Raw genomic sequence first — 70333 nt, 5'->3', positions numbered from 1 at the left:
ATTTTCATGGAACTTTTACTACACTGATTTTTTTAATAAACTAGTTCATAATTTGATTAAAAATAGATTTAGAACTAGTTTAAGTTTTCAAGAATAATAAATTATGTATTGTCAATATATTATCAATGTATCAAGAAAACGTTAATCTAATAGTACAAGGTTTCATAGGATTTCTTTAATTCCTAATAATAACATTGATTGGAGGAGTAGTTACAAAATCCAAAAAAAGATTAATTTCTTAAAAAAAATGTGAGTGAGTACACTTGGTATATACTATCAATGTATATACTATTTTTAAAGTAATATAAATATAAAATGAATGTTGAACAACTTTTTAACTCTGACAAAATTATTATAAAAAAATTATAAATATATATTAACTTAAGTTGGAGCCTAATTTCGGTATATGCTGCAAAATTCCCATCATTATATTCTGTGGCCCTTTCTCTTCTAGGACGGTGGAGCCCATAATCAACAATTTTAAGAAAAAATAGGAGTAAAAAAAAAAACCAGTACATACAGTGATGCATAACACTGTTTCTTTCGGACCAAATTATATTAAATCAAAATTTTTTTGAATTATTAAATTATATTATATTATAATTTATTTAAATTTTATATCTTTTTTGAATACTATATTTACGGCCGTCCGTATTGTCCAATAGAAATGCTCCCGAGTTTGATGTGCCATCAGTAAAATACAAACACCAAAGTCACTTTATCTCTATCTTTAATTCTTTATCATCTTTATCCTTCCATTCCTCCTTGTTTCTTAGTGGTTAGTACCCTCTTCTCTCCTATTTTTCACTCTCTATAACCATACCCAAAAAAAAAAGTTTTATTTTTTCATTATTAAAACACTTTTCAGTTTTCACAGCTATTTTTATTTGGCTGTATTCTATAAAGGGTTTTTTTTCTGTCTCAGAATGACTTCAAATTCTTGTGAAAGTTTCTACCTTTGTCTTGTTCTGTAGTTTTAGTTCAGTTTTTAACTTGAGCTCATTTGCTTAGGTATATAGTTGTTGAAGCTTCAGAATTGGAAGCTTAATCCTTTTCAGGAAATGGGTTTTAAGAATTTGGAGTTGCATGTCCGAGTCTTTGTTTTCTACATGCTGATTCTCACTACAACTTTCTGTGTTGGGGACACTGACATTGTTGATGGTATTCTATACACTTTTCATTTCCCATTTTGCTTTTTTGTTCTATTTTCAAGTATATGATGCTTTTAAGCGTTTGTTTTGTTTGCGAGTCGAGTTTTGAAGGGAAATGGAAGTTTCAGAACAATCTCACAACTGTATTTCATAGTTCTTAAGTCTTCTTTCCATTTTAAAACCCAACTCGCAAACAGAACTGAAAAAACCAAAAGAAAAAACAACTGTTTTTGTATTATTATGCTTCAATTTTTTCAGCCATTAAGTAAATTCTTCGATGCTTTCTTTGTTTAGTCATGCTTCTTTAATAGTTGATTCTCTAAATGTAATGGTGGAATCTTAACTCTTAACAAGTTAAATACTATGCATGTTCTGAATGTAAGTGCAAAATGCAGGATTTATCTGTAAACTAATCTCTCTTAATATGTGCTATGGTTATAGTTGCAACAATCAATAGTTTATATGTTGCTCTAGGCTCACCACCTCTTCAAGGGTGGAAGCCTGTGGGAGGAGATCCATGTTTTGAACTGTGGGAAGGTGTTGCTTGTGTCTTCTCCAACATAACTGCCTTGTATGTTCATTCTCTCTTTCTTAAACATGTGTTTGCTAATTCTGTCATTGTTTTCATGTTCTAGATGATAGCCTTTAAATCGATAATGTTGCACAAGTTATTTGGTTTTATGATTCTGGCTTTTCACTAAAATTGTTTATCTGAAAGAAAAAAATGAACTTTATGTTTTAGGAATTTTTCTGCCAAAATCACTTTTTTGGAGAATCACAATTTTTTAAGTCTAAACAAGTGACTCCATATCTAGTTTTTCCTTAGTTGTTTGATTGATAGAGCTGAATGTTAACAACTGGATGAGGCTCAGTAGAATTTGTATTGTGGTTTGTACCGACAGACACCTCGGAAGCATGAATTTGAGTGGAGAGCTGGGAAGTAATTTGGATTTCCCATCCATCTTAGAAATGTAAGTGTCATTTGTTAAGATAATGGTACATGTTACCCGATGTTTACTGATTATACATTTATATATATTCTGTCTCTCAAAATTACTAAATTCAGCACTATCTATGTACAATGTGATTTAAATTTAACTCTCGACCGATAATTTTGTAATTATTTGCACTAGAAACCACATGAAGTTTTGTTTCACAAATGTGCAGCGACCTTAGCAACAACCGTATTGGAGGGCCCATTCCATTTACTTTGCCACCGACTCTGAGGATCTTGTATGTTATATTCATCATCTCTAAACTCGTGGTTTTCTTGTTGTACTTAGTAAATCTATTTAGTAAAGCACTTTTTGTTTCTTTTTAACATTCAGGTCTCTGTCAGGAAATCAGTTAAACGGAAGCATTCCGGATGGTTTTTCCTTATTAACTGAATTGTCAAACCTGTGAGTTCGTAAGATATCCGCAGCTCATCATGCCATATTGAGTTGCATTTTTCCATAATTTTTCTTCGTTAATAGAGAATCTGCTGGCCTTAGATCATTATACAATAACCTTTTAAACAAACAATTCGTAAATCGTAAATATATTTCATCAACTTTGGCTTCATGAATATGTAAGAAAGTGGTGTTAAATAAAATTGGTACTGTCATTGTTGCATACGTAATTCTCGGAAACCATGTACTATATTGCAGGGATTTGTCAAGCAACAACTTGAGTGGTCAGCTGCCTTCCTCAACGGGAAGTTTATCATCTCTTACCACATTGTGAGTAAAATTTATTGCTACTAACATATTCCATTTTCTTGTTGCATAAGGATTTGTTCTTCATTATTTATTTATTTATTTTGCAGACACTTGCAGAACAATCAACTTTCTGGAATTCTCGATGTTTTGCAGGACCTGCCTCTTCAGGATCTGTACAATTCTTACCATATGCTTTTTATCAAGCAACAATGCATATGAAATAGAAAGTATATTTTTGAGCTAAACACGTGAATTTAATATTATGTAGGGATATAGAGAATAATTTATTCTCTGGGCCAATTCCTCCAAAATTGTTGTCTATTCCAAATTTCAGGTGAGCCGTGGTTTGAATTTCAAGATTTTATTTATCTGTTTTGAAGCTTTTTTTAGCTCACTCTACTGTTTTTCAAAATCCAGTCTGATAATGTTGATCTACAACGAGAAGTCCCTAGGAAAATTTGCTACTGTAGTTTTACACAATTATAAGATAAAATCTGAAACACTGCTCTACAATTCTTTTATTCCGGATGTTCAAATCTTACTTCTCTTGGCATAGTTACTTCGCATATTTCTCTAGGATAAATGAATTCATACCCTTATTTCCAGATCTTTTACTCAAGTTAACATAGTAGCATGTTCCTTGCAGAAAAGATGGGAATCCATTTAATACTACTATTATTCCATCACCTCCGGCTCCTGCACCAACCCCTTCACCAGCTCCTTCACCTTTAGCTATGGCTCCATCGCCAGGTGGATCGCCTTGGAGAGCGGCAACGAGTCCATCTACCATAGCACCAGTGCAAGCAAGTGCTAGGAAATCTTCCATACCAAAGCGTGTCATTTGGATTGCTGGTGCAGGTTTTTTAATATTGGTTGCATTAGGAGCTTGTCTTTTTATGTTGTGGAGCTTTAAGAGGTCAAAGAAGAAAAATGACAAGAAAAATGATAAGAAACATGATGCAGTTTACGAAGCAACTAATCAAGTGGAGAAAGGTACGTCTGGTTCATGTTAATCAAACCTTTTTTATAAATATTTTGTATCCTTCTCAAACTCCATTTGCATTCCAAATAAAGCAGGTGAGAAACCATCACTTGTATATGAGGTACAAAATAAAAGAACGAGTTTGATTCCGAAGATTCAAGGTGAACAAGAAATATCTTTGAAAATAGTATCTGCAACTTCTGAAAGTAATGATGGTGGGATTGGAGGCAGTTCTAAACTTCCATCCCTGCAGCCACCTCCAAGTCCTCCCACAAATATTCCTGCCGAGGTCATCTTCAATCCGCCTATACCTTCCAAAGCAACTGAAGGACATGGTTCTATAATGGCTTATACTGTCGCATTACTTCAGCAGTATACAAATAGCTTTTCCCAAGAAAACTATATCGGGGAAGGCACACTCGGACCTGTTTACAGGGCTGAGCTCCCTGATGGAAAGGTAATAGTCACCACTTACCTGGTACTAAAATGTGCAGTTTAGCACGGCTGACCATTCGTTTTACATAGTTCCAGTCCAACAGTTAATATCGAGTGTTGTATTAATGCGCCCAATCTGTGGGGTGCACCACAGCCTTTGTCTTGATTCATGTATTATAAGCACGATACTGCTTTAGATTTTCAATCTCGTTCTCCTGTTTTCACCCGCGTTACTTGTGCTTAACATGCTTATATTGTTTGACTTTCTTTATAGCTGTTGGCAGTGAGGAAACTGGATGCTACTGCTTCCATAGGGCAGGATCATGAACAATTTCTTCAATTAGTGTCTAGCATCTCAAAAATTCAGCACTCTAATATTGTGAAGTTCATGGGTTACTGTGCTGAGTATAACCAACGATTACTTGTATACGAGTATTGCAATAATAGGACTCTATATGATGCACTGCACGGGGATGATGAACACCATGTAGAACTTCCATGGAATGCACGCATTTCTGTGGCACTTGGAGCTGCGAGAGCGTTAGAGTGAGTATATCAACTTACTCAAAAAATCTAATACCCTTTGTTTAAGCTAAATTAACTCAATATTGGTCAGTGAGTAATGCTTACCTTGTCTTGGTGGTTGGAAAGTTAAGTTTTTGTAATCATTTTTTATTATCCAAGAATATTCCTTAGCTGATAATCGTGGAAGCAGTTTTTTTAGCATTGGTTGTTTTATTTACTACCTTATCTTTGATCAATTTTTTATTCATGGATAAGGTATCTTCATGAGAACTTCCGGCCACCTATCGTCCATCGAAATTTTAGGTCGGCTAATATTCTCCTGAATGACAAGCTGGAAGTCTATGTCTCTGATTGTGGATTAGGTCCTTTACTATCTTCCGGCTCTGCTGGTCAGGTATATCCCTAGTTTTGATTTTCTTCAGTTAACAATGTCTTGTGCTTTTAGGCTTCTTAACTATGTTGACAGTTTTGGGGTGCTATCATGATGGAATAAATGGTTTAAATTCATATGGAAATGCAAAAAACATATGATCAGATATTTTTTTGGTCAGATTGAGAAAGAAGCCAGCGGGCATGCCTCGGCACAATAATAAGGTTGCTGCTTAGTGACCATGAGATCACATGTTCAAATCCTGGAAACAACCTCTCCGCTTGTAGGGGTTAAGTTGCATACTTCTACTCTTCCCAAACCTCACTAGGTGGGAGTCTCGTGCATTGGGCCGCCCTTTTTTAATGAGAAAGTAGCCAGTTTTTACTTTTCATGACCAATAAAGATGAAGGTATAGGTTGCGAAGCCGAAAATCGGGGCGCATATAGAACTTCATTTGGTGTGAAAGGAGTGAAGTTACTTTTCTTCAAACTATGCAGCACAACTATCATGCCTGCTAGGCAATTTCATTATAAAATTTCTTACATGATATCAAAAACTCTGGTGTTTGGTTTGTCTGTTTCTGTAAGCTCCCTGAAGGATAAGAACATAATGAGTTGGATTCCATTTCTCCTAGTATTCAGAACTTCTTCAAGTCGGATTCAAATACTCTCACAGACCTAATATATAAGATTAGTTTTTCTTCTAGTTTTGTTAAATTCTTGCTAACGATGGTACATTTATCTCAGTTGTCAGGACGTCTCCTCACAGCTTACGGTTACAATGCACCAGAAGTTGTTTCCGGAAGTTATACACAACAAAGTGATGTTTTCAGTTTTGGAGTTGTGATGCTAGAACTTATCACTGGACGAAAATCCTACGATAGGTGAGCAAATCTATTTGTGATCTAGGCACTTGTATCAAATTTGTTTTGCTATATGCCGACAACAATATTAGCTGAATGGAAACCATATTTGAAATAACGGATTTTGTTAACGCACCATTCATGTTTTAGGTCACTATCTCTTAGAGAGCAATTTTTGGTGAGATGGGCAGTCCCTCAACTACATGACATTGATGCATTGTCAAAAATGGTTGACCCCAACTTAAACGGTGAATATCCGATGAAGTCCTTGTCACGTTTTGCAGATATTGTTTCCTCATGCGTACAGGTAATTATCTACCTTACTCTAGGCTATACATGATTTATGATAGAATATTATGGCATCGTTCGATCCATGCAGTCGATCCTACCTAATGAAACAACAGCTTGGTTGTTGTTGTAATGTGTAAATATATATCGGAACAATATCTTATTGCCTATCATTTATTCTCATTTTCTTCCAGAATGAACCTGAATTCCGGCCAGAAATGTCCGAAATTGTTCAAGATCTATTGCGAATGATGTAGAGGGACATGCTGAGTACAAGACAGGGTTTGGTTCCCAAATTTTATGTATTTTAGCTCTCCATTCTTTTTCATTGAAGTTGTTGGCTTGATCTTATTTGTTTAGTCATGAATGTAGAAAATCTTCTATGCTAATGTTATTAAGTTAGTGGAAATTCTGCATAGTGAGATTGTATTTTTCTTATCTTTTGTTATTAATGCTATGATTCAAAGATTTCATGGCCTAAGACTCTAGGAGTAATGTCATTCAAATAAATTATTATTGAATGTTATTCAAATAATTTTTTTTTTTTTGGAAAAGCTGAAGCACTATTTTGCTTTTTAAAAAGTGCCTTTAGAATGTTACATTTTATTTAATTTTGGGATTAAATATATCATATTTGAACATGAAATATTATTTTAATTTTTCTTATAATTTTAAAAGAATAACTTCTAAATTAAATTCACATGAGCCAGGAACTTTCTTTTGTAGATTAAATTAAAGTTGAGTTATGTCTTATTATGGTAAAAAAAATGTCTTGGTTATATCACAAACAGTGTTGTCACATTCCAACACTATTGATGCATTATTTTGCTTGTCGTTATTTGCTCATTTCAAAATTTGAAAAAGAAAGTACTACACAAAAATTTAAGGTAAAGTCATTTTTAAGGTAAAGTCTATTTAAGGTAAAGTCTGGTCTGACGTGTTTCTACCTTAGTAGAGATACATTAACTCTATGGGAAAAAGTGGCTAAAAGATTTTGGCAATGTTCCATTTTTTGCAGCACACAATGAAGTGATGAACTGTTATACCTGTTCTTAGTCAATGATTTTTTTTATATAGCTTTCTACCATAATTTTCATGATGCCATAGACATTAATGTTTTTAATAAGTATATGTGGTATTGTCAAAACATTCTTTTGATGTCTAGCATATGAAAACATATAGTGAAATAATCAAAGACAACCCCACCAATAGATAATCATATAATCAAATAAGTATATGTGGCCCATGGGCAACCTTTTTTAATAGCTTTTTTGAAACTTTTTACCTTAGAAAAACACACATGCTCTAACTTTGGAATAATATTTGTTTTTTAGCCTGTTTTCTTTTTTTCATTTTTTCTTGTTACCATTTTGTGTAATTCATTCTGATTTTTATTCATTATTCAGAACTTCAAATGAGACTTATATACAATTTATAAGTAATAGAATAGATTAATTGATAAACAAATAATAATACTAACCAACTTAACTATCTATCCGACTACTATATTGTAACCATATTATGGGTAAAACAACTCTTAAAAACTTATAGAAAGAAACCCTTAGAATACTTCCGATATTCCATATCAAGAATTCTGCCTATAAAAGAAATTTGTTCATTAGCAATAATATTTGTAAGACATCTTTTTTTTCCTGCTATCTATTGTAGGAATAATATTCCAAAGAGGTTCCACTCTCTCAACATAATCATGAAAGCCAATGATAATGGTAACAAAGGAAAAAAGAAACTCATTTAATAATGGAGAATAAGGAGATAAAAAACTAAATAGATAAAAATTAACAATTAATTTCCTATATAGAAAAGTGATTAATTAATGTTTGATTTGTTATAAGCATGTGAAGAAACATGAGTAGCATTGATGGGATATGCTACTGAGCATTGGCAGGAGTATCTAACCTAAATCCAATATTCTTTCTATTTAATATGTATATGCTGATATTATAATTTTTTTTATACCATCAACAAATTATATATCATTCATATGTTAATTATTATTGACTTTTAAATAAAAGTAATATAAAATTAATGATGTGCCGACAACATAAAAAACTTTTAAATAAAAGTCATATTATTTTCTTGTACTGAGCCACACTTTCACATGTATAGTAGAACATTGATAAATTTGTGCAATTGTGCCACATTTAAATGTAGTAAAATGTGGCTTTGAAAATAAAAGTATGGTTTATTGTTTTACCAAATTTATCCGTAAACTCTTTCATGCATTATTAATATCAATGAGTTTGAATTTGATTAACTCAACAGAATTTTCTTCTTCTTTATATAGACTTTAAAGCTTAAATAATTATAGTTTGATTGTAATACACGTTAAGCATATTAAAAATCCCATCATCAATAAATTATTTATAGTTTGATTTTTATAATATCTATTTTAAAAGCCATACAATATGCATTACTGATTAATAGTTAAAGAATTATACCTACAATGTATCAAAACTAATCTAAAAATTTCATTGATCAATTTTATAAAGATTATAACTAAAAAATTATGAAACTCTCACCTCCATAATTTTTAGCTTACACTGAAAATCAAATTTTGTGGGCACATATAACCAACTAGTCAAACATTAACCATAATAAATTCAATTCCACATATATAGATAGATATGTTTAATTGGTCAAGAGTAATTTAGAAGCAAAAATAACTTAATGTTCTTGTAACTAACTATTTTTAATGTAGTTGATATATGACCATCCATATTATTGAATGATGACAATGAAGTGTGGATATTACTTTCAAACTTCTAAGTTTTTTCCCAAATAATGAAAAATTTAAGCTAAAGAAAGGAAGATTATATTATAAGAAATCTCTTATTGTTTGATAGAAGTCATTTTCATGCCTTTTATTCCCTTCAAAATGTAAATTTTCCATGCCAACTTGTTAGTTAATTTACTCATTACCCATTAGATTAGGTAGATATAGTATTTTTCTTGTACCACTTTTTGAGTAAGAAACTAATTCAATTCGGGGTTCGTGATTGTCTCTCCAACAAATATTGTTTTAGGAATCGAGTCATCGACCTTGAAAATTTAATGAAACTTTACACCACTAGACTAATATCTTGTTGATAGATATAGTATGTGTTGAAGTTTAGTTTCTGTAGGACATATTTATTTATTTTCTAATAAGAATTGCAATTATTTTATCTGGACCACTAACGTGCAAGACACAACAAAGAACACCTCATATTAATGAATGAAAAAAAATAAATTAACCTTTACCACAAATATTATAATTATTTTATTTAAGAAAAAGACAACGGAAATAACACGTCAGCTACTTTCAAAAATATAAAACACGTTAGGACAAGCTTTTAGGTAATTTCGAAATGATAATAAGGACAAGAAGCTAAGGGCATTTTGGTCCTAATAAGAAAAGTGGCCATGGGTGGAATCTGTATTAAGTGCTTTTCTTTAATTAGTTTTTTGAAATGACTTTTCTTAATTTATCTACTTTTTTTTCAATTGTGTAACTGAATTGATTCAAGTGATACATGTTTCATCCCTTAGATAAAGTTTTATGTTCGATAAAAAAATACATAATGTGAGAGTTATTCTCACCTACTTGTAGATATTTTCGGGTTCATGATAAACTAAAAATTGTACAACTACATAAAAGTTGGAAAAAAAACAAAAAAAGGAAATGGAAGTGCTTATAATTAGTAATAATTAATTTAACTAGAGTGTTAAATTAATTCACATGTTAAATTATACTATATAGTAACTAATAATACTATATGATATAAGTAATATAAATATGAAAAGAACATGAAAATGATTTACCTAGGGAAAATAAAAGAGAGAGAAATAAAATGATTTATTTGTAATATCACTGTTGAATCTGAGAATTGCTTTTTATTATTGTTGAGTTCAGACCATTTTCTCATCTGACATTCCTATTCGGATTTTCATTCTCAACCCACCAAACAAAGAAAAATACTTTTTTTCATTTTCTTCTTCTGAATCAGTAGCAGAAGAAGTAAAACGAAGTTCTGAATTGGTATTTTCTCTCTCAAAAAGGAGTTTCATTTAAGCTTCAGAAGCTGGATTCTGAGGTGCCCATCACAAAATGGCAAAGCGTGGATACAAAATTCGTATCCTTTTTTCTTCAAATTAATAAATAACTGTGTTCTGGTTCAGAATAGTGCTTCTAAGGAACTGGTTCTGTGTTTTTATTTTATAATATTACAATTATAATTAGTTATTTGGAGCTGAGTTTCTATTGGAATTTTAGTAGCTTATCTTTTAAGCTTCAAAAGTTGGATTTTTTTTATATTTTTTTCCACCCCTTCTGGGAAAAATACATTTTTGCCAATTTTATTGGTTATCAAGAAAAGTTTAGATTTTAGGTCACTTTTGTAGAACTGAATGGAGGTTTTGTAGTTGCAGTTTAGCTTAAAATGATGATTTTTTTACCTGTGTTGAGTCTTGAATAAATGTTGTGCCAATTTTATTGGTTATCATGAAAACTAATGGTGATTTTTTTAAAATGGATCACTTTTATTGGTTCAATCTTGTTTAGTTTGTCCATTGTTGACTTGTGTTGAGTCTATTTTGATAATGTGATTTCCTGAGCCAATCAATTGTAGAGGAATTTGTGGCTCATTCAGGAACTGTTAATTGTTTGAATATCGGAAAGAAGGAGTGTCGCCGTTTCATTACAGGAGGAGATGATCACAAGGTCAATTTGTGGACTATTGGCAAACCAACTTCTTTAATGGTCAGTCATAACTATGATTCTTGTCTTATTTTTTTAAGCATTTTGATTAGATCATTGGTCTTTCCATTTTAATGAAGGGTCTATTTCTAATGTACATCTCGTTTCTCCAATTATGTTATTGTATGTGATAATAGGATCTGCTTTAAGTTCATATTAAATGGTATGGTTAGTTTCACTTTATTTGTTATTTTTTTCACCCTTTGCATTGCCATAATGGGCAGGAACTAGAAAGCTGGAATTTTCTATCACACTTAGATCGATCATAATAATATATAATCATAATAATATATAATCATCGGCAGGAAGTGCCATGTTGTGATGTAACAATGTTATCTTATTGTAAATATGTGCAGAGCCTATCAGGTCATAATAGTCCAGTCCAATCCTTGGCTTTTGACTCAGCAGAAGTATTAGTTCTTGGTGGAGCATCGTCGGGTGTGATAAAGCTTTGGGATTTGGAAGAAGCAAAGTGTAAGTTAATTAGTCCGTGATTGCCTTAGGCTATATGACCTATGATGGTGTTATTTTTGGAGAATTAGACTGTAAGCTAGAGAAATGAAAAGTTTCATATCATAAACTTGTACAATTTTTCGATTTAAGAGTTACGAGCTAAGCTAATTTTCCTTGCATGCCTGACACTATACAGTAATTTGTAACTGCAATTGTAAGTTTCAATTTCGAATCTCAAAGCTCTTTTTTGTTGGATGCAATATAGGATACCTACATTTTAGAATTTATCAATATGCTTCTAATATATTTGTTATTATTTTTGAAGTATAGTGGTTCGCACTGTTGCTGGACAAAGATCCAGTTGTACTGCTATTGAGTTTCATCCATTTGGTGAGTTTTTTGCATCCGGCTACACGGATGCTAATCTAAAGATTTGGGATATCCGGAAAAAAGGCTGCATTCATACATACAAGGGTCACAGCCAGGGCATCAACACTATCAAATTCACTCCAGATGGCCGTTGGGTAGTTTCTGGTGGACTTGATAATGTCGTGAAGGTAATATATGGATGTTCATAGTGTATAGCTTGTAATAGATTTTAACTTTTACAATTTTTGTATAAATAAAACCATGAACCTACCTTGTCACCATTGTACAGGTGTGGGATCTAACAGCCGGAAAGCTCTTGCATGACTTCAAGTTCCATGAAGGGCACATTACGTCCATAGATTTCCATCCCCTAGAGTTTCTTCTGGCTACAGGTGAGTGATTAAGTGACTTTTGAACTGTTGGAAATGATAGAGGCTAATCTATGTGCAATGTCTATGATACTCTATGCAAAGATTCGTTGTTTCATGATTACTGACGACTTTTATTGGGAAGGTAAATTGAAGGAAACTCATCTAAATAATATCAACATAGTATTTAGTGCACTAAATGAAAATTTACGTATGTCATATAATTGGTCATTAACTCAATGAAAATTTTATGTAAGGTTACTTGATAGTTGATATAATATGCTCATAATTCATATGCTGCATCTTTGAGAGATCATGGAGACCAAAACAAATCAATTAGGGACATACGTTGGCATTTTTGGGTTCAATGCCCCAACTCAGTGCCATTAAAATCAAAGATATATTGAAAAGGGTAAGAGTTTAATGGGAACTTAATTTTAATTTTTTTATATTTTGAAAATTTAATCGTGAGCTAGTTTTCTTGCTTCATTTATTTAGGATTTTCCCAGTCATTGGGTTCCGGCTTCTTTAAAAATAGACAAAAATGAAAGCTCAAGCCTATGATCACCTCTTATGTATATAGACTTGAATGTTCTAGCAATAGAAAAAGATATAGACATTATCAGACATGTTTTATTTTCCTTGTTTACATGGATTAATGATCTACTACAGACATTAAATAATTAACAGTGCAATTTGACAGTCTGGGAAATCACATCACCATGTCACAGAAGATGAAATTCAAAAATTGTTTTGCAGGTTCAGCCGATAGAACAGTGAAATTCTGGGATTTAGAAACTTTTGAAATGATTGGATCTGCCAGACGCGAGGTATCTAAACTTGCTAGTTGTTAATTTTGTTTCTTCTATTTGAAACGTAACAATTTGGTAAACCGTTAAATTGCTTCAACTCTAATCTACAGAGATAGAGTTCGATATTCGGTTTTAAGCTATATGGGACTGAAGGTTGGATAGTAAAATGTCAACAAATGAATAAACTCAATGTAGCAGAGATGAGAATGTCGTGTTGGATGAGTGGATATAGTAGACAAGATATGATTAGGAATGAACGCGTTAGGGAGAAACTCATTGTAGAAAAGATGATAGAATCACACCTTAGGTGGTTTGGGCATGTGTGGAAGAAACCATTAGAAGCTCCACTAAGGAAATTCGATCAAATGAAGGTTAGTCCAATTTCTAGAGGCAGAAGGAGACAAAAAAATATAGACGAAACAATTAGTAAAAATTTAGAGATCAATATTTTGTCAATGGACATGATTTATAATAGAACATTATGTCGTCGTTCAACCCATGTAGTTGACCCCACCTTGGGGCAAAGACTTGATTGTTGTTGTTGTTAAAATAAACAATTAAGCCTATTTATACCATATATGTATGGTTTTTGTTGATGTCATAAATTGTGCTTGGGTATTAACTTTCTTATTTGTTCTTTGTTCTAATGGAAACTTGTACATTTATTCTCCCAAATGCATGCATGTAGAGGCACACAAAATTTATACAAAACCATCAATTATAATGATGGGTATAAATTATGCGGCTTTTAATGTATATTACTTCTCTGAATTATAGTGTTACTTTTTATTAGGTTACCGGGGTACGCTCAATAGCTTTTCATCCTGATGGACGGACCCTATTTACCGGACATGAGGATGGTTTGAAGGTAAAGATTGTTGTAATAGATTTTATGATAATAATAATGCAGCAAGTAGAACAGGATAAGAATGGCATTTTTAATGCTGATATATTGCAGGTGCATTCATGGGAACCTGTTATATGTCACGATACTATTGATATGGGATGGACAACACTTGGTGATCTCTGTATTCATGATGGAAAACTTTTGGGGTGCTCATACTTTCGAAATTCTGTTGGAGTTTGGGTAGCAGATATATCGGTAGGATCCACTATCAACTGTTGCATTTTAATTTTAGTTGAAGATATCATCTTTCTGTCATAATATTCTCTTCAACACAAGTATGTATGATTGCGAGTTCATACTTATAATGTATTTTGAGATGCACATATCAGGCTCCGTTCTATGTTACTGAGTGTTAGTTTCATTTTGTTAGCTTATTGAGCCATATGCTGATGGTTTCGATCCTAAGAAGCAAAGTGAAGGTACAGAACAGAAACTTGGTCTTCATGGAAGTGAACTCAACAAAGTAGAGGTTGATGTCGGACCAACTTCTGGGTATCGCATTATGTCTTCTGATGAGTCAAAAGAGATAAAGAATATATACATCGACTGTAAGTCACGTGACATTTCTTAATTGTCTTTTAAATTTCCTTACTAAACTATTTTGCTAACTTTCGTAAGTCTCTAACTTTCTTTAAAGTGTCAAGTAATACCCCACATTGGCATTGGTTGACTCGATAAACCTAATTTGTACTAACCTATTGATACTTTGCATTTGACTCGTTGGTCTATTTTCTTTTTGTAGTGAACCTCCATTACAAACACTGTATGATTTTGGTTTATCTTTTAACTGGATTTGGCTTTGTTAAAGTTCTGGACAATTCAGGTTTGGAAAATAGAGTTTGCACCATATAGTTCTTCTAAGCCGATTAATAGGTAGGTGCATCCATTGCTTTAGTGGCTTGATTCAGGGAAGGGTGTGCTGACAATTTTCTTGTAGTAGGTCAAGCTGTAAATTGAACTTTACATGCAAGCATGTAGTAAGTTCCTAACATGATGAGTGCTGTTTATATATATTTGTGTTCTGATCTCTCGGGGGTGAGACTCGGCGCAACAGTAATGTTGTTTGCCTTTTGACCATACATCTATTGTCCTCAGATCCCACTAGGTGGGAGCCTCATGCGGTGGGCTGCTCTTCATATGTATCTAATGAAATGCTATTTTCTTCCATATAAAGGTTCCGGAGGGAAACCTGTTGCTTTACAGAAATCTCCATCTTTTAATTCTACAAAAGCAGATCTCCCAGAGGAATCTGTGGAGGTTTCTAAATCGGGAGCATTGAAGCAGAGTCCTGCAACTGGAGTTCATGTAAAATGTAATGAACAAGTGCAAAGAAAATCTTCAATTGTGCCAAGCATTGCATCTCGAAATATTCCTGATGGTAATGTCTCAGAAAATTCTGGAAAGGAGACCATCACATTTTCGAAGACTAGGCCTGGAATGCTACTTAAGCCAGCTCATGCAAAAAGAGCATCCGTTCACAGATTTGATGTTGATAAGTATTCAGAAGATGTAAATTCTGGAACTTTTTGTGATACTGCAAGGAAACTATCCAATACAAAAGATTCTGAGTTCCAAGTGAATCTAGGATCTCAGAATGAAGTAACAGAATCTTGTGAAGATAAATATCCTACCAAGACTGTTACAGACAAGTCGGATGAGACTATATCTCCACAGAGATTATCTGACCAAGCAAAATGTAAGTTTTTGGTGTTAAACCCCTTAGCGGGTCAAATACAAGTAACGTTTATTATATTTCCTTATCTTTTTCTCTTAATATCATTTATCTTGTTTATCTTTCCACTTCGATAAAATGAGTTCTCTCTCCTTACTTATTGCGTGGGTAAGTTGTTGGCTGAAATTGGCGCTGGCAAGTATTTGACATTGCATTGGTTGAGTAACTGTTTTTCCCTTGGATCCAAGCCTATACTTCGAGTTCGTGCTACATGCTACCTTAATCCTTGCAACTGTGCTAAGTTCTACCCATATTTTTTATCATCCATTCAGTATGATCTAATATTTGAATCTTGCTTGCTAAATCTGCCGAGATGTTATTGAAGTTCTCTACTGTGACGTATGCGTCTGATTTCCAACTTCTATCACCATTAGTAAATAAACTGTTGGCTGACATTCTTGACAGATAAGCTCTTTTTTTCGGTGTGAACAAGCAGATATCATGACAAGTTGACTTCAATTCTACTTTAGTAAAATAAAACAGTTGACATCCCATGTGTATGATCATTCAAACAGAGATGTTATGTATACTTTGACTTATTATTTGTGATTCACGTGTTGAGTTCGCAAGTGGTTTTCTCAATATATTTAGTAAAAGAGCACCTGCCATGTACGATTTCATTCAAACAGAGATGTTATGTATACTGTTGAAATTATAGGATTTAGATATGGATTTTGCATATTTTTTGAGATTCAAGTCGTGTCTTTGGAGTTTAATAGTGATTTTCTCACTACATTTCAGGTAATGAGTCCTCTTTTTGCAATGAAGAGACCAATCCAGTCAAATATGTCAATGGAGGTTTGCCATCCATTATAAATGTAGTTTGTATAGTATAGAAGCTGCTGAAAATTGATGTTCTGTACTGTATTCTCGCAGTTGCTGTTGTACGAGGAAGGACTCGCTCTCTAGTGGAGAGGTTTGAAAGAAGGGAAATAATTCAAATCGATGAAGATCAAACTATTTCTCCTCTCCCCGCAATAAATGAAGAGAGGGAAAAAATTCACAATGAAGATCAAGTTAATGCATCCTCCATCGGGGTATTTGAGAGGAGGGAAAAAATTCCCCGCGATGAAGATCAAAACAATATGCCCTCCATTCCCAACACAGTATCTGAAACTTCCACCATGGTATTTGAGAGGAGGGAAAGAATTCCCCGCGATGAAGATCGAAATAAAATTCCGAGGGAAAGAACTCCTCCTAATGAAGATTGTAACAATATGCCCTCCATTACAAGGACAATATCTGAAACCTCCACCATGGCATTTGAGAGGAGGGCAAAAATTCCCGTCAATGAAGATCGTAACAACATGCCAAGGGAAAGAATTTCCCGTAATGAAGATCAAAACAACATGCCCTCCATTGCCAACACAGTATCTGAAACCTCCAGCATGGTATTTCGGAGGAGAGAAAGAATTCCCCGCAATGAAGATCAAAACAATATGCCCTCCATTGCCAACACAGTATCTGAAACCTCCAGCATGGTATTTCGGAGGAGAGAAAGAATTCCCCGCAATGAAGATCGAAACAATATTCCCGTTACAATATCTGAATCGGATAAGTCTCCCTCCAAACTGGTATATTCTACCTCAGCTTTACAAGAGTTTAGATACTGGCATCTCCACTATAGCTTCTTTTCTTTTTTAGCGAAAATTGTTTGTTATATGTAGGTTATGTTAATTAGAAACTCTACTTTATAGTCCTAACACTGCCCACAAGCTGAAAGCTTAAGCTTTAAAAGCTTGTTAAGTAGGAAGCCAAGACTCGATAAAAAGAGAGCATGCAGAACTAGTCTCTATGATTAACGAACTTAAGCAACAAAAAAGTTCCGTTTTGCATCCCAGTCAAATTGCAATTTAAGTGCTATCTGTTACTGGTATCCACTTGGAGCTTTTCTTAACAGATGAGTTAATGAAAAGTAACCGCTTAAGTTGGTCCAGAACCAGAAGAGTTAAGTACCTTATTAAAATAAAACTATTGCGATACTAAAACAGGCTCTAGAAGTAAACGTGGTATCATGATTTTAGGAATTAGCTTCTCAGATATTTTCTTTTGAACCTCTACATGAAGAAACCCCAGTCCTTGGGAAGTTTGGATTTTTTTATCAAGTGTTAGCTGACCCCACCCAGTGGGATTAAGGCTTGGTTTTTGTTGTTGTTGTTCCTCTTCTTCCGGTTTTTATGTACTCTGAATTTCGCCGGTTCTAGTCTTGTATAATGTTTAAAACCGTAAATGAAATATTATGCCTTGAAAGAATGTGAATGTTCAAACTCAATCATGCCCTCTCTTTTTTTACCAACTGTTGCTTTCGGGTGGTTCAACTAATACATCTGTCCTGTTATAATATTTTCAGAAAGTTGAGCCTCAAATTCCTAGAGGGGATTTAGATTCTGCAAATGAAGGGCAAATCATTGAAGCTCTGATGCAAACTCATGATGTAACATTAAGTACTCTTCGTTCACGCGTTACAAAGTTACAGGTAATTTTACCTAGTCATGAAATTTAATATTATTTGTTTGCATACTACTATGTTTCTTCTAAGTATTAATTACTATTTTGGTTTTTCTAGTCGGTATTATTCTTAGCCATGGGACTAATAAAATGTCTGGCTTTATGTTGTTGTGCAACATTTTGTTTTTCTTTGTTTAACATTCCTAAAGAAAGAAAATGATAGGGAGGAAATATTTTTTTAATCAATGTTGATGACTGGTTAGTGGTTATAATGTGTATATGCAGGTGGTGCGGCATTTTTGGGAGCGCGGTGATATTAAAGGCGCCATTAATGCTTTGAGAAAGCTTCCAGATCATTCTGTGCGTATTTTTAAGCGGCTGTGTTACTTTTTAGCTCTGTACTAGTTGTGTTTATTGTTTCTAACTATAAACTTCTGGTTCTATTTTTAACGAATACGTAGTCCTGAAAGTAATTTATCCCGATGCAGGTTCAAGCAGATGTTATTAGTGTCCTTGTCGAGAAGATGGAAACTCTCACCTTAGATTTATTTTCTTGCTTACTTCCTGTACTCACAGGCTTGCTGGGTAGTAAAACAGAAAGGTAATTGTTTATTAATATGGTGGCTTGAAAATTCAGGTCTTTTTACCACATCTTAGCATGTGATTTAATATGTGGACTATGATCTCAAAACAGGAGCTTGAAATCTAATTCATGTTTCATATGATGGCAGGCTTTGAAAATAAAGTAAAAATTAGTTTTTGTTGATTAGTATGACTCGGAAGCTTTTATTTTTCTATTCATTAGGCCATGAAGAGTCAATATGATTGTTAAAAATATTTCATCAGTCTATGTAAGAGCAGTTATGTGATGCTCCTTATGCTATTCAAGTAGGAGTTTTTTGTTTTCTGCATCAATAATCAATATTCATTTTTATGCTCTATAAATAATGTGCTTTGTTGATGAGTGAAAGTAAGTCTTTTACAAAACACATTTCCTCCCTGTACTTTTGTTTGCTACATAACCAACGGTTTTGATTGAGATTTACTCTTTTCTTACCATACAGACATGTAAAGGTGTCACTGGATATGCTACTAAAGCTTGTCGCAGTTTTTGGTCCAACTGTACGCGAAACAGTTTCAGCACTTCCCTCAGTTGGGGTTGATCTACATCAAGAGCAGAGGTCCCTCCATTTTCACTTAATATTCCTTTCACCGTCCTATGTAGTATTTATATGTCAATGAGTCTAACTTCAATGAAATATCGGAGGACAGGCGGGAGTGCTGCAACCAGTGCTTTACGGAACTGCAAAAGATACAAATGGCTCTTCCTATAGTGATACGGTAATGATGCAGTCTTTAGTGTCCCTTGTCGGATTTATATTTTAGTATTTTGAGCTTACCCTTCGTGTCAAGAATGATTTTGAAAATGACATTCTTATTTTGGGATAAGGAAGTAATGCATGCAACTATATATTCAAATTGTGAAAGGTATATCGAAAATTTGCATATATAAGCTTCCTTTCGAGTCAGATTATCATGATTCTGGTATACATTGCCTGTGATTTTTATTAAGCACCAATCTCTTATTATTCTGTTAAATGACCGTTGTGACTTGTGAACTATTAAGCAGTCTCTTTATATCCCAACAATAATTGTTCAAATACCATGTAATAACCGAAATCTCATTTGCACGTTAATACGTAAACTGAGAATCACGTGTTGTCTCTTTCCCCTTATTTTTTGCTGCAGGAGGGGTGGTTTATTGGCTAAGTCTGCCCTAGAGCTGAATTTGGTTCTTCAACAATCCTAACCAAAGATGTTGTATGAACTTAAACCAATTTACGAAGGAGTAACTTGGCTCAATACGCTTTTAAGTAGGATTTCGTACCATTGTGTTCTGTTACTATGATCACCGCCTACGATTTTGTCTTGATGATTCGCCGTATTAGCTGTCATCATCGGCTTTGTAGATGGAAGAGCCTTATATAGTAGCAAATGATATATGCTATATCTGTAAGAATACTTAATGACTTACTCTACATTGTGTTTAGACACCTGAAGATAGAAGCATATATCTAATGATATTTGGTCTTTAACAGTTCTGAAAGGCTTGTGTTCCAAAATCCTAACTTCATTTCACAGGCCTTGACTATTTCTTGTATGTAGATTATGTTTTTCCTTCAATTTCTTCACTTTCTGGTAGTGATATTGACCCCTTTATATATTTCAGTTAGATGTATGTAGCAATCATGCATATTTCTATGTATATTTCATTTCATGTTCAATGAAGTTTACCTTAATTTTTCTTGGTCTAACTTTGCATAAAGTTCTTCACTTTCTATGCCAAGTTTGGTTAAATAAGATAGTTTATCATTGCATTAAGCTTCAAATTCTACTGTTGTGGAAGGTTCCCTTTGATGGGTACCCAATAGGATTGAATTCACTCTTACAACTTAAGGAAAAATGAAAAATATCAAAGAACATTAGATTAAAGTTGAAATTTAGAAAAGAAGTTTCATTGTTAACACTTTTTGCTAACTTGTAAAATAGTTTTTGACTACCTCAGTTAATATTTGTTGGAAGGGGTAGCCACGAATTCCGAAAGATATTAGTTCCTTATCTAAAAGGTGAGAGGATACTTTTGGTAGTACAAGAAAAACTCAATCACGTGATGGCGGAGGATGAAGTTTTGTACATTGATTGCTTGTGAATTGTGACAATTTTCCTAAGCTGTTATTCACTTAATTATATACTATATAGCCTAATACTTAATGACATGCATGAACCTTAGAAAAGTCACTTAAAATGGAAAGCACTAGTTTGAAAAATTGAGAAGTTGGTTAACTACCACAACAACTTTTTAGTACAATTCTTAATCAGCTACCATATAAAGAGATTAAAAAAAACTTGATTGGTTCTACCAAATAACTACTTAATTTAAGAAAGAAAAATATATATACTGAAATAGGTAATAGAACTAGAATATTGAAGCAGATTTTATTGGTGAGGGTCTAAAGTTTATTTAGAAAATTAATTTAGTGATTACCTTTGTTGCAACTATGATTATTTAGTTCCAACTGCATCACTCTATATAGAGCAAATACACTAAATATGGGTTTTGACTTTCCATTAAAAATTAATTACATTCATATAAAGCAAGCATTCCAAAAATAAAATAAATTTTAACAAATACACTAGCACCCATGGTGCTAAAAACTTGTCTCATAATGGGAAATATGTTATGTTTAATAAGAGATGGTGGTTGTAAAAATAACTCCCAAAAACTAATAATTCCAAAATGGTTATGGTATAATGCTTTTGGAAAGTTTTAATTTTTATTTCAAATTATTTTTATAGTAATAATAAATATAAATGAATGACATAATAATTAGACAAAATAATATTTTATGAGTGTAATATCTATCTATTGACAGTGTAGATATATATATACAGTCAGTGGATCATCGCCCTTTCTTGAAGAATCAATTATAAAATAAATATTCTTATCTTCATGATTTATATTTTTATATATTCTTAAAAGTTTGATTTCAAACAAAATATTTTATGGTGGGATGAGCCCATTATGTATCATTCTCATTATGACTCATTAAAAATAATATATAAAAGGTTTAAAAAAATTAATGACACGCTAGTGTATAATTGGTCAACAATGATATCATTCCTTCACTTCTTTAAAAGTATTATTCTTTGTTATTTTATACAAACTAAAATAAATTATTGAATTTTTTGATACTTCCTTAAAGTTTGAGAATGACACTCGAAGTTAGTGCATATTACAGCTTCCTAGGTACCTAACGTGGCATAGCCTCTAAATTTTTTAATTAACAACGAATAAATGGTAGGTATGAGTAATGCTATTGGACAAACTATTTAACATCAAACTCCATCATATTAACAAAACATTTTTCTTTTCTATATGGTTTTTGTTTTGATTTCTTACTAATCTTCCTACCCATAATAAAATGAGATATGTCATTTATAAATTACTTATTAATAATCATTTTATAATATATGCTACTTTTTTATGGATAAGATGATTTTTATTAAAATATTTGTAGTTGGTACTCTGAATCTTTGGTTTTGCTAAATTGCGAGTTATTTCGGATTTTAGAATTACATTAATCAACTACTTAATAGCTCAATCATCATCACTTCTAGAGATATAAGGAAAGTTTGGCACATTTCTCACTCATTATGTTATGAATAATAGATATACACAATTTTATTCAATAAATTGAAATAATATTTTTAAGATTCGAACTCTCGACTTTATTAGTATTAAACAATAACTTTATCATTACATCAAGTTCGGCGTATACTTGTTATATACATTAAGTAAAATAAATCTTAATGAAGGCACGTTTAGTTTCAGTCAATTATTAGAAAATGCCAAGCACTAGGATTTGTCAAAACAAAGTATCACCCATTACTATTTATTATTAGTATTATTATTGGAAGACTATTATGATAGGCATCAAACACTTTGTTTTAAGATTTATCCGAATCAGGTTCATTTTTCACTCACTTGTTTCAATTTCAATTCCTTTACTAAAAACAACTTCATGGAATCTCACTTAATTTTATATATAAATCTTTCTATAAATAACCGTGGAATATCAAAATAATTCACATCAAACAAAAGAAAACCCAAAACTAATAGGTTACAATTAATACCAATTTTTGTGTTTGTGTGTTTGGATTTAACAATTATTAGTTAGAAAAAAATGTTATAAATAAGAATACTTACAAGTAACAAATATACTTGCTCCAATACAATACATAATGTCATTTATATATTTATATAAAATTATAATTATTACAAGTGGTTGGGACAGATTTGTAGTGAACATTATTGAAAGGAATAAAGTCTAGGATGTGGAAAAAACAAAAAAATACTAGTAGTACTAGATTCTTGGAGTGTGAAATTGAAATTATAGAAAGGTTTATATAAGCAAATTGCAAAGTGATACAATTATAGAATGAATTGAAAATAAAATAATAATAAGTGGAGAAGTGGGTTATTACATAAAACAAAATGGGGTTGTGTGAGACAGAAGATAAGTATATTACTTGATGTTGCTAACTTCATATGTTCTTTCCTATAAAAAGAACTATCCTCAAACACTCTTATTGATGAATAAATAAAATCACTTTATCTATTAATTTTAGGAAGTTAATTGATTTTGATCATTCACATAATAACCAGTAATAATACAATATTCATTTATATTAATATTATTACTTTTACTTCAAATTTCAATGTGTTTAATTTAAATACAAATAATAGATAATTCAATAAAACAGTGTTGATCTAATAGTTCAAATTTCGTTAAATCTTAGACTAACTAAAATATTAAGAATTTGATTTCTAAAAACTACATTCATTAGAAATAAATACAATTATATTCTAAGGCATAGAATAGAATGAGATATTTCCAACCAAAATTTTCTCAATAAAGCAAGCTACTAAACTTGATTCCCCTTAAGTAAGGTGTCGTATTCGAGTCTTACAAATGAAAAAGATATATATTAAGAGAATTAGCCACACATACCTATAAATGTTTCGTCTCGGACATAATTGCTTCCGGTGGCATAACAGAAACTAAAAAAATAACTTAGTTTGTGTTTATGAGAAGAAAGAAAAGAAATAGTATTGGGTAAGAGAAAGTGCAGGTGTCATCACACTCTTGATTCAGGTTATAGCTAAGGACATACACGCATGCATTCAGATTTAGCTTCTATGTTTTTTTTCTACTTTTAAATAAACATGCACTTTCATTTCCGATCATTTACTTCTGTGTTCTACGCACTTCATTTTCTGCATCAACTTCAATCTCTTAGGTAAGATCTTTGTGAAATGATCTTCCAAGTTCAAAGTTCTATGCTTTTTGGTTTTTCATGCCTACCCTTTAAATTTCTGAACCTCTTATGCTTCATGAACTTTGCTTTGCATGTTTTCTTTTAGTTTTTTATAGCATTCAACTGTGATGAGTATTAAACAATGATTCAGGGAAGATCCGGGTCTGAAAGAAACAGTGGGAAATCTTCAATTTTGTGGTCAAAGAGGAGAATAAGATGTTTTATCAGTCAATGATTTTTTTAGAATGGTGTTTTTTTTATGATATGAAACTTTACTCTTTGTTGAAATGAGTATAAAGAACTTATAGAGAAGATAGGGTCAGATCTGAATGAAACGGCATAGATAATAAGTTACTATTTATTTATTCCTATGGAAGTTATTTGAATTCCTTTTATTTTTATTTATTTTTTTGGAGTTTGGTCTGAATTAAAGACTTTTAATTTGAGTTCTATAGCTCAAAGTTGTAGCTAGGTGTTTTTTTTTCCATCTCCCCTTTTCATTTTTCATGTGACCCTTGTTTTCGGGTAAAATCTAATGTATGATGTTTTTTCCGTGTTTCTAGGTGCTTATGTTGTAAACAATTTGATACCATTTTTTAAATTCATTAGTTCGTGTTGTTTCTTTATATGGTGATTTGGTTGAAGTTGTTGATAAAGGGGTGTAGATTCAGTTTCATGAAACGTGGTCTTGTCATCATTGCCAATGTTCTAAGCATGTTTTTCCCTTTTAATTGATCCTTAATTTTTTCCCATTCACTAATATATTGGCTTTTTCATGTGAATTGCCACATTTCATGTGAATGGGTATCTTCTTTTGCACTAAATATGATTGCTTGCTTTTCGGTTCAGCGCTTAAGCTTCTCTGTTGTAGACTTTAGCTCACATATCCTTTTCTTGTACTCTAGTATGTTTTCGAGGCTGTGTTCGTTTTCTTTGCCAATAGATTTACTGTTCTGATTTAGGAGCTAAAACTTGTAACATGCAATATTGATATAGGTCGTGGCGAATTATGCAATGTTCACTTGGAATTTTGATTGAGTTATATGTTAGGATATTCTTTTTTTGTTAAATCACTCGCTTCACATATTCTTAATAATTGTTTATGAAAATTATAACTTATACTTTCTGTTACAGGTTTATAGCGAGCAACTTGTTATGAAGGCTGAATAGAATATTCAATTTTCCATGAATCCGATCAAATCATGGAGATCTCTGATGAGAAAAAAGAGCAGCTTATCTGATGGGGTCTGTCTTCTTTTCTTCTAATCTCGATTGCTTTGGATATTTTAAGCAGAACTAGCAAACAATCTTCCACTCGGAAGATTTATTTGTAACTTCTCACCATGTTGACATATATTTTGTTGGAGCAGGGGAAATCGAGTTTCAAGATTAAACAACTGCCTTTTATGGCATTTGTGTTCACAGTAATGTTGTTCATTGTGTATAGAACTACAATGTATCAGTATCAACAAGAAGAGGTACATGTTCGGTTAAAATTATGCTGGATATCATTGTATGTTATATATACTAAGGGTCAAATGTTGATTAAGTGTCTAGTTAGTTGATGATATGATGCAATATTTATTTGATCATAAAATTTGTGAAATGGCTCCCAAAAACATTGAACTACTAAATTCTTTCTCCTTCTAATATTGCACCATTTAAGAGACACATTGTATTCTCGTGCCGAGTGAGCTAATTTCAGTCTTTCGTCTGTGTTTATCGTCTGGCATTATCAGATAGACAAAAGGTGGAATTTCTGGGGAGAATCAAAGGTAAACGTTAGCTGTCTAAGTCTTCTTTATACAGATTTGATCTGTGATGCATTACAGAAACCCTGCTGGTTATAGTAAACGATGGCTATGGTTGCTTTCAAATTTTGTGATGCACCTGGATATTTTACAATTCTTGCACAAATTTGATATGATTATGTGGCTTGGATATATTTTCTAATCCACATTGGTAATTTTGATGCCACTGCAGACATATTCTTCATCTTTTGGGAAGTTGAGAGGCTTACCACGAGGTATCGTACATGCTAATTCGGATCTCGAGTTACGGCCATTATGGTTGAGAAGTGGTTCAAGGTCAAAGGTTAGCCAGCATTTTTGTCTTATTTTCACTTCTATTATTTAGTCTTTTGAGTCTGACATTTCCTACATAGAATTGGGGAACTCCATTAGCCGAACTAACAAATGTAATTACTTGGTGGTGATTATGAAATTGCAGCTTAGTGTATACTCCAACCGTAACTTGCTGGCAGTTCCAGTTGGTATTAAACAAAAGCAAAATGTTGATGCGATGGTGAAAAAGGTATTTTTAGTGATTTATTAGATTGTCAAAGTTATTTTAATCAACATTCCTTGTCTAATTTCATTTATTTCAGTTTCTTCCAGAAAATTTTACAATTATTTTATTCCACTATGACGGAAATGTGAATGAATGGGAGAATCTCGCTTGGAGTAGCAAAGCCATACATATCGTTGCTCAGAATCAAACGAAGTGGTAATTATAAGACTAATCACTAATGTCTTATTTTAATATGGCTTTGTTCTGGTATCCCTATTCTGTTTACTGTAACTGCGGGCATTTCAGACTGCTGGTCCTCGTATAATTGTTGCCTAAGGTGTTTACCTTTGTTTGTAACATTATATGCATGTGTAAGCACGCACACGTGCATGTAATTGCACGATTTATTTTTCTAAACTTTGATATTAATTCATGAGTTCTTTGTCAGGTGGTTTGCAAAAAGATTTTTACATCCAGATATAGTTTCTGTTTATGATTATATCTTTCTCTGGGATGAAGATTTAGGAGTGGAGCATTTTTCTCCATCAAGGTATAAAATGATGCTTTTGTTGTTCTTCCTCCGTTGGTAGAATTTTGATATTTGTGTGCAGTCCGCGGCAAATGTTATTAATTACTGTTTATATAGTAATTGTAATGAAAATTTACATTTTTATTTGATTACAAGATAATATGATATTTTTTATCTTCAAAGTTTAAATCGGAAATGAGAATTGTCTACCTCCTCAATGTACATGCACAATAAGCTCTATATTATCCGCATTAGGCTGCGGAGAATTTTTGCTCGTTTGGGAAAAGAATGATTTTTTTGCTGGTTTTATATTATTAATCTTGTTTTAATTTTAAGGCGAGTCAATAACCTTTTGAAAGGATTTTATACGTTTGTGCCTCATCAAATCAACGAAAGAATTAATATATGCTTCTGTTTTTGCAGATACGTTAGAATTGTAAAAGAAGAAGGTTTAGAAATATCTCAACCAGCTCTTGACCCAAATTCAACAGAGATACACCATAGAATTACTATTAGAGCTAGAACCAAGAAATTTCATAGGTGACTTATTGTTAGAGACTATTCATCCATGCTTTCTATTCAATGATTATTATGCTTACACCGGATGATTTCATTTACGCAGAAGAGTCTATGAACGTAGAGGCAGTACAAAGTGTTCAGATGCAAGTGAAGGGCCACCATGCACCGGGTAAGTATTACTTTTTGAACCTGGTTGATTTATGTAGTTTTTAGGATGTTGTTCTTGTTGGATCTTGTTCACGTGAGTTATTTTTCTTCTATCCGCCATCAAGATGGCAGGAGATGTTTAAATTTGTTCTGATGTTTAATCAAGCCTGTATTTGTACACTACAACAACAACCAAGCCTTTATCCCACTAGGTGGAGTCGGCTACATGGATAGAACGATACCATAATGTTCTAGATGATGATTTATCAAGCCTGTATTCTACATGGAGTATGTGGACTTGCAGAAGAAGCATAAGAAAAATGACTAGAGGAATCGATAGTTTCCTCTAGCGATTTATGATAACTCTTGTCATGGATATTGTATAATGACACAAAAACAATACAACTTGTGTAGGTTTGTGGAAGGTATGGCTCCAGTTTTCTCTCGATCTGCCTGGTATTGTACTTGGCATCTTATACAGGTAATACTATTTTTATGGTTCGTGGGAATATTAAATATAAGTTCTAATTAAAAGAAAGTCCTAGATTTCTTTCAAGATTTTCCATACATGTTTGTTTCTTTTATGATTTTTAGAATTCAATCTTTGCTCTGCATTACTAATAGATCAAAATATTCCACATTCTTGGTACTCAATGCTGATAACTTATCATTATCGGTTTCATTTTTTACAGAATGACCTTGTCCATGGATGGGGAATGGACATGAAATTAGGATATTGTGCACAGGTAAGAATCATGCATTTTCTGGACACCATTTATTACGTACCGTAGTCCTAGAATTATTTTCCTCCTTTTTATTTTCTACTCCAATGTGAGCTTCTTCCAATGGGCTTGTCAGGCTAATATTTCTGTTTTTTTTTTTTTCCGGTAGTGGTAAATATAGCGATAATGTATGTAACGCCGTTTTTAGATGATGCACCAATGCTTCAATAATCTTGTGATACGCCTTTGGTAGAGGCAGAGTCATGAAATATTTCCGCACATATTCGTGACACAACATAGTATATCAATTTGGAATTTGTCGCTTCTTCCACTGATCCATTCAAAATTTACATATGAACAATTGATCATGTGTTAACTAGTCTGACTTGCACTTACTCTTCTTTGCCATCATCTTTGTGCTTCATTTTCTACATGATAAGCATCGATAACGAGATTCATGTCATCATTCAGGGAGATCGAACTAGAAATGTCGGAGTTGTTGATCGTGAATATGTTGTTCACAAGGGAATACAAACTCTAGGCGGGAGCGGTCATGATACTACAAAGGTATTCACCTCTCCTCTTTCCGGATGTTGAAGTTTCGTACCCAATACTTTCCTGTAAAATTCATTTGTCTGGTGAAGTTTCTTGGTATGGATCATAACTGAAATAAAACTTGTTTTCTTTGCTATTCTCTTTGTCTCTTGTAACAAAATATAATATTTTCTCTCCTTCATTCAGGTTTCAAAACTTAAAAAATCGACAACGGTACGATTTTTAATGACATTTAGATTAATTAATCTCTCTATAATCCTACTTCATTAACTATCCAAGTGTTTCTAAAATTCACTTTTTTTCCTTTCATAATCAGAGACAAGGCATTGATGTGAGAAGCGAGGTGAGATTTTGAACTACTCTCCGAAACCAAGTCTTGTATCGATATCTTGCCGAGTAACTTGCAAATGACATTGTTTACATGTTAACATGGCTTGAGCAGATAAGAAGACAATCAACATGGGAACTTGAAATTTTCAAAGAGAGATGGAATCAAGCTGTTGCCGATGATAAACACTGGGTTGATCCATTTAAGGGTAGCGAACAAAGGCGCCGAAGAAGATGGCGCGGTATCCGACACTCTTCTTAGCAGTTCTTTTAATCTATAAGTTGGTTTGATAAGTTAAGCTTCATTCAAGGGCACTGTTTAGTTGCTCTATGTAAGTGTCTTCTTAATTCATTCAAATTTTGAAAAAATCACATGTTTCTTTATATTCTCTTAGTGTTATGGTCCACATTTTTTTTTCTAGTCCTTTCTCTATGCCAAACATATACTTGAATGTAATTAGGTTAAAATGCAATTTTGGTCCCCAATTTTTTTTTTCAAATGTGATTTTAATCGTATTTTTTATGTGCGATTTTCATCCTACAACTTAGTAGTATTTTCTCCCCTAATAACAAGTTTGATGCAATGATAAGGTTGTTGCTTACTAACTACGAGTTGAAATGGGATGTTACAAGTCCAATGAAGTGAAAAAACAAGTCAGCTTTCAATTAAACTATTTTAATTTCCATATATTTTTGCCTTTGTGTTTTAAGGAGATTTTAAAATAAAATATTTATTATAAATTTGTGTGTTGAGTTTTGGACCTAAAAAAACAATTCACTAATTAAATTTGAAAACATTTGATACGGCATAAGTATGAATATTTGTTAATGGCTAATTAAATTTGCAGCTGTATTGAGAGCATTTTTTTAAAATTTCATAGAGTACGTCAATCTTAAAAAATTTAAGTTCATTATTTCTTGAAATATTAAACAAATACTTTCATATATGAATTAAAATTACGTTTTTTTATACTTTTTTAAACAATATCATTTGAAATATTTTTTTTTAACTTTCTTAACAATATCATTAAATATTCCTTCTTAATTAACTAAGGTCCTTAACCTATCCTTAGCATGATAGACAGGGAGAAGAGTCCTTCAATAGGGACTATTAGCTTAGTGTTTGGAATGTAGGGCTCTTGCCACATGATTAGTTCAATCTTTAATATATCTAACTAATAAATATTGTTCTATACCATTGATTGGATTATTCAAATGAATTAATATATATATACTGACAAGTGTATCTTTATCATTCATATATTAACTAGTATTAATTTTTCAAACAAAAATATTATAAATCAATGATAGATAATGTGTCAACAGTATAAAAAACTTTACACCATCAATGCATATATTTTAAACTCTTATTAAAATACTCATTGATTCGGTTCTTAAATACCATAATTGTAGTCACATGAACATTAAAACTTCATATCACATCTATAACCTGAACTTTGTCCCATTCTAACACCAAAAATCATTTTTTTTCCTGTTTCCAAACCTCGTTTATACTATAGTCTACTCACATTAATACATTAACAAGAAAGAGGGTAAGCTATTAACATTCCAAATTCATTATTAGTTCACACAACTTATCATTACCCTAGTTTTAGTTTCCTTTATCTTATTAAATTATGCTTAGGTATAATCACTAAATGTTGTTTGCGTACCTCGCAACTATTCTAAATAGCACATGAAACAAGATAATCTTTACTAACCGAGTCACGACCAGAAATGAAAATACACAATTGAGAGATATAGTCCACTCAAGAAAAAGTAGTTTATCTCACTCTTTGTTCCAAATACAACATCTGAATAATAAACTATATTTTCATATAATATATAGTATGCAAAAAGAAACATTCCATACTCCATAATCCTCAGAATATGATAATACAATACTAGAGAAAATAGAAAGCAACCTATATAAAAGATATATCTATGATCTTTTATTTATCTAATAAAACGGTGATCAAGATTAACTATAAAGTTCATTCATAATATGATAATACAGTACCACACTAGCAATAATAACTAACAAATGTTACCATTATTATTACTGCATGTATGTGTTTCCTTCAACAATAAGCTATGCATTTCTTCTTGCAATCAATGGTGCAACCACCACCACCGCCACCGCCACCATAGCCCTTGCCGGAGCGGCTGAAGGAGGTGAAACACTTAGCAGGACATGTCACCTTCTTCTGGTAACAAGGACCTTTATCTTTGCACACTAGAGTTGGTCTCACTACACCATTTTTTGAGTGTCCTCCATTAGGGCTTCCATACCCAGATCCATACCCTCCTCCTACTATACCATTCCCAAACCCGTTTCCATAACCTGGTATGTTGAACCCTCCTCCAGGACCAAAGAAGCCACCATAGTTGTTGCCTCCACCATTGTTGTTGTTGTTGTTGGAGTTTTTGAGTTGACCCTTTGGAGAAGATTCAGTAGAAACTGGTCGAGTTGCTAGAGAAGTTGAAGCAGCTATGAGAAGAAGTAGAGTGAAGAAGATGAAAGTGGTGATAGGTTTCATTTTTGGTGAGTGGGTTTTGAAATGAAATTGTGATGAGAAAGTGGAGTTTGATGAGAGAAAAGTGATATAAGTGGAGGAGGAATATTTAAATGTATTTAGTGGAATGAATTAGAAAGCATTTATTGGGAGGGTGTGGAGGACAGATGAGAAGATTTATGATCTTGGAGTAGGTTGGTTGCAATTATTGTACTTGCACGATGGGGATCATCTATCTTTAACAGTGTCTCATTCGATGTCTCAAACTAATTATATATTAACATGTGAATAAAATAATATTTTTAAAAGAAAAAAGTAATGGAATGAAGCACTCTGATTGACTTGAGATATGGAGTGGGAGAGTGTTTGAAAGAAGTAATGTTCATCGGTACTTGCATGCTTCTGTCTCTGTCTGCCCTAGTGAGTTCATGGATAGTTTTATGACATTTTGAAATCAAATCCACTACCATGTGTTCTTGCTATCATCATCCTCCATTACATATCTTGTCATCAAATTTAATAATAATAACGTTATTCGAGAAACAAGTAATTATTATTTTCTCATATTTTCAATAATAAAAATGTAATTTTATGGTAAACAACATAATAAAAGTATCATTATATACTGTATTCTTACTTGGTCAAATCATATTTGAACATCAGATAAAAATGGTTTTTTTTTACTTCATGGGTTTCTTGATTTAGTTAATCATTACATCTTTGACTATTGTATAAAAGTAATTAAATGGGTATAATTTCTATATACTTTAAAAATGTTATAGATGAGTTATTTCTTTTTGTATTATTCTTTTATATGAATTAAAAATGTGCATGTAAGGAGAAATGAAAAGTGGAGAAAGAACTAGTCCTAGTTTAATATAGTGTAGAAAATTATGTGCATCAACTACCTAGCCACCTCTTAAATATACTATCAACCTAAACGAAATTTGGAGAAGAGTAAGTCATCATATTTCAATAAATTACTCTAACTTCTAACCTGCAATGTCATAATGATATACTTATATTTTCACCTACAATAGGGATATATGGTTTAAAATTTATAATTAAAGAATCTATAGTGTAGATTTTGTTTAAGTAAAATTTTCGTCCTTGTATTTATTGGACATACATATTTTAGTTTTTTATATTTTTAAATATTTAGTTCTTCCATTTTGAGTTCATGTTGATTTTAGTCATCATATATTGTTAACTTGTAGTGAGCAAACATATTAAACATGTCTTCTATGAATAAAAAAACTTATGAAATATTAACCTAAACATAATTTAAGGAATGAATACAAAGATTTTGAAAATAAAATAAAATCTAAAGCATGACACTTCTATCTCATTATCGTTGGGTGTGTCCCCCTTCAAGACTACATCAGAATGCATATTATAATGTAAACTATGGGATGGTTGCATATGTTTAAAGATTGCATATGTTTAAAAAAATTAAAATGTTGAGCCATGACCAAAGTCGGTGTGAGGTTAAAATTTGGGTCCCCAATTTAATTATATGGAAATTAAATATCAAGTTTCGATTTAAAATAATTGTGATGACAAAATAAAAATGAATGTCCACTATATATTAAATAATTTAATTATGTAATAGTTTTATAATAAATTTTGAATAAAATAAAAATCTTACAAATAGTAAAAAACATAATGTATATTTTTTTATTCTCTGGTATTGTTACCTATAATATATTTTTGTATATCTATACTCTTAATGACAATTAAATAACCTTATAGGTTATAAAACATAATTATTACAAGTAACCAAAAGTTTGCTCTCTCCACTATCACATGAAATTTTTTATAAAAATGTGTTAAAAAAACTCTTACTAACATTGGCTGGAGGCCTTTTTTACTGTTTAAGACAAGGTTATAAGTGAGAGTTAGAACTGATTTTTTGGTTCCAATTAAACTATAACAAGTCAACTTTATGGTACCTAAATGAACAAGGCTTTGAATGCAATAAATGAAGTTTTTGACTTGTGAAACCACTCTATGTAGTACAAGAAGAGGGGTGCACCTGCAGCCTCATTAATTAGATTGTGCTCAACAACAAACATATCAATATGATTAAGAGATTAAAATATTTCTTGCTATTAGTAGATAATTTATCTCATTCGCTAGTAAAAGTATGATGTATTTACTATTTTGTTTAGTTTTAGAAATAGTTTTATAGAAAATAATTAAATATGATATATGTCGTGATTTTAGTGGCTGAATGAGATAGCTTATCTCCTTATATCAGGAGATATTTTATGTTCTAGGATTAAATACCCATTTGCACTGCAGCCGACCTGTCTCTCCATTAATTTTGTATTCAAAAGGGAAAAAACTAAAAATCAATACAAATGTTATCATTTTTTTTGTTTCTCACAGGTATTTTCGCACTAGAGGCAATCCTGTTCAAGCTGAGAACATTCACAGGTAAGTGGGGCTAAACAAAGACTTGTCCATGGAATGGAAAAGCAAATGCAATTTTAAAGTAAGGGTTAAAAAATGTGTGACTAAAGTTAAAATTCAAGATAAACGTGTTTAAACCAAAATAAATTATGTAGAGAACTATGTCATTATCATTGAAATATAGTGAAGTAAAAGGATTAAAGATCCTAAAAGTAATATATCAAGATATTTTTATTATTTTATTTATAATGGTATGACAAATATGTGTAAGAATGGTATTCATCACCTTATGATTAAGGAACTAATCACTTTTTCATGGTGTGTGACCGCCTCTACCAACAATTATTGCTTATAAAAATCAAATATTTAACTTTTTGGTCTATCTATGATTCAATAATACTTTACACCACTAGACCAATAAATTATTGGTGGACAAATTTATCTTAACAACAACTTCATCCTATTGAAAAGATTGTTGTTCAAGTAATAGTGAGTGAAGAATAAAATAAAGGCTAGATTGAATTTGAAATAAAAGAGTTCTATTAAGAGTTTGGGCAGAATTAGTTTGCAATTGGGTAAGGTTGAGCCCACATAGAAAGCCCAATTATAAAGCCCAATTAGAAAGCCCAATTAGAGAACAGAAAACCCTTTAAATTGAGGGAAAGAGGGAAACCCTACCAACGAAGATGAACTTCAACTCACGCACCGTCGAGCGTGCGGCGCGTGCTTCTCACCTCACCTCTCTCACAAGAACTTCATCGAAACCACATAGGTTAACGCTACAACCGTTAATGCATTATTATTATTTGACAAAAAACCTAGTTCACAATGTGATAATATTTGTTTGAAATTGATTATGTAATTTGAGATTTATGATTATGTTTAGTTAAATAATCACAGTTCTCAATTTTTCTCAAGTTGATGTATGCATTGTGCTGTGAATGATGAGATTATCAAATTTACAGTTATCCCTGTCTGATATATCAGGTGATGAGAATTTGTAATCTGACACACACTGTTGCGTTTCTTTCAAGTTTTACCATATTTTTTGGATTTGATAAGATCTTAATGCATTTTATATAAGATACAGAGTGTATCTCACTCACTGAACAATTTACACTAAGCTCTATTTTAGAAGCTTTTTCACTGTTTTCAGTTTTTCTCACTATTGTCTTCACTTGTGTTGTTGAGATCTGTTTTTGCACTGGTGTGGATGATGAGATAATCAATTTTACAGTTATCCCTGGCTGATATTGCAGATGCTGAAAATTTGTAATCTGACACATATTGTTTGGTTAGAGAATAAAAAAATGTATAGCGTAAGAGTTTTTTACATTATCATTGTATTATATACTATTCATTTTCAATTATGTTTGACTTAAAAAAATAAAAAATAATGCAAATGAATGGTGAATGACACACTGATTGTGTATAAAAGTATTTTTTACATTATCTTTTGATCTTCAAAGACTAATCAGTGAATCATATATTGTTCCTATATGCATATGCGCTATTCTTTATCTTCAAAGACTAAAAATTGACCCTTATTCACTGTGCAAAAACTGCATTTAGAATCACAAATGTTTAATAAATTAATAACCAGTGGACACCAAATAAAACATTAATATATATAGATGTATTCCCCATTAACATTATGATGGAGTGATTGTTTTAAAAAAGATAGGAAGCTTTTTGAATTAAATAGAGCGTGATGAGGGTAGAAAAAGAGAAAAAAGGAGATATGAGTGAATGGTTTTGAACTGCTACACGTAGATGCCTTAAGAAGCTGCAGCAATATTAACAGTAGTATGTGTCACTTTCTTTCTCTTTTCTTTCTCTCTGTTTTCCCATGCACCCCTACAATATTATTTTTCAATTTCCTTTTTCTATGACTATGACATACCTTATTCATATTCATTATTATACAATAATCTAATCTATTATGTTGGATTGTTTATTGAAAGGAATTACACGTTTCCAAAGTTGTTTCTATTCACATATTTTAATGTTTTAAATATTATTGAATGTGACGAGTATGTGTATAATAGTATCCAACCTAGCTCATCCTCTTACATATGTAAAAGTTATGTGAATAAGTGATACGTTGTCTTAGACCATAATGCATGCTCATTAAACAACTTAATATTATGATATAATAATGCCAACTAAATCTCTAATTTGTATCATCATCATATATCAACACTTGATACCATATACATATATTATCCCATCTTCAAGCAATAAATAACATCATCACCAATTTTTATTATCGTAACTCATTCTTGTTTTACCTTTTTGTGTAAGAGTTTTATATAACAATAAAAAGTAAAATGGATAGTTTAAGTCATTATAAGAAGAGTGTAATAGTTTGTGTTGTAGATCTTTAGTTTGGTTATTTTGGATTTGAGTCTAATGAATTCTAGTATGAGCATATGGCAACAAGCGTTATTATATGGACCAAAATTAGGGTTGTCACTCATGCGCCTATGGAGATAGCTACAAGTAGTCAAGTATTATTATTTGTATGGGTATGTGACAATTACTTTAGTATCTTATCCACTAACTAGGGTCATTGGTGGAAAAAAAACTTATTTTTGTGTCTCTAATCAATAACATTACATTCAATAATATAAAATTGTTAGTTTTAATTTTAATGAATATTCATTTTATCTAATTGTCAATTTTCAATCGGCTGAAACAAAAAATAGGGACAGAGTTGGGTACAATTAATCGGTGATAGTTATTCAATCCATGCTTATTGTGATCTTATATTGTTATTATCCCAGATTTTTGAAGATTTTTTTCTCCGTTAGTTCATATAGATTATATCTTCAAACTTGAATAATTTTTCTCTTCCTCAGCCTCATTAAAAGGAAAAGGAAAAACTTTGCTAAAAAAGGAATATCTGACAAAAAGAAAATAAAGCTGACGTCATTACACTTTCACATGTATTCATTCATTCCAAACGCGTTTCGCTTCATCTCTTAATTATTGCATTTGTTGCTTGTAAGTTACCCACTCCTCTCTCTCTCTCCAAATCCTGTAATGTAAATATTTTGTGTTACAAATTTTTGGTTTCTTCTGATGCTGATACATCGTATTTTCATACTTTCTTGCATCAATCCCTCAGAAAATTTATGGAAAATTACTCGAACCCAGAAGTAAAGAATATTTTTTGTGTGATTATTCTCATGCTTTAGAGAAACCCAGAATGACCAATCCTTGTTTTGTTGAGTATGTTGTGTTACTTGTAGTTTATGTGAGTATATAAACCTTATATATATGTTGTGTTACTTGTAGTTTATGTGAAAAAAACTATATTTTTAGACATTTTCTTCACTTGTATATATTATGTGATTGCTCTCTTTTTCATCATTCTACTTTCTATGCCTAATCTAATTCATATAACTTTGTGCTTTTGATCCTTACTCTCCTTTTCTGCTTATTTTGTTTCTTCAGTAAGCAAGGATCTTTTCTCACTGCGCGTGTCCCATCCTCTTCTCCACACTTTGTATGTATATATATAACCTTTCACTGAAGTTATGAACTTTGAGAAAGCTTATATGAGAGACATAATCTCAGAAAATGGGTATGATTTTTATTGCAACAAGTTCATTGATCATGTTCACCCTTTGTTCTCTAACCTTTTTGGATGCCTCAACAAGTTTACCATTTTGGCACCACATTTTGAAGGGAAAACTAAAATGAAGAAATGGGTTGGAAGTTTGGGTTAGAGATCACTTGTCCCAAACGGTGTCTCACTCATGTTCCAAATCAATCAAAGTACTACTTTTTATTGGGGAAAGAGACACCGTTTGGAACAGTTGAGTTTGTTAGATGAGTTTGATGTTGAGTCTTTATTATAATTCATTTATGGCTTCTTTCTCTAACCAATGTTGGTACATGATTGAGTGAGTGTGGGGTATGCATGTAAAATTATATTTTGTTATTTTTTCTTTTCTTTTTTACGTTTACTATTGGAGTTGATGATTGGTGAGGAGTTGTTGGTTGTTTGGTGACAGATTATATATTTTTAAGGCTTTATATATTTTACAAACTACAAAGGATTATGACTTCGTGCTGATCAATAAAGCTTTTAGCTTCATAATGTGGATGAGAAAAGAAATAGGAGAGAAAAGTTATTGTTTTTATAGGTAAAAATATTATTATATTAGTGTGACATTATATCACTAAGGTTAAGTGTTCTATTATAGTAAGAATAATAATTTTTGGTCTAGTGTAAGGTTTTATTGGATCCGGTCGAATTTTTTATCGTGGGAACGATATTTATTGGGAGGGAGTATTCATGAACCCAAAAAAGATTAGTTCTTACCAAAAAGGTGATGAGATGATAGAAATCTTTAATAATACCATAAAAAATATATATCATTTTTTCATTTGATATTTCTGCATTTCTCTCTCAGATACCGGACAAAATCCATTATACCATTTTTTCATTTGATTTTTCATGCATTTCTCACTTAGATACAGAATTCGGAGCTATAGTTGAGCACTGTTTTTTTTTGCTCCTATACTTGTTTGGTTTGAGTTTCCTGTACTTTTTGGCAAGGTTGAATACTTGTTTGATCATCAAAGCTTTTAACTCTACAATATGGACCATAGTTGTTTGTCCTTTTATTACTTTAGTATTTTATTTTTAATATTTTTTCCTCAATCTTACTATATGGATTTCATGAATACTTTCATATCATGATCAAATTCTGCCTAATAATTGACATCATGAATAGTGCAAGACATGCATGTGCAAATAAGTCATGGGTTATGTTGTGATTGGTTTAACCGAACCTGAGTTGGACATTAAACTTGAAGAGATTTTATATCAGATTTGATTGATTAAATCATTCAGTCGGATCGGATGATTTCATATATAATGAATAATATTTATTAATAAATATATAATTATATACAAATGAATTTTTTTATATAATTAATAATTATGTATAATGATATTGAAATAACATCTCTCAATATTTTTGGACCGGGGTAAAACAAAATATTAGAGTAGTGTTTCGTTTTTTTAAATTTTAAGTAAATTGTCCGGTTTACTTCCCTGATTATTTCAATTTAACCGGGTTTAATACAGTCAGACCGGAATTTTCCCGGTTCAAAGCGGTCTAACTCATTCAGTTAAAACTGCAAACCAGAGTTGTTTTCATGTCTGTTCAATGGTCAAACCGGTCGGACCACCTTGTATCATTTGGTTCTCACGTTTCTGACAAATTAGACTACAAAGATAGCCAAGGATAATAATGTAAAACCAACATCTTAGTCTTTAATGGAAATACTAAAGCATTGAAAGACAGTGTATTTGTAATAGTTTCGAATGATTCTTTCTTTTTTGTTTAGATTCCTTTAGTGTTAGCCATTCTATAATTATAGTAGATTAAAGTAATAGAGGTACTCTAGTTTATTTTCTATACCCAATTTGTTCAGTTGAATATGGAATAATATCTCTTGAGCATCAAAGGACGCAGCACTTGTAATTGATCATGAGTTGCATATTTAAGGTACGTTTCTTAAACAAGGAACATCATTATAGCAATAAAAATGTGTAAAAATAAGATAGTGAGGTAGATTATTATTATTATTTTAAAAAATAGAATTATTGGGATGGAGTAAAAATATTAGTTGAATTATTTAAATGACATATCATGATTGGAAGTGGATGTGAACAATATAAATGAATGAATTAAGCAACCATCTTGTGGTACATCTATGCTAATACTCATTTTAAAATACTATTTGAGACAACAAATTTTTATCCGATAATCCTAAAGTTCTTCTTTACTTGGTCCATTAGTAACATAAGCAATGTTGATGGAGCAACCTTTTTGGGTTGCTTATGGGTGTAGGCATAGTACATCAGGAGAAAAGTAAGTAAAATGTATATATGTGTGGTAGATTTTATTAAAAAAAGTTAGAGTTCTTGAGATAACATAAGACATTACTAGTTGAATTGGTTAAATAATGAGATTAAGAGGAAGTAAAGATGATAATTTGACCTACAAGATTCATCTTAGTCTGACTCGATTCGAGCTTGGACTTGACCGCATTAGACCAAAAAAGTTTAGAGTTATTTGTGTTAAAGAATATTTAGTTAAATCTAATATAGGACCAAATTTTAACTTGACTGAACGATTTTACATAAACAGAATGGGATCGAGGTGAGTTTAACGATTCATGTTATGTTGGTGAAAAATAAAAATACATGATTTTTTGTAAATGATGTTACTCTCTATATATACACATCAATATACTTATAGTATGATATAAGAAATCTTAGGACACCATTTGAATATATTGGATATCATATTCTTCAACCATTATCTATATAAAGAGGCAAAAACAACTAAGTTCAACTTGCTATTACAATCTTCATTGTCATCTTTGCAATTGTTTTCTTCCTATTACACTTAAAGTTCAAGGTAACTATTGCCATGTTTGTTTATTTTAATATCAAATGAGGTAAAATTGCTGTCAAAAGAGGAAACAAAATCACAATGATGAGAACAATACCAAGAATAATAGCATAGCATGTCCATTTCCTAGAACTTTTTTGTTGCTCTCTTGCTTCTTGAAGTTGTTCTGTGCCTCTTCTAACAAATGAACTTGCATGTGCTACATGACTCTCTATGTTATTGAGTTGTTGGCCTTGAGATTCTACAAGAGCTGCCATATCCAAAAACACTTGATGTAACTCAATCAAGTTTTTCTCTATCTCTTTAACAGCATCATGTCTTTCTTGAATTTCTGATATTGTATCCATTATTTGACCCCTACCTTGTTCTTGAATAGCCCTTTGAAGAAAACTTTCACTTTCTCCACTTGATATTAAATTCTCTATAGTTTCTTCATCTGCTTTTTCTCCTGTTATTGTAAAATACCTTCTTTCAACTGTTTCCTTGTATTCAAGTTGCATTCTTGCTCTTAACCCTTGAAAATCATCCATCATATCCTTTAACTTCTTCCCCAAGCCACTAACCACTGAAGTTCTTGTTCTATCTGCTGAAGAACCTGGACCACACCCTGCAATATTTCTATTTGCAGCATTGGATCTCTCTAATGCTTCAAGCTTTCCTTTAATCATCTTAACTTGTTTAAGAACTTGCTCAACATCTTTATCCATTCGCGCTCGAAGATCCTTCATGGTTTTAGCATTATGAACAATTTTGCTTTCTTCATTAGCCTCTTGCAATTTTCTATAAAGCTTCTCAACCACTCTCATTTCTTCTTTTACATTCTCTACATCTTCAAAGAATTTATCAAGATTAACAGTTTCTTTCCCTGCCTCCACATCATCAAGGTGAGTTTGTTCCCTCAAATCAGTGTATTTTTTGAAGGAACTTGAGAATAAGTCATTCATTTTTGCACTTTTTTTCTCTTACACCTTTGATACTTAGAAATCAATGATGTAATAAACAATAACAAACACTTTTTGTTCTTGCCTTTGTAACTTGATATCTTCTATAATTGCTAAGTAAAGAAACAGAATGGTTTAATCTATAACAGCATATACCATAAATGCTTTTGGTCAATATCAAACTCTTGGGTTGTTTTTGTATTCATCCTCCAATAGATAATGATGATAAATTTTACTAAGGGGAAAGAAAGTAGAAGGTGACAAAAGGTAAGAGAAACCAATTGTTACCAACAAAAGGTTCTGAGGGGAAAATCCAATTTTTTTCTTACTTGGGGTGGAAGTATTAGAGGTTCATGGTTAATGTGAAACAAGGACCAACCATATTATTAACTTGATACCAATTAAAGAAGGGTGTTTAGAAGTTGGATATACCAAAGGTTACTCATATATTAACAAGTGGCATTGTTCTTTTTTACTTGTTTTACTTGTACACTTGGTCATATTTTTCTATCCCCTCAACCATTTTGGAAATTTTATTTTTAGATATATTTTATATGAAATTAAGTTTTTAAAATAGAACTAGAAGTTTATATATGTTTTCACAAAGATTAGGAGATTGAAGTTTGCTGCATTCAAGGAATTTACATTAAACTTTAGAGGGCATGACACATTTACGAATTGGTTAATTATTTCAATAAGAAATATATTAATACAAACTTAGTTAAAACTAATTAAAGTAATGCTATCTAATTGGCAAGGTTATGTTTTTGCCAACTATCCACTAAGCCATTTCACTGTGATTGTTGTGTTATAATGGTGTGTTGTCCAACCCCCAACCCAACACATAAAAAAGGGTAACCCGATATATAAAGCTCTTACTTGGTGAAATCCGAGAAAGGTAGATGTACCCAACCCGACATTCATGAGAAAAAAGCAATCACATGTCAAAGGTTGTTCACTGAAACGGGCAAAAGTGTGCTTCCACTCAAGATATTGCACTAGAAACATGTTACAGGCTAAGAAGAACATGGGAGAAATAATTAGGACTAGCTACATTTTCAATGTGGTTGTAATCAGGTGAAAAGGTGAGCTCTCAATAGAAACTAAATAGCTTCAACCTATCACCCCATTCAACTGCATTTCATAATTTTCCCTACACAAATCACTATCATGTTCACTGATATTACCATAATATATTAGTTTTTCATGAATTGCCTTTTTTTCCTACTCATTTTTATATACAAATCTGAAAAGGCAAGATCAATGTACAGCAAAGGTACTTTCCACAGTCTAATATAGCTTTGCAAGAATGTGTTAACTAAAGCTATAGCTTCAAATATGATTTTCACACATTCATAGGCAAAGCTTGGGCATGTTCCTTATCAGCATTGTTATGACTACTACTGCCATGGGATACACCATTTCTAAGTTTTTCATCTCCAACCTGCTGTGACTGACTTCCTGATGCGTCTCCGGTACTAGAGTTCAATATAGTCTGCTGCTTGAGATGCATATCAGTGGCATCATGGAGATACTTCATACCACCAGAATCTGAATGAGGCGAAAAGCCTTCTTCTCGCTCTGGCTGGATGTTTAAATCAATTTGGCCTTTGAATGGCGAAGTAGATGATATTATCTGGATAGGATCATCATCAGAACCGTCATTGCCCTCTTTGTTCTGGTTTGGGCTGCTGCTATCCCCTGTGTTACTAAAAGGCAAGGAATCATCATCAAGCAAAGTTTCGGATGAAGGTAACGGCTGAGGATGCTGTTGCTGCTGTTTTTTACGTGTTGTCTCTGCTTCTCTGTCTGATTGTTTCTTCTCACGGCGTAACATTAGGGTATGGAAACGACGCTTCACTGTTAAGCATACATTACATATGCATGTCTGCTTATGCTTGGGGCCCTTTCCACTTGGAGGTTGGATGCAAACAATGCAAGAGCAGCCAGGTCTATGCCGTGGGTGTTTAGTTGTGGCCTGGGAAGATGCTGGAAGTGCCTCACACTCCCCCAAGATGGCTAGATTTGCAAGTGTGTCGAGTCCCTCCAAAGCTTCAGCATTATCGGGATCCCGTTTGGCTGCCTTCATTTTCTTGGATACAGCTGCCAAACAAATGCATTAACATAGTAGTTTCATACTCTACTTCAGAAATTCAGTGTATCAACAATACATCATATATGAAAAGAAATCTAAGGCATTGATTCAAGTGAAGCAATCAAATAATTCAAACCTGAATTACAGGTGGGTAGCAAATTCTCAAGCTGTTCTGCTGTCATTTCTTGTGCAGCTGAGCAAGAAGATCTGGCAGCATAGAGGATTCAACATATAAGAATAATGAACTAAAAGATATATATTTATATAGATTTAAATTAAAGTTTGAGGAAATTATTCTGCGGGGCTGCCTTGTTAGATTAATAATGTGCTTAGTGCAAGCAAACATGGAATGAGTTGAGGGGGAACAGAGCCAAATACATTGCCGGTAAACAGGATGCATGGTTTTACGGAAACAGCCTCTCGAATATCACACAAATTCTAGACTATAGTCCATACCAATACAGTATGAATGGGCTGAATGGAACACATTCTTATCTACTTGGGAGAGCTAAAACTTCTAATTAAGTTCATCAGCATATTTGCAGTGCAAGAAAACTAAAGATAACACAACAGAACAAAAATGCCTATGACAAAGGAATGGATCGCTCTTGTACCTTTCTGGGTCCCAAGAATTATTGGAACACATCCATTTTGATGGAAGAAGCGCATTTGCTGGCAATTTACGCCACTTGAGACAATCTTCACATTGAGCCCACTGGATCTTTTCACTGACATAAATAAAGTTCTTTTATAGACAATTAACTTACAACATTAAATTAACGCAATAAACCACCCCTTCTAAATGTAAAGTCAATTACACTATATAAGAGAAAAATACATACAACCTTTTCAGGAACTAACTGACAACACAGGCACAACTATAAAATATGCTGAAAACATCCCTTCAGAAGGTGCGGGAACACTAAAAATCACACACTTGTCTCCCAACGCAAGCAACAACACAAAATCAAACTCAAGATATCATCATAAAAAAGGAAGCACTGTGCATGAGACTCCTACTTAGTAGAGTCTGAGGAGGGTAGATGTACATAGTCTTACTGCCACAAGTGGAGAGACTGTTTCCAGATAGATTACAAAAAATGAAGTTTACCAGATTACACAAAGCTGTTTAAAACTGGTAATTAATTTTACATATGCTCCAGAAACTAGAACATCCCCCACATAAAAAAAAATGAATTCACCAAGAGAAGCAACATCATCATCAAAACAGCAAAATAAAATATTCATTTTCCTTGGTTTCCACTACCCATGATATGCATACAACAGAACACCATTTCATATTTTCGGAAATGTATGCAGATCATAAATCATTGAATATCTAAGACTTTAAAAGCAAACAAAACATATTAAGAAATTGATCAAATATCAAATTAAAGATAAGTGATTTACCCCATATTATCAGTGGTGAAAATTGTTGGCTTCCCGAGTACTGGAGCATCCTGTAAAAGCATTCTCATCATAAAGGTTTCCATAATGCATAGCAATTCCCAATCTCATTCAAAAGAATAAAGGCACTGAGATTTGGGCTATAATGAGAATGCTTTAGAGGGTTCATTATAGTGTTTCCATAATGCATAGCAATTCCCAAATCTCATTCATTGTGTATATCAGTATATGCTCATAATCTTTCCTTCATGTAGAAAGCAAGTTTAATGATAGCTTCAGAATATCACAAAAGTAAAAAAGTAAAACAGCAGTACTACTACACCATTTCTGAAGTCAAGCAAGAGGCAGGGTACCTCATATTCCTCAAATTCAAAACCTTCAATCACCACAATGCTGGCAACATGGCTAGGAGGGGGACGGAGCAGGCCTTGAGCTTCTTGCCATGTAATTTTCAGCTCTATTAGATCCTCATTTTCGATCCTCAGGCGTTTATTCTTTGAACCCAAGATGTTGCTTTTCCTCTTTCTGATTGAAGATTTGCTACCCAGTACTTCTTTCGCGATGTATCCTGACTTATCAATCTTAGACCATGAACTAGGATCAGCCAGTTCGACCTAAACGACAGGAAAAAATGCAACCAAGAATGAGAATTCTTACATGATGAACATTAGCCTTTACAATGTGGTCAGTTATGTGATACTAACCTCACCCTGTGCAGAAAATTCAATTCCAGTCTTGTTTGTTTCATTGTCCTGCAAACAGAAAAATATGTGAACAGGTGTAAATTTTAGTTGACAAGTCCAAAATTTCACCAAACTACATAAATGGATACCGAATGTATAACATACATAGTACGCAGAAAAAATACAGAATTATTTATTAAATTGATGGACATCTTTTAGTAGAAGATATCCACAACTAGAAGATTAGCTATAGTAACCAAAGCTGAATTCAGATCCAGATCATATACAAGATATGGAATTATTTATCAAATCAATGGATGTCTTTTGGTAGAAAATATGCACAACTAGAATATTAGCTATATAGAAACCTAAGCTGGATCCAGATCCAGATCATATACAAAATTGAAGTCAGAAACAACAGTACGGCATAATAGAACAACATTCTGTATCCGAAAAATCTCCATGAAGGTAAATGTTGATTCCTTACATATGACTCCAAACTAATTTCATGTGTATAATTTTCTTACAAACATCCACCTAAAGTTAGAGCTAAGCAAACACATCTCCAAAGCCACTAGTTTTCAGCTATGGTGAGGGACTCTGATAGTTTGTGGAGGCCATATGTTCAAATCTCATTGTTACCATTTGCACCAAAATCAGCAGGCATGTTTTCACTCAACTATATAATTACAGTCAAACGTATAATCACATAGTTCAGGAAAGTGTACATTGCTATTCAAGGCTACCTGGTCGGAGGGCGTAGCACTTGAAGCCTTTCTAAATCCCATAACCAACCTCCCTTCTGGCTCCAGCCGGCTAAATGTTACTAAGAAAATCAATTCAGGTCAGCCACAACAAGAACTCCAACTAATAATCAATCAATGACAGCAAGATGGTGGTACAACACACACACAGCACAAAAATGAGGGAGGAAAATCTTAAGCACATCAGACAAAAGGATTCAATTAGCATTGTCCAAGGTAAGATCTAGAACCATAACAATTTAGAAGACACAAATGCAAGCAAAATGATACGGTTAGTGTCATCAGGCAAATTTAGCATTGAAGAAATTGTAGAAAAAAATTAATTGGAATTGAATAAAATAGCATCAAGTTCTTATGAACAACTCCAAACAGACAAGGCCACAAGGAAGGTTCATGCAAATATGAGTATCTGACACATGAAGGTAAAGTGCCACTTAGCTGGATTGGAATAACAAGAATATTAAATATATTCGAAGACATGAATCTACCTGTATCACCTGCTTGCAACTGCATGGACTGTATGCAGGGAGTGACACCCTCTAACACGTACATTCTGCTGTTATTGTTGGGCCAGAAACGAAACTGAAATATCCATTCTTTTCCTTTAGCATCAAGGATTTTAAGTGGCAACCCTTCAGGATGGGAAATTGGTGGGAAGTAGGCCTGTTCATGGAAGCAATATATAATATAATTTTTGCTTAAAAATGTTCATAAAAAAAAAGATGGTCGAACTGATTCATTCAGGACATCCTTATTTCATCATATACTTTCCTAATTGGGGGCTGGGTACGAACATAAACTTACTACAAAATTAGCATCTCAATGCTTCATTGGAAGTGTATTCTAATTTATGTTCCAAACAAGAAGCATATTATCAGTGTAAACAATTACAGTGAAAAACAAGAATTAAGGCATGCAGTCATTACAAATGGCAGAAAGCCAATAGTTATTTACAATAAATTCAGTTTACTACGAAAATCATGCATCCACAGAACTTATGCTCAATCCAAAAAGACTTCCCAATAATAGCTAGAAGAAAGAATCTCAAGACCAACCTCAGCACACTTTTTTGGAAGCACTAGGCGCCCAATTCGCCCAGCATCACTAGCACTCAAGGTCTTTTGAAATAAGGGAGTAATTACAGAAGTAGAACTTGCATAAAGTTAAGATATTGTTGTAGCTTCTTGAAATGCATTAAAAAAGTGATAAACAAATCATGATATGTTATTTGAAGGATACTCTATGGTTATTTGCTGTAGCTCTTGATCAGTACACCTGGGCCAATATCGTGGCAGCAACTGGTTTCTTCCTCGGACATCTGCTCGAGGTCGTCCATTGCGAACCTGGGCTTCACCCGAGGAGTCCATGGATAAATGCATAGTGTCACTAAATTGCTTTCCTGGAAGAGGTGTAGTTTGTTGTGAATGACTTCCAGTTACCCCAATTTGACCATTTCTTTCATTTGGAGTCGCATAAGGTACAGACAGAGCAAATGATGCTGGGGACATATCTTCCTTCAGAGAAGGAGGCTGCTGACACATATTTAAACAGGAACTTGATTTGTCTTCATTCCTCACTCCTGCAATATAATAATCAGGTTATATAGCGATCTCCTTGTTAATCAGAAACTCTGCGTCTCCTACACCTGATAATGGAAAAGTAAAATGTGGAGAGAAGGTCAAAGCCTGAATTACCATTCATAAGCATCATTTCCCGTGGACCAAAATTCGTGCTCCAATTAACTGATATTCCAGACAAATCCTCACTTTTTTTCTCCAAGGAAGAGGCGAGTAACCTCTCATTGCCATAAATTTTATCAATGCCATTTGATAATCCAACTAGAGGGGAGACATCTGGACGCAGCTCAGATGAAGAAACTGAACTGAACAGATTGGGTGCTTGCTTCCATGGTACAGGCCCGGACCCAGCTAATTGACTCCAACTTTTTGCAGACATGTCTCTAAGTCTCTCAGATAAACGATTTTGAAGGGAAAAAGATGGTGGCCATGTTGGGTTAGATGGCTGCAACATGTCAAAAATGTAGCATCAAAACAGGACTGTAATAATGAGATATTCTCTGAGCATCATTCCAAGACCAACAATTGAGGCTCATTTTCTTGTCAAGGAGTTTAAGATTTTATGATATAAGCAAAAAGTGACAAAGGGTAACCTCAACTAACAGGCAAATGACATTTTTAGACTTTGAGGGGGGGAAACAAAGGCAAACCCAGACTGGATTGAAATGCAGAAAGTTGGACATCACAGAACAAAAATAAGAGATGTAGTAACCATAAAATAATGGAGGGGGAAAGGAAGAGAAAGGGACAAATTTAATGCAAACATGGTGTCAAAACAGTCTTAGTGTGTGTATATATATTAGATACGTCTAGCAAAATATAATCAAAAGAGCAGTGAAGGACAACTAAAGTAAGAATTTAATTCAGTAACAAATACAACACTCATCAAAATTAGTTCTCCATTGACTATGACATTAAAACCTCTTTAAGTTCATTTCACCAAAAACAGAACAAAAAAAGGGGTCCACAAAGCCCACAGGACATTCATGCTATACACAGCACAAGAAGTTAAGCCAAAACAGACGAGGGGGAGGAACAGATGTCCTCACAACAATGTAGAGAAACCTACCAAAAGAATATGTTTGCGGGCACATGCAAAGCATTCAATTCCTCCAGGATCCAACAACACAAAGGCATGACTTGAAACAATACATCCACAGTGAATCCCCTGCAAAGAAAGACTTACTATCGGTTAAAATTAAATAATGCAAACTTGCCTATGGGGAGCTGTGTGTAAAAAACTACTCGTGTCTAACAGAAACATGCATCAAGCACTTAAGCATGTATATAGTGATTTGGCTCACCTTCCTACAAGTCTCACAATTCCTCCAACCAGAAGCATTTGAGTGAAAAATGTCACAGAATCTCCCTTCTTCAAAAGCAGAACTAAGTATCATAGAAACAACCAAATTTTACAGAAGGAATAGCACATATGCATTACATATCAAAACAAAACATATGATGAGCTACCGGCATAATTATTTACATATGGGAAAACAGATTCTTGAACAAGAATTCTGTTATCAAATACAATAAACCAACGATTATTTACTTATTCTTTCCATCATAAGCAAACGATGAAAATGAATAATTATGAAATCCAGAGGTCAACCTCTGTTACTGAACCTAATTAAACATGTTTATGAATGCGATTACAAAACTCTTTTTTACCACATAACACATAAGATTCCAAAAAGAGTCCATTTAATTTGTACATAAACCAATTGCAGGTAGAAGAAAATATAGATAATTTAGTGAATCAACTTGATTTGTGATGAGTAGAGTTGAATTTGATTTAGGATGATATTCAGACTGCACAAGTCATTCATTTTAGCTAACAATTCAATTGCTTTCATCAAAACGTAGAAAACAGCAGACCCGAGAAGCCATAACCACAAGGCAAAAATGTTGAACACAAACTAAGCATTAGAAAAATACACACAAGTTGAATAGAACAGACATCTTTATGTAAAGGAAAACAGCATCAAAACCATCCATAAAAAAACCAAAGAATAACTTGCATTACTTAGCATCTACTGAAGCAACAGAAAGAACATCAGACATGACTCATAAGTTAGGAAATCTAAAACTAGTGAAGCAGAATAGTGGCAAAGGGTATAAAATCTATGCACTGTCGGTGTAAAAATTTATACACATGCACTCCATCATCCACCATTCATTTAGATTACTTTTTTGAAAAGTCAATAACAATTAAATATCGGTACATGATGCAATGACAGTGTATAACACTCATACACTGTCAGTGCATACATCTTTTCCTCTTCAAATAAAACATTGCAGAATAACATAATTAAGAAGCTAATTCTTATTATAGCAATAAACCTTGTCCAAATTTTCAGAAGCAAACAACCAAACCTATAAACCTGAGCTAGCCACTATCTTGTAAACTAACTACCACGTGAAACATGCTCAAATCATTATATTATTTTAAAAATAAATAAAATTCAAAAACTAAAATTCACAGTGTATAAGTCAACAAAGTGGTGAAAAATGTTGAAATTACAAACCCGCATCGATCACAAAGCTCAGCTAGGTCACCGGTACGTAGTCTCCAACCTTTCTTAGGTCTATCAGATTTGAATTCTTTGCACTCAGGATTGAAACACAACAAATTTGACGAAGTAATTGAAGTCATTGAATTTTCAAACTCGAAAAAAAAATCCACAACCACAAACTCAAACTCAAACTCAAACTCGATCTGTAACTATAGTAGTAATAATCATACTCGTAAGTGAGAAAGCATGGTTTTAGAGAGAGAAAGTGTGAAAATAGGTTTTGCTTCTGAAGTTGTTGTTGTTGTTAATTCAACGGTGTCGTTTTACGCTTCTTTGTTGTTTCTTTCATAATCATATATGTTCTTGTTGTCAAATTTGGATTAAGCGATTGTATTTAAGAATCTCTCACCAAAACAGCTTAACTTTTACTACATATTCAGAAAATAATATACTCATTATCACATCATTTATTATTGATCTTTACTTATTGTTAGATTTTTCAACAACAAGAAAAAAGTCGTATAAATAATAAATAATAGAGTGTACATGTATAAATCTTTATATTGTTATGTTATAGATTATTGTATTGAAAAGACAGAATAATTGCTTTTACAATCAACTAGTGACTCATTTGGTAGTGATATTTCATCTTCCTTATATTCCTCTTCCATTACTAAAAAAATTGCACATTATAATAGTGATCATAATTATATGTTTTAAATGACACATCTCAACTTACTCCACATGAATAATATATGTTATTTTTTATATTAAGAAGATTTCCAAGTTATTTTTTGACTTAGCTTAAACATTTTTTGATACCTTAAAAATATTTTGGAACACTCTCACTTTACTTCAATATTTTAATATATCTTCTCTAAACTCTGATAACAACTCTAGTAAAAAAACAACCACAATACTTTAAAGAAATTTCTTTTTACTATAAAAAAATATTCATTCATCTTATGAATAATGCATTAATCTTTTCTCAGGTTCATGGTTTTTCCTTCCGACAATGATCACTCTCAGAATCGATTATTAGTATTTCAGTTATACTATAAATTTAGTAGACCTTACACTAATAGACTAATATATTGATCGTAAAAAAAATTATAGTACTTAAAAGATAAGCTGATAAATATAAAATAAATGAATATATTTAATTCATATTTTATTTTTGTAAGAATTTGAAAATGATGAATATAGTGATAAACATCCAATGGCTACAAACTTGATGAGTAAAAGTGGTTATAGTGAAAGTTTGAAAAAGAAAACGACAACCTCAACGTGCAGTGTACGCGATAGGAGGGCATGTTGGTAATTTGAATGGATTTGACTGGTGTCGGATAAATTAGGGCACGTAAAAGGAATTGAGAGGCAAGTGTGAAGACGCGCGCGACTGGTGATGGAGGCGAGGCACCTTCTAACAACACGCACTTTTTTAGTTTTCAGATGAGACAATTAATTCAATTATTACCAACTTAATTATTTTTTTTTCGGGCTATATAGCTAACTCTCTCACCTATGTCGTTCTAAAAAATTAAATATTAATTTTTTTGTTATCTTGAGAATCTAATAAGACCTTATATTATTATACTAATATCTTATTGATTAATGTATTCTCCACTGAAAACTATATATATATATATATTATATACTCTAATAATAACAAGGTTTGTGCATGGGGGAGGGTTTTTAGTGTTGAGAGTTCGATATAATCATTTTGTTAATATTATCCTCGTAACACATAAACACGTTTCACCCCATGCAATTATTTTTGTTTCTGTTTTTTTTATAAACGAAGTTTGTAACCTAAATAAACATAGTTTACAAAAATTTGTTTTTTACAAAAACATGTTTGAATTTGAACAATTATTTTATATTTTCGGTTTATAACTTCACAAATTAAAATATCCAATTGATAATCATTAATCTGTTACATTAAACAGATTGAAGTTAAATTTAAATGTTCTAATTAGTACTATTAATATGATACCTACCAGGAAAGTTGTATGGTGGTATAATGATTCAATAATTGATTTACTAATTAAACCGTGTACTAATACAATTAAATATACATAACATATTTTTACTAATATTAATTTGGAGATATTAATAAAGAAGACAATAATTAATTTTATTTATTCTAATTGTTAAGATAAAATAGGTTACTTAGACCGTGCTTTAAAAGTATAAATAATACAATAGTTCTTTGTGATCCTTAACACTAATTTTTTGGTAAAAATTAAGCAATTTTCATTAAAAATTAATTTCAAAGTTGCTAGAACTTGAGACATATAGAAGCCAATAGTTGGCTCACTGAAGTCTCGGTTGGTGAACTCTATTGGTGTGTTATCATGATAGGAGGCTCGCGGCCCCGACTACTCTTATATAGTATGTTACCATAATAGGCAGGACCGTAACATGGATCTGGAATAAGATGTTCCTTTCTTATGCACAAGATCCTCATAGAGGCAAGTGTAGATCATACTAACATCTCTGTAGAGGGTTATGGTATAAACATTATAGATGATACATTTCAATTGAAAATCAGATGATATAGCTTAGGGGTGAGCAGGACCCGACCCTACCCGCTCACTCGGCACAGTCCGATTATGATCAGGTCTGAATAAGATTGGGTCTAAGGTTGAGTTCAGGTTCAAAAAATAGACTCAGTCAATATTTAGAGTCGGGTAATGACCAAACATGACTCAGTCTGACTCGTCCTACTGTCACTCACTCATCATGTTTGTATGTGCTTCTACTCAAATATATGGATACTCCCACTCTAAAGTACTAAGAAAAGAAAGAGAGAGTAGAAGGTCGAAAATGTTTTGAAGAGAAAGAGAGATATATATAGAAGAAGTTGAGGAAATGTGTCTTAAGTGGTGCACTTTGCCAATAGCTCAAAGGCTCTATTTATAAGTTTGGGAACCCAAACGACTAAAAAAACAAGAATCCAAGTCACATTTGTTCTAAAAAACGAACAATGTGATGAAATGCAAGTGGAGTGGACGCTAGCGAGTACGGGACGTATGCTGGTGTGTGACCAATTTTCAAAATGTGTGTCTGATGTGTGCTTACATGTGAGGACTTGCTGGTGTGGATTGACATAATTTTTTAACTAAAAAATAGTGAGATTGGATAAAAAGATTTACAAGTTTGAACCCGGACATGAGATTAGTTGGCCATCAACAAGCGCGTGTGTGATCATGTGGTGTGTCCTACCCACCACAAAACCTTATTTTCCATGGGAACATATCCTAAATAGCCCATTTTTTACTTATAAATATTATTCTAGTATTTCCTCTACCCAAGATGAAAAAACCAACCAGTATAAATGATTTGAAATTAAAAATGTAAATTCAAACCTATAACATTATCCCCATATATGTTCCATATTAACAACAATTGTGTCATGTAATTTACTCTCAATTTTTATATTAAAAATATAATTTTAAAAAATGAGAAAATAGTTTATACAATATAATAATTTTTTACAATTTTGTACATTATTTATTATTTATATTTTAATTATTATTAAATCTTAAATAAAATTTATACACGTTAGTGATAAATGATTTATTGATTATATAAAAGAATTTAGACCAACAATTCATACACATTAAACTTGTAATTAAATCATAATATTTAACCACTTACTTCCAAAATTTTAAAACAAAAATTGTTATAAAATATTATTATATATTTTTATTGGAGTTTATTGCATATTTTACAATTTACCAATTTTTGTGTCATTATACAAATTATAATATTTGTATGAAATAGTATTATATGAAAATAAAATGAATGACTTTTGTGCTTTCTATTGTTAAATGAATAAATATAGTTATGAGTAAATCTTGCATAATTAGTATTAATAATTTAATTACATTCTAACTGCATAGGATAATTAAATCATATTTTTCTTGTTATTATTTAATAACATATTAAGTAAATGGTATTGATAATAACATTGTGAATTTATCAATACTATTAAAATTGATGTTACTCAAGTACCTAATTTTTTTATTTTTGTTCAAGTACATGGCAAACAGCAATAGTGACTAATTGGCCAACGTTTAAATGGGGAAGACGTCAATGCTATTAAGCCACATCATCGTACTACACAGATGCACGTGTTGATCACAGCCTGAGGTCCCGCCACATTATATCATCGTTGTCATCATGAAATAATAATAATCTCTCATAAGTTTTTGTTTCCATTTTTTCAATTCCATATTTTTTATGTTTTAATTTTTTAATGTTCTATAAGTTAAATATGTATATGTATATATTTATATTTTAATTTTTTAAAATACATTTATTAATTAATTTTTAGCTAATATTTCTCTCTTTTTTAATTTGATTTTCAATGTTGATTAACCTTGAAGTATGTTTTTGGAAAAGATTACTTTCACTCCTAAGATTTTGGATTTTTCTCAACTTTTCAAAAACTACCCAAGCCTTTTCTTCCCATTTTCAGTGCCCATTTATTCATGCTGAGGCAAACACATCAATATTGGGTCCGACCTATGAAATCATATAGCATTTGCTTTGGATACTAGACTAGATTGTGCAGAGAATTAGTGACCTTTTCTATTTCTAGTTTCATCTGCCCTTCATTTTAGCGAAAAAGATAAAAAGGTGGTGACAAAATGACATCCACATCACCCTCATCCAACATTAAACTTTCTCAAGTCACTGTTATTATTATTATTATTATTATTACTATTTATCATAATTTTGAAGGGCACTTTCAGTAGCTTGAAAATAATTCTTCAAACGAAAATTTCCTACTATTATCAATTTATCATAGCGTTTTATTGCGAAGAATGATTACTTCATTTGTTAAGATCTCACTTGATATATTATAAGCAGGTATTTGTAAATGTCACTGTCAATATTAAGATTTTGTACTTGGCTCAAGCAAATATTTTACTCATGCAAATAATTTGTATTTGACAGTTATTTTTCGTGTATTAGGCATGCACCTTTTACGCCTTTTTAATACATTTTTATTTATCAAAAATATATATTAAGATTTGGTTAATGAAGACAATCATAAAATTATGAGGTATATTTAATCCTAATGAATTTATAAGATTTAACTCATCTATATTTCAGTGTTTATTATATTAAATAAATAGTTATCGCATTTTATTACTCAATTTGGGAGTGTCATGTGCCACTTAATATATACAAGGGTATTCATATATAGTCCCCATATGGGATCAAATGTGGATATGATAGAACATTACGTAAAAATTGTCTATTAGCGTAGTCGGAATTAACTGTTGATCAGACTACCTTTAAATATGAATATGATCCTAAACCGAGACTAACCCTAGTGTGTAAATATTGATTAGGTTAATGTTTAAATCTAAATATGTCCCTAAACCTAATTAAATATAATATGTTTCTTTTTTAGGAAAAAAATTTTCATTATTATTTATTAGTATATAATTTGACATATAAAATGATATATGTTGATATGTTGTAAATCAATAATATATATATAAGATAAAAGTATTATTAGAGAAATAATGACATATGAAATGATTCCAAAATATAAACATATGTCATTTTATATGTCAACAAGTACCTTAAATAATTACCTAAAGCAATTAAATAAACATAATTGAAAATATGAAATTATATTTATAGATAGGTTATTGCAATCAGATGTACTGTACTTTAGGTCAAAGAGATATAATGACTTTATACACTTGAACAAATATGTATAAACATAAGTAATGGATGAACATGAGATATGTTAAATCCAACTATTTGTGGACCTAATTCTGAACAAGTCAAACTAGATAAGTAAGTAGGATCTTGCTTAACACGTGGATAGAATGATGCTATGAGATGTAAGGTGGATGAGGATAGTGAAACTTAATGAATACCATCTCAGGAAGCAGCAATGAGGGAGGAAAGTATGAAAAACATTTTTAAAATTACTAACTAATAAATTTTTATAAGACAAATAATTAATTCCCATTATTTTCAAATCTATATATTAATATTATTAATTGTAATGAGTATCTATAAGTAGGGGTGAGCAGGATCCAACTCTACCCACTCACCCAGCACGGCCCGATCATGATTGGGTCCGAATAGGGTCGGGTCTGATTGGGTCTAGGGTCGGGTTCAAAAATAGACTCAGTCAATATTTAGGGTCGGGTAGGGACCAAACATGACCCGACCCGTCCCGTCCTAGGGTTACTCACTCATCATGTTTGTATGTGTTTCTACTTAAATGTGTATATAGTAATGATACCCTTTTGGTCGAAAGTATTATTTATTCTTTAATTTTTTCATAATATATACATGATTAATAATATGTATATATATATACATATATCATTTTATATATCAAACTACATATTCATAATAATAAATAATATTGAGAAGTCTTTATCTAAAATGATTATGCATTATATTTAATCGGGTCTAGGGTCAGAGCGATTTTAAAGGCTAACCCGATCGCTATTTAGGGTCTGATTGACTTCAAGTCTAGGGCCGGGTCCGGGTTCAAATAAGTGACCCAACCAATATTTAGGGCCGGATAAGGACAAACCTTAACTCGTCACAACCCGGCCCATGCTCACCTCTAATATAACTAATATGATGACCGATCAGTATGACCATTGTTGTAATCCTTCATACTAAGATTTTAGTCAAACTTGATTAGATTAAATGTGTGGTTAATATAATTATTGTACCTATTAATGAAATTGATTCATCAAGTTTTTTAGTTGAAGGGGTTGATATGAAATAGTTTTTAGAGGAATGATTCTAATAACTTTTGTTCTTGTTGGGAAAAGATACATACCCAAAAAAATGTATTCTTAAAAAATAACATGATACAAATTTGTTAAAGGGGGAAAAAGGAAAATATTCCATCATAAAGGGAATAATTTTTTATAATGAGATATGACCATTCAGATGGTGAAAACATTACTTTATGTAGGAGTGTGACAAAATAAACCTAACTCATAACATAAATATTTATCCAAATAAAAAAAACTAACAAAAACAGAACATATATCATCGCAATGGAGACATCTCGTTCGAGTCGAGAACATTCAAAGATATACGAGACCAATTCTCCTAGCGGATATTTTTGACATCTATAAGATTCGATTCCGGGATCTGACTTAAGTGGAATCAAACATATACCACTTGAATAAACATCACCGACTAAAAACAGAAAACCTTTATATGTGATTAGTGAGGGTCACGTGGGAAAGTCCATTAAAAATTGACAAAGATTCTGAATCCAACGGACAATAACTAAAACCATTCATGAAGCGTAGGATGAAGGTACCTTCCAACAACTCCTAGATTCAGAAACCATTAAATCCGTGAGTCACAGAGTGAGAAAATTCGAAGACGCTTCTTCGAAATTTCTGAGATTCTCAGCATTTTCAACTTTCTTACCTTTTCTATCGTATTCGAATCTTCAGCTACTTTCGTTTTTCTCCTTTCTCTTTTTTAAAGAGATTTTAGTCGAAGCTCAAAGTGTTTCAGTTTGTTCTAGTGTTAGTGAAAATAAGTTGAATAATGCAGAAGAAGTTTTTGGAAAGGGAGAAGCGATGTTTGGATTCAAATTCCGCTGAAGAAGAACAACCTGAAAGGAAGAGACCTGCTTTGGCTAGGTAAATATAATTATTGTTTTTTTTATTTATATCATATTTATTGTGTTGATTTATTGATATTTATTGCGTTTTTATTCATAATATAACTTTATATCTATGTGTTATTAATTTGTTTTTTCATGAATTAGGTAAATATGACAATTAGTGCAATCTTAAGAACAAAAGAAATAGTTGAAAATGGACAGATAAATATGAACGAGTTTCCTTATTTGATTTGATGCTCGAATTTGAATCTGTTTAGGTGAAAAGATAGGGATACTAATGAATCGAATATTTATTTATTTATGTTTAATCTATTATCACGTTGTGTGATTCTAGCTGCTATTAAAAAAGAATTTTAGAAAGCTTTGGAATTCTATGAGTTTGAAATATGTGGAAGGAAAAAATTGAGTATCTATTCAAGTCATGGAATATCTAGAATTAGGAAGGAACTTTATTCTATGTACCTGGTCCAAATAAGAAAGCCTTGGACCCTTGGGAGGTTCATTCAAAGTAATTATAGTAAGTTTTGTTTAATATAAAAAAGGAGTACTTGAGTGATAATTTAGAATTAGACCATAAAACTAAGTGGAATAGATACATGCATTTTTATTTACCACTACTCCAGGGAACAAAAAACAATAAATTTAAAGTTAGGCTTTTTCCACAAAGAAAGTTTGTGACTGCATACAACGAATGAGATAATTGAGGAAAAATGGGGAAAATAGTTCTTAATGACAATTCAAGGAAAATGGAAGTTACTATCTAGATTTTGAGTCCAGGCAATAAGAACTAGGAATGGCAACGGGGCGGGTCGGGGTCGGGTTTGCACATACCCAAACCCGAACCCAAACTCAACGGGGTTGAAAATAAAAATATCATATCCGAACCCGAAAAAACCCCGAAAATGATAAAGTATTAAGAAAAATATGATATTATTTTCGTGTAATTTTTCTCTAACATTTCTATTTTCTCTTGTATTATTTCATTTATTTTATGTTTGAAGATCCAATAGCATGTAAAGTAAAATTAGAAATTAAAAACAATTGGCAAATGATAGAAATTTCAATTTTAAATTGAATTACCTTACTTCGGGGCGGGTTCGGGTTAGTGTCTTTGCTATACCAAACCCGAACCCGAAACTTAAACCCGGATAAAACCCGAACCGAACTCAATCACATCGGGTTTTCCCGTTAAATTTGGGTTCGGTTCGGGCAGGTACCCACGGGTTCGGTTTTTATTGCCATCCCTACTAAGAACAAAAAAATAAGATCTTTGCTTAGATGAGAAATAATGAGAGACATATAACCAACAAAAAAGGTTTATAAGATTAAGGAAATCAAATTTGTACTTCAAATGATTGTAGTTTCTTGGTTTATAAATAAAAAGAAGAAATGAAACAAAAAGTGTGATTGACCCCCTCTGTAGTGTAAAAAGATACGTAGACATCTGATGTGTATCTCAAATCTGCCTATTTAGCAAAATCAGAACAGAGGTGCACAGAAAATGAGCGAGGTAGGACCAATTGTAATTAGACAGTGAAAATTGTGCAGATGCGAGTGGACATGTGTGGTTAGAAATACAACTCCCAAGTATGGGTGATTTTAAACCTTTTACGGTTTTGAATGTAATATGTTGTGTTGGTCCAAGTGTACACAAGTCCAAGTATTTTTTTATAAGACATATCATGCATTATGTAAGTGTAGACGTAGGTGTTGGCATACTTGGCTATCATAATGAAAGCATTTATGTATTCACCATTTGTTAGAGCTTTATTTGATGTATAAAATTTGTCGATGAATGTATTTATTGTTTCTCTTCATTTATTAATATGAATTTGCAGTGTAATTGTTGAAGCCTTGAAGGTGGACAGCCTGCAGAAACTTTGCTCATCGCTGGAGCCTATTCTACGTAGAGTTGTAAGAGAACTAAATATATAGTGCTAATATTTATTAAATGGAAATCCGATAATTGTGATTCTCTGTTTGATTTGCTGGAATGAATTACCTGGTGTTATCACTTGCATCCATTACTCACTCAATCAGACCCTAAAACTGCATCTGTCATCTGTGGGCTGCAGTTTGTGCAGGCCATTAGAAAAAATCTTTTTACGTTTAGGCTTGTAGACCTTGGTTAGATGTCACTTTGTGAGGGTTAGGTAATCTTGGTAGAGAATTAAAGGTCTCGTATTCAAACCTCAACAAGCTGAAGAAGGTGAATTTATTTTTTATTTCCACCTGAGTGAGGCTTCCTGGAACATCATATTTAATTACTTCACCAGGGTGCTATATAGTAAAATTGGGATAAAAGTTCAACTTCTGTGCAAGTGTCTGTATTCCCCAGTGTTGTCAAATAGAAATTCAATGGAACAACTCTGTAATTGTAAATAAAGTGAATGTATATGCATGCCACTTGGCATGAATGATGTTTGATAATGATTTTTCTGTAATCTTATTCTGGCTTCTTGCTGAACAGGTTAGTGAAGAAGTGGAGCGTGCTTTAGCAAAACTAGGCCCAGCCAAGCCTGGTGGGAGGTATTTTTTTTCACCCAGCTTGTTAAAGCAGCTGTTTATATCAGGTGCAGAACACATGGTTTCATCATGTAAATTAAGCCTTGTGTTACCATACACAATTTAATACTTCAAAAGTTAAGGATTTAATAGTGTAAAAAATTACACTGTCATCCAGTTAAGTGTTAGCATGTCATTCAAGAGTTTGACTACAATACCAAGTATTTTAGAGATCAAACTCTTCTAATAATGTAGCAACACATGATTGGATAATAAATATAAGTGGCAGTAGATCAAAATTAAACTCATCATATCAATTTGTCATCTAAATCGTTCACTAATGTTTTCCTTTCTGGAATTTTTCTCTCCTGCCAACAACTTGTAAACCTAGAAGTCAGAGCAAGACACTTTATAATTGAGATCCTATTGCAGCTTAAAATTAAAATTTAATGACCCATATTTAATTTTTTTATTTGATTGTATATGTTTTCATCCTACGGTATTTGTATCTATACTTTGTTTTTCTAATAGTCAAAGTAAAATACAGGTCTTCTCCTAAGCGCATAGAAGGCTCTGATGACAGTAACTTACAACTACAATTCAAGTCCAGGTTATCCCTTCCTCTCTTTACTGGTGGGAAAGTCGAGGGGGAGCAAGGCACGGCCATACATATTGTTTTGGTTGATGCAAATACAGGCCATGTTGTCACATCTGGCCCAGAGTCATGTGTCAAACTAGATATTATTGTACTTGAAGGGGATTTCAATAATGAGGATGATGATAACTGGACTGAAGAAGAATTTGATAGTCATATTGTGAAAGAGAGAGATGGAAAAAGGCCTCTTCTGACCGGTGATCTGCAGGTGACACTAAAGGAGGGTGTTGGAACACTGGGTGAGCTTACTTTTACAGACAACTCTAGCTGGATAAGGAGTCGGAAGTTCAGGCTAGGACTCAAAGTTGCCTCTGGTTTTTGTGAGGGAATGCGTATTCGTGAAGCCAAAACAGAAGCTTTCACTGTTAAGGATCACCGTGGAGAATGTAAGTACATAACTTCGTTATTTTTTATTTATCATTCTTTCCAGATCTTATAGTGATATAACTTAAACATGATTGTAGTATACAAGAAACACTACCCACCTGCCTTGAATGATGAGGTTTGGAGACTGGAGAAGATTGGCAAGGATGGATCCTTTCACAAAAGGCTAAATAAAGCAGGAATACATACTGTTGAAGATGTCCTACGACTTGTTGTCAGAGATCCACAGAGACTGCGTAATGTAAGAATCTAGACACTTATGTCAAGGGGAGGGGTTTTAAAATTTGATCAAATGTTCAAATCCTCTTTCATTTGTGTTTGACTTTAGTATTTTTTTAATTTATCTAAGCTATTCATAAGCCGACTCCACTTAGTGGAACTAAGGCTTAGTTGTGGTTTTATCTAAGTATTTCATTGGTTAACTATCTTTTTGCAGATTCTTGGGAGTGGCATGTCAAATAAAATGTGGGATGTTCTTGTTGAGCATGCAAAGACTTGTGTTCTCGGTGGAAAACTTTATGTATACTATCCTGATGATGCAAGGAATGTTGGTGTTGTTTTCAATAATATTTATGAGTTGAGTGGCTTAATTGCCAATGACCAATATTACTCAGCTGATTCTCTTTCTGACAGTCAAAAGGTAAATAAATTTGCATGCTAAATATTGCATTTATGTTTGGAGTTGGACTATACTGTTGAATTTCTTCCATCATATGCTTAATCTGATTTCTCATTCTGTTTTTGGAGTATGTGGTTAGTGTTCCTTTGTTGTTGGTAGTACAAGCAATTCTTTGCCTTGAGGTGTCCAACTCTAAGAAGAATATACACTTAGTTTGCTTTGTAATATAAGCAACTTGCTGGCATGGCTGTGGTTTTTTTGCTTAGTTTTCTTATATTCCTGGACTTCATACGGGATGAAACATTTTGCTAGTTTAAACTCCTTGCTCAGACAGAGTATCTATAAAGTTGTTTCTTGGAACTTGTGTGAAATGTGAACAGATAAAGATCTGCTAGGCGGTTGGTTTAGTTTAATAAATATACCACTTATTTTTATAGCTGTTGTGAGTGACAAGGTGAGAAATTCTTCTCTTCTAGAAAAGGAAAATGTAAAAGGCTAAAAAATGTCATTGTTTAAAACTTGAAGGAAAGAAAAAAGTGAAATTTATGAAGCTGTGGATGGTCTCTGTTCTTGTAGGTTTATGTTGACACATTGGTGAAGAAGGCATATGACAACTGGATGCATGTTATTGAGTATGATGGTCAATCTCTCCTAAATTACAATCAGAATAAGACTCTGGAACCCTCTCATTCTCAGGCTGCAACAGGTTCCCATGATTATTCAATTTCACACTCACTTGATCAGCATATATCCATCCCAAGTTTGCCAGCTTCTGTACCTACTGGGCAGCCTTCAATTGATCCAGGAGTAACATCTGGAGGTATATAGTTCCAAGTAAAGCATTATTGTATTAGCAACAGAAGAAAAGGGTTTTTTTAGTTAACTTTTTTTTAAGTTCCCTCCTTTATGTTTTAATTCTCTCTGTACTTTTTACAATTTTTCAACGTCCCTCTTCTGAACATGACTAAATGGAGAGGTTAACCACCTCACCCCCAAAAAGTTTTCCAAGACTTTTGTTGTATTTAAACTCATTAAATTTGGAGTGCTTGACAATGTTCACACTATGGAAACATTATCCATTGTGGTTAAAGTCAGCAAAAGAAAGCTATAAGGTTCTATCTCCAATTTAGTGAGTTGATTTAATACCACATCAATGTGTGGAGTACTTCTTTTTGTATCACAATAGATGTCAATAGAAGGTGAGAATTGATGCAACAGTAAGGTTGTTAGTAAGGGTAAGGCAGCATTCGTCTACCCTCCCCTACACCCCACTAGATGGGAACCTCGTGCACTGAGCCACCTTTTGTTTTATAGATGTTTGTCCTTAAACAAATGGTTTCAAACAATGAGTGTGTATTGGTTGCTGACTCCATACGAATAATTCTGCAGGTTTCCATGATGGTATGGCTACCAGATTCTTGTTGCAACCACAGAATTCTACTCTTAATTCTTCTATTCAGTTTGATAATACTGCATTCCCGCTACAAAATCAGCTGATGACTGTTTCACACCATGCTCAACTTCCAACAAATGAAAATGGGCTGACTCTTGGTCTGCCACAATCATCCACACTTGGCTTCCAGACAGCCAGCCTTTCAGATCCTACTTATAGAGGATTTGATGACTTTTTTCCAGAGGAGGAGATTCGTGTTAGAAGTCACGAGATGCTAGAAAATGAAGATATGCAGAATCTGCTCCGTATTTTTAGTATGGGAGGCCAAGCTCATACTCCCTTTAACGCTCCTGAGGATGGGTATCCTTATTCATCTGCTTACATGCCTACGGCCACCATGAGCTACAACTTCGATGATGTGCGAAACCGTTCCTCAGGAAAGGCTGTTGTGGGCTGGCTCAAGCTTAAGGCAGCTTTGAGATGGGGCATTTTTATTCGGAAGAAGGCTGCTGAGAGACGGGCACAACTTGTTGAGTTGGATGATTCATAGAATATGGGATTGGAGCCATGACTCATCTCTTATGATCTGAAGATTTTGAACAATAACTTTACTGGTTACAAGACCATAGGATCCTTTGTTGACATATAGAAATGGTACCAAGCTGGTTTCTTATAGCAAGAGCAAGAACATGAAATATGGATTGAATTATTTGGTCCATTTTTACGTAAATCTCCCACGGTAGCCGTATATACAGTTGTTCAGGACATCTGCCTGGAATATTACTCTGCAACAACTCTTACATCTGTATCACTTGTGATGTTTTCCCACTCCACCTTCACATTCATGTTTGCACGTTGTTAACACTTGACGGTTTACGTGGTTTAAAGAGAATTTTGCAGTGGCATGGCACTGCTAGTGCCATTTTGTCAAATCTAAGAAAACTTGGGTTGTTTTTTTACATATAGCAGGATGTTTTGATTTTTGTGATAGGCTAGATGAGTCTCAACTTAACTGGTGTGTTGTGTAGTTGCCTAGTGCCGCAATAGTTATAGTGAATAGTTGTAACTGGTGTGTTTTGAACTTCCATTTGATTTGCTTGTTTATTTTGAGTGTTTGCCTTGTCAGGGGCTAGTCTTGTGATACTCATTTGGAAAGTGAGAAAGATTAGATGTTAGACCTGACATATATTATATGTACTAATAAACAAATGAACTTATTTGTGATTGAAAATGACACATTTACAGCTCATACTTGACTTGGCTAATTTGCTCTTAGAATGTCATTTTGCTGATTCTTTCCCTCCATTGGAAGAGATTGATCTTGGATAATTCTATGAAAACACCAAAGCTATGCCTACATTAGATCTCTCATGGGATTTACTGAGGATGAAGACTGTTCCATGCTTCCTTCAGCAGCAGTATCTGAGGCTAAAAACTTTAGATCTTTAAAGGTTCGATTCATATATGACACATGATTCATCCAAGTCTTTGATTTAAGATATGGTTATATGATAAACTTACTACCATCATAGGCAAATTGAATGGATTGCTGACCCTAAAGTTCATATAGAATACATGTTTTATGTAAGAAGAATAAGTCTCTGATTACTTGTTTTATGTAGCTGTTTTGTGTTTCAATGTCACTGCTCTACTTGACATAAGTCTCTGATTACATCTTTTGGTTTAAATTGACACCTTCTAAATGGAGAGTGACACTTTTTTTCCTTCTTTTCAATGTTCTATTTAGTTTTATCTTGCAAAATACTTTTTTTTTACCTCTTGACCTTATAAGATTCAATAGAATATAGGTTATAACAGTATATATTTTTTCCAAAATAAAATTTCTAACACTTTTACTTTGATCAGTTTTGGTCAACATGTACATAGTGCTGTCCATTTCATAGTAATGGTTTTGACCCGTGAGAACCAGACTGGGCCAAATGGTTCGACCGATCTGATTGCTGACCAGACTTAAAAATAGTTTTGATTTATAATCTTAATCGAATAAGGGTTGAACCGCTTTGAATCGAGAAAATTTCGGTCCGACCGTGTTAAACCTGATTCAACTGTATTAACTCAGGAAGTAAACCGAACGGTTCAATTAAAAAATTAAAAAAATGGAACATCAATCAAATATTTTGTTTTAATCTGGTCCAGAAAGGTGGATAGATGTTATTTTAATATAATTATACATAATTATTAATTATAAAAAACTTTACATTTATACACAATTATATACTTCTAGATAAAAATTATTAATTATGTATAAATTATGTATAAAATCATCTGATTGGACAGTTTAAATGTTTAAATTGATTAAACCTAATATATAAATTCTTCCAATTTGACTTTTGCTCGGTATCTCAACATTTTAAAAAACAGAGAGAATGACCAAAGTCCCTAAAGGTTGAATTTTTGGATCATACCAAGCCACCTATTTATAGAATTAAACTCAAACAAACTCCATCTTATCCTTACATGAAGAGTTTCACTTATTTTTTAATAAAAAATGGTGACTTTCCTAAATTTACTCTTAATCAAACAACATTTTATGAATTTGGTTTTAATTTTAGAATAAAAAGATTCCAATTTTCAATTGAATATTCTTTTCCCTCTCTAGAAGCAGAGTAATTATCCATCTATAAGTATAATTAGCAGACTCTAGTTGTCCTCCTAAACAGTTGGATAAAAATTCAAACTTGTCCTTAAACATTTGAATGTGGGTTATAATACTATTTGATGAGGTATTTCCACTTTTATTGATTTCTACTAAGACCCTTTGAAGGAAAGTATCCATTAATTGTATTCTTAGTAGTAACCTTGTTGTTGTACTTGCTTTTCATGGACCCAAAAAGTATACACTTTCCTCTTGAATTTTTTGAGCTAAGTGAGGTTATTTTGCACTTGGGAATATGGCTATAGAGTTTGTGGATTATAGTTTTCATTATTAGAACAATGGAAAGGAAAAGGGTAGAAGCTTCTCCTATGAAGTCTCCACTTGAAGCTCTTCCTCTAGATATTTTGGTAAATGTGTAAATTCTAAACTTGGTTTTTGCTTTAGGGTGAATTTCAAAACATGTTTTTTTATTGTCAAATGTGTGTTTTCAATGGCAGGTAAAAGTGTTGTGTGGTGTGGAACATGAAGATTTGAATCAACTTTTTTTTGTGTCCAAAACTATTCGAGAAGGGGTAAGTATCAATAGTTGTTGTTTGTTGCAACATTGTTTAGTTTGCATCACTTCTATTCTGATATCTTCTGTCTCATAATCTGTCTAAGTTATGATTGATTAAAAAAAAAAATTTAATTTAAAACTTGTAAGTTTTGATCAATTATAACTTATATTACAACTGTGAAATAGAAGATGTGCTCTTGAATTATAGTATCTATGTGGCATTGTTGGTTAAGGTTGCATTTTTTTGTTTGTTCTAATGGGTAATTATTTTCTTTGCTTATTGCAGACTCTGATTGCTAAAAAAACTCATTTTGAGTATAGTACTCCAAAAAAGAATACATTTGCATTTCATGATCCTATTGTTATAGAGAATGCTGAAGTTCATGAGATTGAAGCTCCAAATGCACCATTGAGGAAATCTAATTTAAGGTTAAATGGAAAGAAATTTGATGATATCTCAGTGAACTTATTTGATATTATGGAAGAAGAAATGTGAACTTATTTGCTTTTAAATCATTATTATATACACTTATGGATAAACAAGCAAATATAGAAGAGATTTTGAGAAACTTTGTTTGGATATGAATTTTAGTCTATACATGCATTTTATATTATTAATAAAATGAGAAAGTTTGGTTCAAAAAGTTTCCTTAATATTCTGTTACTCTTACTCATTTGTGTCTTTAATTAATTGAATTTGTTGTGTTTAAGGGTCCTCTCAAACAAGATGTATATATTTCTGGCTAATTTCCTCTAATATTAAGATTGGTGTTTATAACAATGTGTGATAGCTACCATTACCAAGGTGGAAAACATGGCAAGTACAATATGCCTTTACTGGGAGAAAAAAATCATCTTGAATAATGGATAGACGAGTTCTTAATTTTCCATCTATATTTAAGGATAAAAGTATAATATTGTTATATTTAAAAGATAAAAATATCTTATCATTTTGTTTTTTCATGTTGCTTTTTAGATTCTTGATTATCATTTGCCGATTATTTATTTAGGAAGTTTCCAAATATACTCCTAAATCATGGGATTCAAGATGACTCTAGTTATATTTTATTTTGTGATTGCTAGTCTTTTGCATTTTAGTTTTTTTTTCCACTTTTGGTATGAAAATCATTCCTTAAACCATGCTTATTGTCAAGAAACATATCATCTTCAACAAATAGCTCTAAAATCATGAATAATAAAAAGATAAAATACATTATGGATGGACACACTAAGAGTAATTCATATAAATAGATTATACGCAAAAATTTACAGTAATAATGTGTAGATATTAAACTCTAATACAAGTATTTCATGTTTGTGGATAGTTCACAAGTTCACAAAGACTTAAAATATGGACAAGGGTTGATGATAATAAGTTATGGTAGATCCATTGTCCTAGGTTAGCAATTTCCTCATCTTAAGGTTTTGTAAAATGGATTATTCGATAATTTTTTTGGTACTAGCAAGGGTATACTTTGATTCTTTGGGTAAAGAACTACCTTTAGTATGTGTGACTGCCCCTCCCAATAAGTGTCGCCTCCAGAAATCGAATCCTTCACCTTTTGGTTATCCTAGATATCTAACGAATCCTTACTCAAACTACAACTTTTGACTCTCATTATTTTCGGTTGTACAAATTTTTTATACATTGTATTATATTTAATAAAATTAGAAACTAATAAAAAGTAGTTAGCAAAAAATAATTAATCCAATAATATATGTTTCACTATAAGCACTTTACATTCAATTCTACTATAAAAGGTAAAACTATTTAGCTGATCATATTTTGTTTAACTGAAAACTCGTTATCATATTTTAAAGGAAAGTTTGTTATTGTTTGACCGGAAATACTTATAAAAAACAAATTTTAAATTGAAATTTTAATATCATAAATGGTATCAATGCATTAGAAAAAAATTCATTAATAAATAAAAATATAAATGTATAAAGTAGTTATGTTACTATTAATGAACTTTTAAGTTTAACTATAACTCAAATTATTGTTCTTATAAAACTTATATACAACATAATCAAATTTTACTATCATTAAAAGTTGTACGCAATTTTATTTTGAGAAAGATCCAGATTTAAAAAATTCAAGAAAGTTAGACATGAATCTAGAATGCGATTAAATAGGGATAAGTTTTACTTTACCAATTCAGCAAAAAGTATCAAATATATAAGGATTTCTCAAAATTACAAAATAATTAATAAATTGAAAATTGATATTCTTCCTTCTAGAATGTTAGAGAATTTGAAACAAATCAAGAACTTCTATAATAAGAAAGCAAGAAAAATAAACCGAGAATATGCCAAAGTATATTTACACTAAAAATGTTGAGATATCATGGTAATTTGTTTTCGTTGAAAATACGATTTAATTGATGATGAGTTACGAAAATACGATTTAATTGATGATGAGTTATAAATATTGTTTTTAAGAGTAGTTATTTCAACATACTAGTATTTCATTTTTTATATGTTTATTGATTAATGTTATTTTCAAATTGGTTATTAATTGATTTTGTTCCTATAATATTCTCATTAAATATTATATAGGGGAAATAGAAAATGACCCGGCAATAATAATGAAAGACAACTTTGTAAAAATATATCTAATTATTGATACAAAACTAACAAAAATTAATCCATGTTCATGATTTCACTCTCATGTGTCTAAAATGTTCCTATAAAAGGTATAGGAGGATGTTTGATATTGCAAATCTGAATGAAGAAGTTTCACATTATGTAAAACTGGATGATTAAAAAGTATATAAGTGAATATAATGAACCTATAAACCTAATATCTTCGGGTTTTAGGTCAAGATGTGATGTCAAACTCACTGCTTCTTTCACTTAGCTCATGAATCAAGATCTCCCGACATAGGTTAGATGAACCTATTATTGATAAAGTAAAAACCAAATAACAAAAGAATGCAAGAATAACATGGAAGATGATACATCAACATGATAGTATGAAAAAAAAATCATACATGGTTTTTTTTTTTACAAGTTTACAATAAGTTCACTATTTTGGAAAACTTTGATTTACAATATAGATTTCTTGAGTTGATGAGTATGAATCACATAAGTAATTAGCACTATACTTTGATTTTGCATGAATTTTTTTATTTAATTAAAGGAAATGCCAAAAAATATGTAATCTCTTTTGGTCCAGCCACAAATTTAATTTACAAACAAGCATGTGTTAAAGGTTTTTTTTCTTGATTTGTTATTGCTTATGGCTTAAACCTTTAAGATTCGATTGTAGTAAGCAATTACGGATTTTATCATCCTCAGGGAGTAAATTGGATTTATAAAATTTCCTACAATATGAAGTAGTTCAGTATGTTTATATACACATGATTGATGTCGGATTTCATGATTTGGAAGCTTAAAGTAAGAACTAATTAACAAAGATGGTTTTTGTTTTTTTTTTTTAAAATGCAATTTAAGAACGGTTGGGATTGAACTTC

The 70333-nt window shown here is 32.2% G+C and overlaps 8 protein-coding genes and 1 long non-coding RNA gene across 22 annotated transcripts in view; 6 read left to right on the top strand and 3 right to left on the bottom strand.

The window, feature by feature from the left end:
• The window catches only part of LOC109329641 (protein STRUBBELIG-RECEPTOR FAMILY 3-like), a 63628-nt gene extending 56847 nt beyond the window's left edge, over positions 1-6781 (top strand). The window contains exons 1-16 of one of the 3 annotated variants that reach the window (XM_019563359.1): positions 696-779; positions 1015-1161; positions 1593-1722; positions 2054-2122; positions 2319-2384; positions 2480-2551; positions 2801-2872; positions 2959-3024; positions 3120-3185; positions 3498-3844; positions 3926-4290; positions 4543-4814; positions 5049-5187; positions 5910-6046; positions 6176-6332; positions 6508-6781. In XM_019563359.1, the coding sequence (XP_019418904.1) occupies positions 1062-1161; positions 1593-1722; positions 2054-2122; positions 2319-2384; positions 2480-2551; positions 2801-2872; positions 2959-3024; positions 3120-3185; positions 3498-3844; positions 3926-4290; positions 4543-4814; positions 5049-5187; positions 5910-6046; positions 6176-6332; positions 6508-6570 (2121 nt within the window). In that variant the 5' untranslated portion in view covers positions 696-779; positions 1015-1061 and the 3' untranslated portion in view covers positions 6571-6781. Of the gene's footprint in view, positions 1-695; positions 780-1014; positions 1162-1592; positions 1723-2053; positions 2123-2318; positions 2385-2479; positions 2552-2800; positions 2873-2958; positions 3025-3119; positions 3186-3497; positions 3845-3925; positions 4291-4542; positions 4815-5048; positions 5188-5909; positions 6047-6175; positions 6333-6507 lie in introns of those variants that run through there. The other 2 variants (XM_019563360.1, XM_019563357.1) reach the window with 2 other exon arrangements.
• On the top strand, positions 10201-20256 carry LOC109329633 (katanin p80 WD40 repeat-containing subunit B1 homolog). 2 transcript variants are annotated; one of them, XM_019563341.1, is made up of 19 exons: positions 10201-10446; positions 10942-11072; positions 11426-11543; positions 11853-12079; positions 12181-12283; positions 13019-13089; positions 13865-13939; positions 14030-14173; positions 14349-14526; positions 15153-15674; positions 16452-16508; positions 16587-17025; positions 17116-17284; positions 18061-18186; positions 18444-18518; positions 18647-18759; positions 19223-19339; positions 19431-19499; positions 19908-20256. In XM_019563341.1, the coding sequence occupies exons 1-19, from the start codon at positions 10422-10424 to the stop codon at positions 19966-19968; spliced, it is 2820 nt and encodes a 939-aa protein (XP_019418886.1). In that variant the 5' UTR covers positions 10201-10421; the 3' UTR covers positions 19969-20256. The 2 variants fall into 2 exon arrangements, with proteins under 2 accessions (XP_019418886.1, XP_019418885.1); XM_019563340.1 differs by having other exon boundaries at positions 10202-10446; positions 16587-17284.
• LOC109329636 lies at positions 23854-29619 on the top strand. Of its 8 annotated transcripts, XM_019563348.1 has the most exons (17): positions 23882-24020; positions 24455-24510; positions 25173-25283; positions 25409-25516; positions 25778-25819; positions 26022-26132; positions 26268-26351; positions 26425-26543; positions 26776-26877; positions 27280-27396; positions 27479-27544; positions 27937-28003; positions 28215-28268; positions 28716-28811; positions 28986-29012; positions 29113-29142; positions 29242-29619. In XM_019563348.1, exons 3-17 carry the CDS (start codon positions 25224-25226, stop codon positions 29386-29388), a joined length of 1230 nt encoding a protein of 409 aa, XP_019418893.1. In that variant the 5' UTR covers positions 23882-24020; positions 24455-24510; positions 25173-25223; the 3' UTR covers positions 29389-29619. The 8 variants fall into 8 exon arrangements, with proteins under 8 accessions (XP_019418894.1, XP_019418893.1, XP_019418897.1 ...); XM_019563349.1 differs by lacking the exons at positions 23882-24020; positions 24455-24510 and adding an exon at positions 23854-23875; XM_019563352.1 differs by lacking the exon at positions 24455-24510 and having other exon boundaries at positions 25778-25813; positions 29116-29142.
• Positions 31053-31720, bottom strand: LOC109329639 (heterogeneous nuclear ribonucleoprotein A3 homolog 1-like). Its single transcript, XM_019563356.1, has one exon. The coding sequence runs from the start codon at positions 31664-31666 to the stop codon at positions 31208-31210; it is 459 nt and encodes a 152-aa protein (XP_019418901.1). The 5' UTR covers positions 31667-31720; the 3' UTR covers positions 31053-31207.
• Positions 37079-38145, top strand: LOC109329640. The gene is made up of 3 exons (XR_002105567.1): positions 37079-37316; positions 37517-37786; positions 37895-38145. It is a non-coding gene; the product is annotated as an uncharacterized LOC109329640 (long non-coding RNA).
• Positions 40368-46327, bottom strand: LOC109329638 (syntaxin-124-like). The gene is made up of 2 exons (XM_019563355.1): positions 46323-46327; positions 40368-41456 (listed from the first exon to the last, which is right to left on the bottom strand). Exon 2 carries the CDS (start codon positions 41439-41441, stop codon positions 40524-40526), a length of 918 nt encoding a protein of 305 aa, XP_019418900.1. The 5' UTR covers positions 41442-41456; positions 46323-46327; the 3' UTR covers positions 40368-40523.
• LOC109329635 (B3 domain-containing protein Os07g0563300-like) lies at positions 42547-50800 on the bottom strand. 4 transcript variants are annotated; one of them, XM_019563342.1, is made up of 15 exons: positions 50671-50800; positions 50493-50628; positions 49269-49350; positions 49034-49132; positions 48082-48409; positions 47627-47966; positions 47443-47539; positions 46876-47050; positions 46370-46449; positions 45645-45692; positions 45294-45554; positions 44944-44993; positions 44148-44261; positions 43670-43740; positions 42547-43541 (listed from the first exon to the last, which is right to left on the bottom strand). In XM_019563342.1, exons 2-15 carry the CDS (start codon positions 50618-50620, stop codon positions 42784-42786), a joined length of 2631 nt encoding a protein of 876 aa, XP_019418887.1. In that variant the 5' UTR covers positions 50621-50628; positions 50671-50800; the 3' UTR covers positions 42547-42783. The 4 variants fall into 4 exon arrangements, with proteins under 4 accessions (XP_019418887.1, XP_019418888.1, XP_019418891.1 ...); XM_019563343.1 differs by having other exon boundaries at positions 43679-43740; positions 50493-50770; XM_019563346.1 differs by lacking the exon at positions 44148-44261 and having other exon boundaries at positions 43679-43740; positions 50493-50771.
• On the top strand, positions 57867-64916 carry LOC109329978 (calmodulin-binding protein 60 B-like). Its single transcript, XM_019563912.1, has 8 exons — positions 57867-58144; positions 59967-60042; positions 60599-60657; positions 61181-61674; positions 61753-61913; positions 62109-62312; positions 62868-63111; positions 63681-64916. The coding sequence occupies exons 1-8, from the start codon at positions 58050-58052 to the stop codon at positions 64232-64234; spliced, it is 1887 nt and encodes a 628-aa protein (XP_019419457.1). The 5' UTR covers positions 57867-58049; the 3' UTR covers positions 64235-64916.
• On the top strand, positions 66640-67353 carry LOC109329182 (F-box protein At1g61340-like). The gene is made up of 3 exons (XM_019562855.1): positions 66640-66708; positions 66799-66873; positions 67144-67353. Exons 1-3 carry the CDS (start codon positions 66640-66642, stop codon positions 67351-67353), a joined length of 354 nt encoding a protein of 117 aa, XP_019418400.1.

The sequence above is a fragment of the Lupinus angustifolius genome, chromosome LG16 (genome assembly GCF_001865875.1).
Source record: "Lupinus angustifolius cultivar Tanjil chromosome LG16, LupAngTanjil_v1.0, whole genome shotgun sequence".
Classification (NCBI taxonomy): domain Eukaryota; kingdom Viridiplantae; phylum Streptophyta; class Magnoliopsida; order Fabales; family Fabaceae; genus Lupinus; species Lupinus angustifolius.
The sequence above is the reverse complement of the archived record's forward strand: the minus strand, read 5'-3'. Positions and strand labels throughout refer to the sequence as shown.

Bases quoted from the DNA above. Each gene is read 5' to 3' on its own strand.
- LOC109329633 (XM_019563340.1), top strand. From the start codon at position 10,422: ATGGCAAAGCGTGGATACAAAATTC. The intron at 16,509-16,586 runs GTTTGCCATCCA...GTATTCTCGCAG, and splicing joins AGTCAAATATGTCAATGGAG to TTGCTGTTGTACGAGGAAGG. The intron at 19,340-19,430 runs GTCCCTCCATTT...ATCGGAGGACAG, and splicing joins GATCTACATCAAGAGCAGAG to GCGGGAGTGCTGCAACCAGT.
- LOC109329636 (XM_019563349.1), top strand. From the start codon at position 25,224: ATGAATCCGATCAAATCATGGAGATCTCTGATGAGAAAAAAGAGCAGC. The intron at 26,544-26,775 runs GTAATTATAAGA...GTTCTTTGTCAG, and splicing joins GCTCAGAATCAAACGAAGTG to GTGGTTTGCAAAAAGATTTT. The intron at 29,013-29,112 runs GTACGATTTTTA...TCCTTTCATAAT, and splicing joins AACTTAAAAAATCGACAACG to CAGAGACAAGGCATTGATGT.
- LOC109329639 (XM_019563356.1), bottom strand. From the start codon at position 31,666: ATGAAACCTATCACCACTTTCATCTTCTTCACTCTACTTCTTCTCATA.
- LOC109329638 (XM_019563355.1), bottom strand. From the start codon at position 41,441: ATGAATGACTTATTCTCAAGTTCCTTCAAAAAATACACTGATTTGAGG.
- LOC109329635 (XM_019563342.1), bottom strand. From the start codon at position 50,620: ATGACTTCAATTACTTCGTCAAATTTGTTGTGTTTCAATCCTGAGTGC. The intron at 45,555-45,644 runs GTTAGTATCACA...CCTGTCGTTTAG, and splicing joins AATTTTCTGCACAGGGTGAG to GTCGAACTGGCTGATCCTAG. The intron at 43,542-43,669 runs GTTTGAATTATT...TTTGTTTGGCAG, and splicing joins GCTACCCACCTGTAATTCAG to CTGTATCCAAGAAAATGAAG.
- LOC109329978 (XM_019563912.1), top strand. From the start codon at position 58,050: ATGCAGAAGAAGTTTTTGGAAAGGGAGAAGCGATGTTTGGATTCAAAT. The intron at 61,675-61,752 runs GTAAGTACATAA...ACATGATTGTAG, and splicing joins TAAGGATCACCGTGGAGAAT to TATACAAGAAACACTACCCA. The intron at 62,313-62,867 runs GTAAATAAATTT...CTGTTCTTGTAG, and splicing joins CTCTTTCTGACAGTCAAAAG to GTTTATGTTGACACATTGGT.
- LOC109329182 (XM_019562855.1), top strand. From the start codon at position 66,640: ATGGAAAGGAAAAGGGTAGAAGCTTCTCCTATGAAGTCTCCACTTGAA. The intron at 66,709-66,798 runs GTAAATGTGTAA...TTTCAATGGCAG, and splicing joins CTCTTCCTCTAGATATTTTG to GTAAAAGTGTTGTGTGGTGT. The intron at 66,874-67,143 runs GTAAGTATCAAT...TGCTTATTGCAG, and splicing joins CCAAAACTATTCGAGAAGGG to ACTCTGATTGCTAAAAAAAC.